Source organism: Chrysemys picta, chromosome 4, assembly GCF_011386835.1.
Source record: "Chrysemys picta bellii isolate R12L10 chromosome 4, ASM1138683v2, whole genome shotgun sequence".
NCBI lineage: Eukaryota > Metazoa > Chordata > Testudines > Emydidae > Chrysemys > Chrysemys picta.
The window spans coordinates 52318026-52390114 of record NC_088794.1 but is presented as its reverse complement, the minus strand read 5'-3'; the positions used below and the strand labels follow the sequence as shown (position 1 = coordinate 52390114).

The window sequence follows — 72089 nt, the reverse complement described above, 5'->3', positions numbered from 1 at the left end:
GTTGCAAAACAAGCAAATGCAATTTTGGGTTGCATCAACGGAGGCATAGCATGCCAGTCATGGGAGGTGATAGTACCACTCGGCACTGGTTAGGCCTCAACGGGAATACTGTGTCCAGTTTTGGTCATCACTGTATAGAAAGTATGTGAAGAAACTGGAAAGGATCCAGAGGTGAGCGACCAAGACGATCAAAGGGATGGAATGCAAGCCATATGAACATAAGCTGAAGGAAATAGGAATTTTTAGCTTGGAAAAGAGGAGGGGGGGGGACACCTGATAGTCTTCTTAGAATACTTGAAAGGCTGCCATAAAAATATGGAGAAACATTTCTCTCTCTTGGTACAGAGGGCTGGACAAGAGGACGTGAGATCAAACTACAGCATAGCAGATTTAGATTAAATCTCAGGGAAAACTTACTAACTGTAAGAACAGTAGGACAATGGAAGTCGCAGAATCTCCTTCACTGGAGGTTTTCAAAAAGAAGCTGGATAGCCATCTGTCTTGGTTAGTTTAGACACAGCAAATCCCTGTGTCTTGGCAGGGGGGTAAACTAGATGAACCTTTTGCGGTCCCTTTCAACCCTATGATTCTGACACCAGTCCTACTGAAAGTACGAATGAATGAATTGCTTGTAGTCCTATTTTTGAGAATATTATGTGGAGAGGACATTTTCCTTGCAGACAAAGTAGTTACAATTAATTATACAGAAAACAAAATTGAATTCTGATCCCACTTAAACCAACTTCTTTGAATAGGTACTGACAGTTAAGTGAAAAGATCAAAATAACATTTTAAATGTTGTTAATCCTGGTTTCACTCAATTTTTTCCTGTTCTAAGATGTTAGATTGTACTGGTTGATGGACAACATTCAAAAGAGTTACTTAATCTACCTGTACCTCATCTGTAAAATGGGGAATCTGTAAAATTGTGTGCCTTGTCTACTTAGAAAATAAATTATTTGAGGAGGGGGCTGCTTCTTACTATGTGTCCATACAATCTGGTTGGAACGCTTGAAATGATGCCATGAAACAAATAATAATAAAGTTTCTGGGATTCTGAACTGTTTAGGGAAGGTCCAAGATTCTTTTGCAAAGGTTCTCCGAAGTTATTGGATTCTCTTACTTAGGCTACATCTACACTACGGGGGGGGGGTCGATTTAAGATACGCAATTCGGCGTATCGCAGCCGACTTACCCCGCTGTAAGGACGGCGGCAAAATCGACCTCTGCGGCTTCCCGTCGACGGCGCTTACTCCCACCTCCGCTGGTGGAGTAAGAGCGTCGATTCGGGGATCGATTGTTGCGTCCCGATGGGACGCGATAAATCGATCCCCGAGAGGTCGATTTCTACCTGCCGATTCAGGTGGGTAGTGTAGACCCAGCCTTAATAGGTTACCCTACTCCTTTCTAGTAAACGCGTATTGAAGAAGCATTGACTAAGTCCCTGCTTTCCCAACTACAAACTTTTTTTTCCAACACAACCACCTTCTGAATAGCAACTGTCTCCAGTATTTCTACCATTCCTTCTCTCCTCCCACCTAGATGTCTCTACTCATACTTTTGGCTATATTAACTTTCTCTAGCAGTCACTTCTCAGTAGGGTTACCAATCCTCCAGGATTGTCCTGGAGTTTCCAGGAATTAAAGATTAATCTTTAATTAAAAGAACAGGAGTACTTGTGGCACCTTAGAGACTAACAAATTTATTAGAGCATAAGCTTTCGTGGACTACAGCCCACTTCTTCGGATGCATATGTAGTCCACGAAAGCTTATGCTCTAATAAATTTGTTAGTCTCTAAGGTGCCACAAGTACTCCTGTTCTTTTTGCAGATACAGACTAACACGGCTGCTACTCTGAAACCTGTCTTTAATTAAAGATAGTCATGTGATGAAACCCCCAGGAATATGTCCAACCAAAATTGGCAACCCTACTTCTGGGAGTTAGATTTGGATCAATCACCTTCCTTCTGGTCCACCTGTCCTTTCTAGTTGGTGCTATCTCTTATCCTTTAAACTTGTCCATATCCAGGTACCACCTTACATCAAGAAAGGAGCACAGAATTCAAAGTAATCAAGTAGTTAGCACCTCAAAGCAGATTACTGATATTTACCAGTGTATATATCTTCCCTTGCCTCCCAAACAGAGTTTTATCAGTAAATACTGGTTTACACCACAAAGCAGAATCCTTATGCTACCAAACTTATTAACCTCCCCCCCCCACAAATAATACCTGTCTGTTCCAGTGTTATCTTTATACATTGCTTTGCTTTGACAGATGCAGGCTCAGCTTAACAAAATATCAGGGGAAGGGGGGGGGCGTGGAAGCATGCAAAGATATTTCTTAGAAATATCTAGGAATAAACACAATGCCTACCAAAGAAAATAAGCACATTTTTCACACTTACCTTTTCAGTTGAAATATGGCTTAGTGAAACAAGACACAAATCTCTCTAGAGCCTGCAAGACAGTGGGAGAAAGAGAGAGGCTCACAAAGATGAAAGAAGTGGTATGGGGAAAGCTGATTTCAGATACATGCTAAGACCCAGTCTGAACCTGCAACCAACACTTAATGCCTGTCCTTGTGAAACTTGAGCCCAAATGGTGAAAGCAACTCAGATAGAATAAAGAGCTGAACTTTTGGGTGCTCACATGAACTGCGCTCAGTTTCTGAACCTTTGGAGCTTTACCCATTACTGGAAAAAAGCATTGTGCCTCCAGGCTATTGCTTCTCGGAAAATGAGTTGCTAGTGCCCAAGATGACACTGTTAAATGACACAGGAAAAGTTTTGGGATTGAAATAGATTTGTCTTCATAGGCATGAAAATCTGACCAAACTCTGTGCCTCACTCACTGTGTGAAGAACCATCCTTATGACCTAAATAGGCTCTGCTAGCCATATTCTAATAGGTATTATGCAAGTACTGTATCTGTTCTCATTTGATGACTTGAATGCCTTCAGCTGCTCTTGAGATTTATCTGAAGCTCAAAATAGAGAGCAAATTTTCTCCTCCTCTGCTAACAGAAATGATGCACTTGCTTTTAAAACAACATTAATCCTGAGCAGAGACTACCCAGCTGCAGTACATTTAAGATGATTTTTTATAAAAAAGATGTACTTGTGGTTACCAGAAGGGCTGCAGCCTGAGACCTGCTGAATTGCTGTTATATGGAACCTCTCAGTCAGCTTGAGATCAGAACAGATGGTGTGAAGTAGAATAGAATTTGAATGTAATGCTCCAAAAGGAAGGCCCATGCCCGTGATGGGTTCAAGATTTTAGAATTGAAACATGGCTGACAGTAAAACCTTAAACGGAAGGAACTCCAGCAGTTATTTGTACCCATTATTGATTCCCTCTCATACATTAAGAAGAGGTCCCCCCCCATATTTCAAAGCTAGAAGGCCACTTATGTTTCACTGGAGTCTTAAAACTTTCCCAAAGGCCACAGACTTTTTGTACAAAATAAACATAATGGGCTAGAGCCAGTGAAGCTGGCTCAGAGCAGTGTAAAGTATATCCCCATCCCCATCCCCATCCCCATCCCCTCCCCTCCCCTCAGTGGGATTCACACAGAAGAAGGGCAAGTGATGGTGCCATAGGCATTGCTCTTCCTTGTGGTTTTCTGCTGGAGAGGAGTAGCTTTTGATTATGAATTGGCATATCCCTTAGCTGCTGGGTTATGCCCAGTCACTGGCAGAGGGGATGTTGTGGTCTCTTGTTACTGCTGTGGTCTCAACTGCTGGCAAATTTTCCATCTTGCAGGTCCTCTGCTAAGGGTCTGTGCCATTGGAAGCCTCAAAGGCTAGCTGATCTCTCTAAAATAGGATTTGACAGAACACTGACCATTATGGTGGGGAAGAGCATCTTGAGATTAGTAAGGCATTTAAAAATTTTTGGTCAATTTCGGAATCTGTGTAAATGATTACCATTGTTTTTTATAATGGGTTTACACCAGGTCTGAATAGACTTATATAATGCCTCTAACTAGATGTGTTTTGGATTAACCAACGGTCTTTCTAAGGCTTTTTGGCCTTAGCTTTCTCTTCGAGCCCTCGTGCCTTTCTGCTTTGCTCCCAGAAGCCTTCCTCCTCTTTTGATTTTTTTTCTTTCTTTCTATTTCTAGGAGTTCTTTTTCTTTCAGGATACTTTCACTATCTCCTCCTCCTTTAAGGCTACTTCTTCCTTCTTTTTTTTTTTTAAATTGTGAGAGCACCCCCCTGTGGTAGGGTGTTTACCCAACACATGGTGAAAGGGTTGATGTAGGCCTGAGACCAATTAATTCACCTGTTTGCAACTGGAGGGTGAGTCAGAAATAATTAAATATGAAGCCTAGCAGGGTGGTGTTACATAGACAGGAATTCTAGCACAGAAGGGGCCTGAAACAGGGAGAGAGGTAAGAACTCTATAGTCACTCTCTTCATAGTAAAGATTGGAGTGATCTGTAGGGAATAGGAAGGCTCTTGCAGGGTGAGGTGGAAGCCCGATGGGGGAAGATACTTGGAAGACACAGGATTGGAACAATGTCCTGTGACTGACCCTGACAAAGGTAGGAACTGGACCTTTAGGGAAAGGAGCTCTGGAAAGTGTTGCTTGTTACAGAGAGCCCAAGAAGGGGCGAGAAAAGGCCTAAAAAAAGACTAATGGTGGGAAGGAGCCCAGGGAGGGAGTGGCAAGGTGTCTGATGGAACAGACCTTGGCTGCTTGTCCTAGGGTCCCTGGACTGAAACCCAGTATAGAGGGTCGGCTTGGGTTCCCCAATCAGCCACTAGGAAGGAGGTGTGAAGCCCCTCTGAAATAAATGAATAAGTAAGGATGATTTCTAAGAGAAGGATGTAAAGACCACTAGGCCCAAAGTCAGGGGCTGGATATGACAACAAAGGCTTGAGATTATTTGTTGAACTTTGATACTCTGGAAGGGGTGGAACTAAAATGTGCACGCTGGCTGGAGGGCTGAGTCACAAGAAGAGGCAAACCACCGTAGAACTGGAGCGAGACTGCCGGCAGGGGGTGCTAGGCAGGAAAGAGCTGCTACACCACACGCAGCCTAGAGGGGATTCACCAACAGTGAATCCACACTTTGGTGCACCCTTTTCTTTTTCTTCCTAACATTCTCTGTGTTCCCATGTGTCCTCTCCTTTGCCTCATTTACAGAGGAAGAGGTCTCCCGTGAGGCCTCTATCTAGCTGCTCTCCCTAGCTCATTAGTTTATCAGGGTGGCAATAACATATGTGGGCCCTCTTCATTTTTATGCTACTATTCACTGCCATGGTTATTCATATACTATCACTCGGATGCACCTGTTGTTGTTCCCGGCACTCAGTGGTTGTCTGAGATTCTCAGTGTCCTAGAAATAAAATTTTAAATAGGGTCTCCAATGGTCACTTCCATTTGGAATTTCCCCATACTAAGCTCTTTAACTTTAGCCCATAGTACGACCTTTGTCACCCTCTTGATCCGGTAATCAGTTGTTTTGAACTGTAACATGACTAGAGGGGTGGGAATTAAAATGTAGCTTTATCATTCTTGAAGGGATTAATCATCAGCAATGTAACACTTGAACATTCAACCATGGCAGCAAAAAAGGGAAATTGGATTTTGGGGGTGGGGGAAAAAACTGGCCAAGGTTTTCAAAAGTGATTAGAGATTTTTGGGTGCCCAAGTTTTGAGATACTATAAAAGGGACCTGATTTTCAAAAGGAGTGGGTGTTCAGAACTTTCTGAAAATTGGGCCTCTTTAAGGTGTCTCTAATGCTTACCTGGAATCACTGGTTATTTTGAAAATCTTGGCCTTGCTGAACATATTTAAATTCGAAGTGAATTCCTCCTTTCGGTGTCCCAGAACATCTCATTATTTGTCTTTTTCCTAGACTGTAAATTCCTTAGGCCTTGTCTACAAGGGAAAGCTATAAAGGTCTAAGGTCAGGTGTGAATTTAAACAGATGCCTTTATACCAAATGTTTTATCAGTTGAGGTTATGTTGCATGGGAAAGGGTTTAAATGAAACTGAAAAAAGCCATTCTTTTATCAGAACAAGTGTGTCCTCACCAAGGGTGTGTGTGGGTGTTATATCATTATAAATATACCAGAATAACTGGCAAAATAACTCCACGTAGGCAGGCCCTGAGGGCAAGGACTGGCTTTATATATGTGACCTGTACAGCTCCTCAAACATCACTCGGGTTTAACAAATAATAATAAAATGTCTATTGTCAAATTATGCAACCAAGGAAAATGTTCCTCTTCAGCTGAGTGTTGTGGTAGCATCTTGTTTCACTGAAATAGCGAAGAAAAAAGCATTTCATTTGAATACTGGCTGGCTAAGCACAGATATTGACTCTTCTGTAATGGAAATGCACTTGAATTTGGGGCTAGCTGCAGTGATTACAATTTCAGGTTCCAGTTTTCACTGTCAAACTTTTTTTTGTTCCATTAATTTTAAAATATTTTATGCTTTCGAGTTAGTTACCATAAGAGATACTGGGGGAAACTCCAGCAGGTAGGTTATAAGACAGCTTTCTGCCTGCTTTGTGCTACTGAAGCCGGGCCAAGCAGGTGGAATAGGAGGTAGGATTGTGGGGGCCCATGGTATTTCTAGCTCAGCTGGAAGCAGAGTTTGCAAGAAGCTATGGGAGCTTGTTCCCTTGAAGTTTCTGGTCTAATTCTGCAGCCCACAGGAGGTTCACAAAACCATGCTGACTTTGTGTGCTCATTCAGATTTTCTATAGTCTGCCTGTCATAGGTGTGAAATATTTTTTAATCCCTTGAAAATACTGGATCAGCTCCTGCTCCATGTTAAGTCTGCTTTGCGCTGCTCTAATGGCAGAATTTTAATTAATGTTTATAAGAAAACTGGGAAATTCCTCTGGCATGAGGAATCCCAGGTCATGTAAAACTGGCATAGCTTGCTCTGTCACCATGACCTGGTTACCCCCAGTGGGAGGGGATATGGCTAGAGCATATTGCATTCTAGTGATCCTCACCAGTCTGTTGATTTCTAGTGGTCTGTTTAAAATCGGGCATAAGTTAGAGCAGTTTCTGGGAGTCGCTAATTTATACCTGAGGCCAGTATGATCTACAGTGGCCCCAGGAATTAGGGGCTATAAAGATGGCTATCTTCTACCTTTCCCTCCCCACACCTTTAGGTTCTACACTGAATGGCTCTTGGCCAATTATGAGGATTGTGTGCAAATATAGTGAGGAAAGCTGCTGCCCTGAAAAGAAACAGAGGGTACAGATTCAGACTAACACGGCTCTGATACCTGAAAAGAAAGTTACTGACTGCATCAGACATCAACCCTCAAGTTTTGTAACTGTGTACATAGGATAAGTAGTATAATATTAGTGTAAATGTAAGACTTAGTAGGGGGCTACTGTATATTCTTTAAGGGAAAAGCCGCATTCTAAGGAATTTGTTCAAATTGTATATCTGGAGATTTTTGATGACTCTCTGATCCAGAACTGATCAAATCTAGGGGTGGCTATCAACTGATAGCCTGTGCCTCAAGCTTAAGAAATGCAGTGCCACCAAACCCACTTACTTGTCCTTCATAAAACTGCTGCAGCGAACCAGGAAAAAAGAATAATAAGCATGACATTTCCCATGCTCGGTGTGTGTGGTGGTTTTTGTTTTTGTTATTTTTTGTGAGGAAATTTAGGACTCGGAAGGAAGTGAAAAGCTAGAAATTACTAGCGTTTTGAATGTTAAGAGGAATATTGGGTTGAGATATTTAACTCTGCGATTGCTTTCAGCATTATTGTAAAAAGTTCAAAACATCCAGTTTGTTGGAGACATAGAGGAATTTCATTATGATGCTCTTCAGTTGCATTGTTAAAGGCAGATTATTATGTTGTCCTGTTGGAATGAGCATTCTGGAATGGGGAATATTGTATATGGCCAGATATTTCTTGCAGCAGCCTTGTAGGTTATTTGCATTGGGATGGGGGACTGTTAGGTATTTCCATTTGTCTGTTTATGGCTGCTATTCATTACCACTTTGACTTGACAGGCAGCAGAGCCAAATATATTGCGTAGATTAGACTGTGTACTCCATAAAATATTATAATGTTTATGAGCTGTCTAATTTAGCTTTATAAAGGACACCTTAGTAATGAACAAGGATAGGAGAAAAGCTACCTGTAGAGCCAAATAATGAAGAGAGAACAAGAAAAGAAATTTCACTAATTTGACAATGAGCTGATAACATTGTCATATAACTAGTAAAATTGAAATATAGCACCAACCCACTCTACTGAACTTGCGTGTGAAAAAGCCGGTTGCTAAGATTTGTGATAGCTAAAAATTATGCTGCAGTCCCCTATTGAATACTGATGCCATTGCTACGAGTGTCCTCACTTACTCATTTTTTGAAACAGATGAACAGTTCTCATTGTGTGAAAACACCTTAACACTTACATTTTCAGTAAATTTAGTTTTTAAATGTACAGTGTAATAATTAGCAGAAATACTGGAGTGAGTTAATGGAGCCACTGAGTGGAGTTGGACTGATATAAGCTACTCTATTCTGTAAGTAACACAGAAGGTTAGGTGTGCAGCTGTATCTGGAAAAGTTTAAAATAATCTGAAATCTCTCTTCTTGGTGGACTGGTCTTGTCCATCATTAGAAACACCATTCATCCTTCCGCAAGGGCTCAATCCTGCAAACACTACCTCGTGTATTAGTTAGTACCACGAGCAATCCCATTGAAATCAACAGTAATGTGTTTGGTAGGAACTGGGCCCCAAATGGCATAGAGTATCATCTTGGGTATAAAGAAGAACAGGAGTACTTGTGGCACCTTAGAGACTAACAAATTTATTAGAGCATAAGCTTTCGTGGACTACAGCCCACTTCTTCGGATGCATATAGAATGGAACATATATTGAGGAGATATATATACACACATACAGAGAGCATAAACAGGTGGGAGTTGTCTTACCAACTCTGAGAGGCCAATTAATTAAGAGAAAAAAAAACTTTTGAAGTGATAATCAAGCTAGCCCAATACAGACAGTTTGATAATAAGTGTGAGAGTACTTACAAGGGGAGATAGAGTCAATGTTTGTAATGGCTCAGCCATTCCCAGTCCTTATTTAAACCGGAGTTGATTGTGTCTAGTTTGCATATCAATTCTAGCTCAGCAGTCTCTCTTTGGAGTCTGTTTTTGAAGTTTTTCTGTTGTAATATAGCCACCCGCAGGTCTGTCACTGAATGACCAGACAGGTTAAAGTGTTCTCCCACTGGTTTTTGAGTATTTTGATTCCTGATGTCAGATTTGTGTCCATTAATTCTTTTGCGTAGAGACTGTCCGGTTTGGCCAATGTACATGGCAGAGGGGCATTGCTGGCACATGATGGCATATATCACATTGGTAGATGTGCAGGTGAACGAGCCCCTGATGGTATGGCTGATGTGATTAGGTCCTATGATGATGTCACTTGAATAGATATGTGGACAGAGTTGGCATCGGGGTTTGTTACAAGGATAGGTTCCTGGGTTAGTGGTTTTGTTCAGTGATGTGTGGTTGCTGGTGAGTATTTGCTTTAGGTTGGGGGGTTGTCTGTAAGCGAGGACAGGTCTGTCTCCCAAGATCTGTGAGAGTAAAGGATCATCTTTCAGGATAGGTTGTAGATCTCTGATGATGCGCTGGAGAGGTTTTAGTTGGGGGCTGAAGGTGACAGCTAGTGGTGTTCTGTTATTTTCTTTGTTGGGCCTGTCTTGTAGGAGCTGACTTCTGGGTACTCGTCTGGCTCTGTCAATCTGTTTTTTCACTTCAGCAGGTGGGTATTGTAGTTTTAAGAATGCTTGATAGAGATCTTGTAGGTGCTTGTCTCTATCCGAGGGATTGGAGCAAATGCGGTTATATCTTAGAGTTTGGCTGTAGACAATGGATCGTGTGGTGTGTCCTGGATGGAAGCTGGAGGCATGTAGGTAAGTGTAGCGGTCAGTAGGTTTCCGGTATAGGGTGGTATTGATGTGACCATCGCTTATTAGCACAGTAGTGTCCAGGAAATGGACCTCTTGTGTGGATTGATCTAGGCTGAGGTTGATGGTGGGATGGAAATTATTGAAATCATGGTGAAATTCCTCAAGGGCTTCTTTTCCATGGGTCCAGATGATGAAGATGTCATCAATGTAGCGCAAGTAGAGTAGGGGCGTTAGGGGACGAGAGCTAAGGAAGCGTTGTTCTAAGTCAGCCATAATGAATGGCTTGTTACCCAAGATCCATAAACCTGGATATCCTGGACGCCCCATCATCTCAGGCATTGGTACCCTAACATCAGGCTTGTCTGGTTATGTAGACTCTGTCCTCAGACCCTACGCTACCAGCACTCCCAGCTATCTTCGAGACACCACTGACTTCCTGAGGAAACTACAATCCATCAGTGATCTTCCAGAAAACACCATCCTGGCCACTATGGACGTAGAAGCCCTCTACACCAATATTCCACACAAAGATAGACTACAAGCTATCAGGAACAGTATCCCTGATAATGTCACAGCTAACCTGGTGGCTGAACTTTGTGATTTTGTCCTCACCCACAACTATTTCACATTTGGGGACAATATATACCTTCAAGTCAGCGGCACTGCTTTGGGTACCCGCATGGCCCCACAATATGCCAACATTTTTATGGCTGACTTAGAACAACCTGTCCTCGCTTACAGACAACCCCCCAACCTAAAGCAAATACTCACCAGCAACCACACATCACTGAACAAAACCACTAACCCAGGAACCTATCCTTGTAACAAACCCCGATGCCAACTCTGTCCACATATCTATTCAAGTGACATCATCATAGGACCTAATCACATCAGCCATACCATCAGGGGCTCGTTCACCTGCACATCTACCAATGTGATATATGCCATCATGTGCCAGCAATGCCCCTCTGCCATGTACATTGGCCAAACCGGACAGTCTCTACGCAAAAGAATTAATGGACACAAATCTGACATCAGGAATCAAAATACTCAAAAACCAGTGGGAGAACACTTTAACCTGTCTGGTCATTCAGTGACAGACCTGCGGGTGGCTATATTACAACAGAAAAACTTCAAAAACAGACTCCAAAGAGAGACTGCTGAGCTAGAATTGATATGCAAACTAGACACAATCAACTCCGGTTTAAATAAGGACTGGGAATGGCTGAGCCATTACAAACATTGACTCTATCTCCCCTTGTAAGTACTCTCACACTTATTATCAAACTGTCTGTATTGGGCTAGCTTGATTATCACTTCAAAAGTTTTTTTTTCTCTTAATTAATTGGCCTCTCAGAGTTGGTAAGACAACTCCCACCTGTTTATGCTCTCTGTATGTGTGTATATATATCTCCTCAATATATGTTCCATTCTATATGCATCCGAAGAAGTGGGCTGTAGTCCACGAAAGCTTATGCTCTAATAAATTTGTTAGTCTCTAAGGTGCCACAAGTACTCCTGTTCTTCTTTTTGCGGATACAGACTAACACGGCTGTTACTCTGAAACCTGTCATCTTGGGTATAGCATAGAGGATTTAATGCTGTAAGGAGGCTGAACAATTCTACCTCCCATGCAGATCTGGCCATAGGTTTATTGGTCCCCATAAAATTATATTTTTAGTTCTCTCTCCTGCCTCTCTATCTCAAATTTGAAATTGAAAAGGGAAAAGCCAGCAATATTTAAAAGAGAGAGAGAGAGAGAGAGAAAATTGAAAAAAAAAATTGATCCCATCTATGAGACTTGCTCCTCAAGCACAAGCTTGAATGAAAACAAATACAATATAAATATATTATCCTAAATTCAAGTGTGTGCATGTACTTTTCCCTTTCATAATGTCTTTGCTGCTAGGATGCAAAGCTTTTACTGTTGAGTTTAAATGAAGAAACATACAAAATGGTCAGGGTCTAGTTTGTACTTTGCTGCTGTGTAGGGTAAGGACATAACCCTAGAGTTATAGTCCTGGCTTTGAGTGCGTGATTGCTGCCTAGAGAAGAAGATGGAACTTGTTTAGTTCACTGTTTAATAGGAATATGAAACCTTGTCTGGGTGAAAAATGTTGATGGCTTTATCGATAGGGCTCAGTAAACTGTAAAAGATATGCTGCCATCCATTTCCTATGCTATAAATTAATCTGTTGCCTTAATTAGTTTAAAAAATTGGTGGACTTTACTTGCATTTGACTTTCTTAGGCATGTTTCCAACAGTTTTAGCTCTTCAATTACTTGTCTTAGATGCTTGTGGCAGTTGGAAGACTTTTGAAGTGATTCATTAATTTAATTTTTCTTCAATGGGAAGTTAAATATTGATTTTAGTATAAAAAAAACCTAGCACCAGTCTTTCTCAAGGGACGTTATAAAGAGCACCTCTTTCAAAAGCAGCTGATCTGAAATACACTTTGAAACAAGATACCAGAAATTGTGCTGGGTGGGAACAATCAATGATATCAAGGGTCTTTTTCATACGAGTATCTGCTTTGGTAAGATTCTGGGCAGCAAACTCACTTAAGCCCAAATCTCCATCAGCAATGTACAACCTGAGTAATGGGCTGTGCATTGTACTGGTCCATGTGAAGATGCCTAATCCCCCTGCCCTGGTATGGAGTGGTTAATGAGCCACACTGCAACTGCTACTGTAGCATCAACAGCCTTAACACACACCCTAGCTGAAAATATTTTAGCCCATGGCCCATCCCCTGAATAGGGCACCACAGGGTCCTCTGCGGAGCTAGTCTTTGAGCAGGGCATACAAACTTCTAGACAGTGATTCCCTACCCCTTTCTTGAGCCGTGGAATCTTACTGGTTCCAGTTCTGGGGCGCCTTCATGCAGTGGAGCAAGATTTGTCCCTACAACATCTAATAAACTAGAGTAAGGAGACAACACATAAACTTGTTTATAATTGTGTTGGCCATTTTTCTAGTAGATTATTTTCAGAAAGAATACATACTGTGCAATCAGCAAAGCACAATAAACTAGTTCTAAACTTTCAGTAATTAAAATACCCCAAACAAAAAGAAACAAATGGAAATTCATTGTGCTCGCACATGGAACTCATTTCACGCACAAAATATCACCACTCTGAAGCAAACAAAAATTGTTACTATTTAGTTATGATTCAGCCTGTGTCTTATTCAACTGCTTCAGACAATTTGATCACACATGGCCTGAATTTTGCTTATTACTTCTTGCTGATCTCCGTGGATCTCAGATGGCTGGATATTAGAGTTTTTTATCCACTTACTGCTTGTGTCTTGCTTTCTTGGATGTTCAGGGCTGAAATCAGCTCTCCAGTTTCAGAAAAATATATTTTTGGACCCTTAGACTGTGACCGACATCATCTAGAACCTTTCATTGAAGAAATGAGCAAATGGTTTGTCTAATAGCCTGTCATTAATATTATTGTGTCATAAAGTCTCTTGCTTAGTCACAATTCACTATCTCACAGCTGGTATTTCTGTTTATCCAATTGGTCTTTATATGCAGGTCTCACCATTTTCGATTAGAGGCTCGTCTGAGCTGCATGTCTCAGATCATTCCCAAAATGGTGAGGGAATTGAGGTCTGTTGTCCCAGCTCAACCTTAGGAAGTACAGCATCTGTAGGTCTTTCAGGAAAGATAGGGATAGGCAAATCTGTTCTTCCAAATTTTGAATCAGTAGTATATTGTGGGTTCAAAAGTCCAACTCAAATATGAATGATATTGGGTTTAATATACTTCTAAGGAGACACTAGAGAAGAGAAAGGGAGCAGACAATGATGCAGAAAAAATCCAGGGGAAAAATAAGGTAGAAAATGGGCAGACAGAAAGACAAATACTGAGACTGGGGAAAAGATCAAAATGGGAAGAAAGCGAGAGAACAATTGAAATGGAAAAATACTTAGTGGTATCCACTTGTGACAGACTAATTTTTTTAGGATTGGGAAATGAATTCTATCTCTAACAGAGAGAACAGGCAACACTTTAACTAGAAAAACACGTTAAAAACAAATGAAACCCCTTTGTTAGGTTTAAATCCCAAGGGGAAAAGGTTTGTGAACTCTAAGTTGCTTTGCAAACCCACAAAGTAGGTTGAAACACTTACACAACCTGAACTTCCAAGATTTTCTTGCTCCCATAGAGACTCTAAAACCAGTGAGTGATCTTACATCCCATCTCTTCAGGAACGCAACTGAACATGAAGAAGGGCTGCAAGGGTTTTCCAAAGACCATCCCCTTATTTTTTACTGAAGAAAGAAAAAGAGAGTCAGGTGGTGTGCTTTGGACATCATGTATAGAAGAGAAACATGAGGGCAATCTTGACTAGCTGCGCAGATCCAAATTAATTGTTTTATGATAAGTTTACATTAACTGTACAGAGAACTGGAAGTGTAGTTTGTGGAACTTTATGCATAATTATGAAGATTCTATCATAGTAGCTTTTTATTTAACAGAAAAATTGTAAACATTCCTGGAGGCCAAGAGTATATTAATTCAAATGTGGTTCCCAAATTGTGTCTTGATGTCCGAGAAACCTATTTAGATTCCGCTTTGGTCTTGGAATGGATCTCACAGTTATGCAGGAAGAGAAAACTAAACAAACCCATTTGATCATTTCCATATTAAAAATGTGGATAAATTGGTTTATCCGGCCTGCGCAAACACAGATAGATGAAGCTGCCGGCAAATGCAGATGTACTTTGTTGAAATGGTTTCTGCCCAGTATGTCTGACCTTTTTTCATCAAAGAATATTCAGTTGACTATAAAAGCTTTTCAAGCTATCTCCAAAAGCTCAACATGAATTTATTTCATTGTAGAAAAATGTAGTACCTTATCCTGAATGACTAACAACTTGTAGGTGTTGAGGGTAAAAGCCTGCATCTATTGGCATTAAAAATATAGTGGAGGTTGGGTAAGCTGAAGAAAAATTAAATGACGTCCTTTACAGCACTGTAGATTACTACAATATATAAAGTTATATCAGGAAGAAACAGGCTGATCTTACTGCTAGGTAAAATGAAGCTTTGATCACCTTGGTTGTATGATGACTTTATAATGTGATATATACAGACACAAAAATATGGTTTCATAATCAGAGTGAAAAATTATTGCCCACTGTTTGAAAATTGACATGTAGTGGGATATACTGCTTTATAATGCAACCTAAAAACTTCAATCAATATAATGGTAATTGCTCACCAACAACTGCTTATAGTTAGGATGGTTAATTTTATAACACTATTTTCGCTTACTCATAACTTACTGAAATATGCTCCTTTCAGGGCTAAACTTACCATGCTTAACTGCTGAGCAAAATCCCTTCAGCTGTTTTAGAGTTGGCTGGGTGTATGGGGGAGGAAATACAGATTTTTACATATAAAATTCTAATCATTCTTTTTTATCTAGTGTTATGTAGCAGCATAGCTACTATTAGAAACTTGATGTGCAAATGGAGCTGGATCCTATCAGTTGGTGAACACCCTCAAATCCTGTTGACTTTGCTGGGAGTTGGTTGTGCAGTGCATCATGCAGGATCCTAACTTTATGACTGATGCTTTTTTTTTTCTTTGAGAAATCTTTAACTAGACACAATTAAGTACAGAGTACTTTAATTAGACAATTAAGTATCTATTACTCAGAATGATAAATCTACAATGAGTTTCCTTTTGAGTAGTCAGCTGATTGGCAGTTGTACTGGTGGTATTTCCTTAGCAATGTCTGGTACAGCAGCAGCTCAGTTCACAGTCATCATTCTGGAGGGAGAAAAAAATATGGAAAATATGTATTTTAAGGAGAGAGTTAACACAGCAATCACCAATTGGATATGAGGAACTTCTTCAAGGAATCAATGGGAATTGGTTTGCACCTTTATGGACCAGTAGGAATTAGTGATGTTTGTTCCTAGTGGTTTTTTCTAAGGAAATTTTAAGCCCACATCTCAGGATTTTATTGGGAGGGGAAAGAGGAAGATATTTATTTTTTTTCCATTTTGCAAAGGCAATCATCTTCTTATAAACGGATCTGCTACTGCCTTCTAAACAGACAACTGTCCTTAACTAAGCAACAGTAGAAGTAAAGTGCAAATTTTCACCCTTTTATGTCTCTGAGGCCTCAGCTTCAAAACTTAATTAGGGCTATTGAAATGCTCATATTTTTCTTTACACAAAATAACCAAATAAATGAAATGAATGTAACTTTAAGGACTAATCACAAAAAACAAGCAATAAAAATGTTTTAGTTCTTTGGATAACATTAATTCCCCCTTTTGAATTAACTAATGTAAATATCTGAGTCCCCAGACTGTCTGCCTGGAAGGCAGGGATCCAGTGAATTGGCAGGAAATGTTCAAAAAATTCCAGAAAAGGAGTTTTTCAAACCTTTCCATTCTGTGGGAAATTTTGCATTTCTGACTTGAAGGGACCCCATTTAAAGAGAAGGTCACTTATTTCAGTTAAGGTTTCTTTCCGTCCCTTCATGATTACTCCTTTCTTTCTTTCTATTGGTTGATAGCACCTGGAAGAAAGAACAGTAGATAAATGCTGTTATCTTATCAATTAAAAACATACCTTGGTGCCACTTTTCAGTGGGCCAAGTTCTCCTCTGCTTGTACAGTGGTTGTCATTGACACCTGAGCAGAGTGGGTGTAAAACACCATGGCCAGTGTGAGTGAGAGAATTCTGATTTGGCTGCATTCTGCACAGGTGTAAAGGATACACAAGATGAAAGGCAATGGATAATCAGGTCCAATAATGTGTAACTGGAAGATCGAAATACTTCACTCTGCTCTCATTTATCCTTTCTGCTCTCCCACATTTTTAGAAGTGGTTTGGCTGTTTCACCTCCTGGTCTGTAATTTTCGCCAGAGCCTATGGCTCTAAGCCATGTGCCTTTCCCAGTGGTACTTGCTCCCTTAGAGCAGAGGACTGGCAATCAGGATTCCTGGGTTCTACTATTCTCTGAACTTCCACTTATTCCTCATGTGCCTCAGTTTCCATATATAAAATGGAAATAGGTATTATCTACTTTATGAGGGTTTTGTGCAGATTAATTAATGTTTTGTGAAGCCTGTTTAGATTAATGTATGCAAGTGCTATGTTTGTGCATGGTATTAATATTACTAGACAGTATTGCCCTGTCTCTAAAATCACCCTTTGGTATATTCCAATTTCTATAAATTCTAGCTGTCAGTTAGTGTGAAACTGAACTGACTGTGGTCATGCAGGTGATCAGTGCCTCCCTATCTCATCTACTCACTGGTGATAATGTTAGAAAGACCAACCTTTTTATCCTTTCCAGACTTTACTGGTCTCACATCCTCATGTGCGGACTCTGTTTGCCATCTCACATAACTGTGAACTATATTCTGCTTCTTCTGAAGTAATTCTCTTAACCCCGGTTAGCTGGCTGTAAGGAAGACCCTTTTCCAGTGGCCTAGGATGAAAGCTTGAATCTGGTAAAAGGTTACTCGGATCTATCTCTTTCCAATAGACTTTTGTTTCCAAGTAACTTTTATAATACTTTGTAAGTTGTACATCTAAACAGTGGGTAGTATATGAGCTGAAGTTAAGACATAATATTTTTAGTAGTGAGATGAACTGTGGATGAGGGTAGATTTGCCTGTTTTTTATAATCACAAAGCTCTGCATGCAAAAGGGCCTAATTCTTTTCCACTGCTTTTTACCTGTGCAAAATGGATGTAAAATTCTACTGGTTCGGAATCGTGGAACTTCATTCACTATGTACTAGGATAAATTAATACACAAGGTACAATCAGGCTCATAGTAAATAGAATTAGCAGCAAAGAATTCCTCCCATCCTGTGAACAATAGGAGCAAACTCTCTGTTGGGATAACTTGGCCTAACTTCATTGAAGTCAATGGAACTGAGTCAATTTCCACCAGTAGAGTACTTGGCCCTAATTACCATACATCCACTGTAGCAACTCGCATGGAACAGGTTGCAAGAGGGAAAAGTTGGGAAGAGGCTCAGGCTATGTGGGTGTTAGGAAGCCAGAATGTGGTTAGAATGCTAGCTGCAGTTTTAGCACATCTGTAAGTAGTTCTCTTAATACACAGTCAGTTTAGGTTTAGATACATGGAGTTCTGTCATATTATTATCCAGCATGTGGTACGTGAAACATCCATTGTTTGTTTATGGCATTCTGCTATGACTCTATGGTGGGAAATCTATGGTGTTAAATTGGAGTTCTGCATGTGGGACAACTGCAAGATTATCCCCAAAATGTACAGTAGGAGAGACATTTATATTTCTCTTTGCATTGTACAATTGTGGCTTTAAGAACTGCTCCTTAGAGAAAAAGATGGAGCTTTTGTAGTTCTCTGTTTAATAAGAACTTGGAAAGCTGAATCTTAGAACTACCCACATATTGGTTATTTAAAGATTTTAGTTTGTGAATCAGAGCTTTAAAAAAACACAAGGCATATGCTGTAAAGAGGGAAATAACTGCACATACTTTTTTCACATAAGCTATTTTGTCATAAAGAAATCATGTGGAAAGCTACTACAAGAATAAACTTTTAAATAGTTCCTTGTAATTGCTTAATATATATATATTGGTGTCATTCTCTCCAACATAATAAAATGCAGAGATGCAATGAAAATGTTCAAAACCACATACCAATATGATCTAATTGCTTGCTGATGACATCTTAAAAACAATTGTTGCCATAAATAACTTTCTTTAAACATTCCACTGACTTCCTGGTGTGTGTTCTCTGTAATTACTTACTCATTACTAATTGGGGAAGGGTAATATTTTAGAAATTCAAACTTGGAATAATTCATGAAGATTTCTAGATCTCAAACAATTGAACATCTGCAACGAATTTCCCTTGACCCATTCCTGTGCTTTAATGTTAGTTTCACTAATTGAATATAATCACACTGGGGCAAAAATAATGTTCTTAATTACTTGCCATATGATAAAATGGTTTGGGAACTTGCCTTGCTTTTGAAAAGTTTGAGGGAAGGAAAAACTAAGCATTTGCCCAAGAATTCTTCTACCTAATGACTGGCCTGGCCATCAGAGTCCAAACACTGCCCTCAGATTGAAGCCATCAGAGTTGTATGTGTTGGTGCATACATATGTCCAAGGTTTATTTTAGTCAATAACTCTTAATGTGTCATAAGAGCCACTCCCATATATTGAGCAGTTGATGTACATTGTTCCTTCAGAGACAAGTGCTAATTAGAAATGGCTGTTAATTTTATTTTGAACTGTCTACACATAGCTACCACACGATAAATGCTTCTCCTCGACCTACCCCAGGAACATTACACTGGGCCAACATCATTAATCAGATATTGCTACAGCAGTGTACCTGTTGAAAGATTTTTACATGCACTGGGCCATAGCTCTCTTTATTATTATAGTTCTGCAGACTGATGAGTTTGTCAATAGTAAGAACCTGGGGCTTTCTGTTCAATCTCAAGTCCGATTGCCTACAGTTGTTCACCTTTTCTTAAAAAAGGGCATCAAGGTAACTACAATGTCTCACTTACCTACATACATATCCAAACATGGGAGAAGGAAAGCTGATGGATGGGATAAAGACATCGTACTCCCCTGCTTAATCGCTCGGGGGGGGGGGGGAGAAGGAGAGGGAGGGTATGCCCTGTTTGACAGCACTCTTGAAAGTGCTCTATCTCTTACTATCTCCCTCTTCAGTCTATGGAATATGTCAATGTGGCAGGGTCAGATCATTTTGGGGGAATTACAGCATTTTCTAATTTAGTGCCAGAAGAGCTTGTCACGATAGGTTGGAGGACTAGTTTTTCAGTGATGGTGGTAGCTTACTGGCTCAGAGGTAAGACACTTGAGCAAAGTACTACCACTCTCGCTATTTGTGGTCCTCTTTTGCAGTATTTAGGGAAGCATCTCAGCCTGAGGGTTCCTATGTGGTTTTAATCCTATAATTTTTAGCATCTTCATTCCTAGAAGTACAGTACTATCTCCTAGTGTGAATGGATATCTGTTCAATAGTCCAGGTCCTGCTTGCGTAGAGTTGTGACACCGTCATTGTAAAGTCAAAATTACAGTAGATAGGATTGATGCAGTCGGTTCTGGGAATGACATCACTGTTAGGTCATGCCATGGCTTTCTCTTTCCTAAAAAGCACCGCTTTTCTAGTGGTGGTATTTCTGTAATTACATGAGCATGTTGACCATTGGTTCTGAGTACCCATTACGATGTGTGATATTTGAATGACCATTAGTAACTATCTATTCCACACAGGCCAGATCATTTCCAGTTATGTATTTTCCTAATTCAGAGAGTCACCCTTTTTTCTTTAAAAGTTGTGTCAATTTCATGTTTAACCCAACATTAGCATGGCCAGGACCCAGTGATGGAAGAGCATTGTGGAAACAATGCTGGAGGAAGAGTGAGGAATTGAGATCCCATCAGAAAGGGTGGGCTGGAGCAGTCCCCATCTGATGGTCCTGAAGAACATGACACAAATGCTTTTGATTCCCCTGCTACCCTTCCAGTGAGCATACTAATGAGGCTGAATCAGTTGTGCTGCACACAATGCTTGCTGTCAGAAGAAGACAGGAAATGTTGTGTACAGAAGAACAGACTCAGGAAACTAGTCTTTTTAATTCTGTATTAGGCTCCTATGAACCTCATTTTCAGGGTTTTAGTTTTGAAGGTGACAGAGATAAAGTGAGAAATGTCTTCCCCTCACTGCACTCTTCGATCAATTCTTTTAATAAAGGTGCAACAATACAGTTAAGCCAAATAGGTTCAGTCTTAGGTATTCTTTAGACACAGGGTCAATTTGGCTTTGTTAGATGGGGGCAATTCCTATTCATTTTAGTGGGAGTAACTCCCATGTATCTGAGAGCAGAATTTGTCCCCCCTCTGTTCTCAAATGAGGTACATACAGTGGTGACCATTAAAAGATAGACATTTGCCATTGTAAGCTAATAGTATTACCATGGCCTTACAGGTATTCTCTGTACCTAGTAACCCTAATTATCCTACAGACTGCATTATGTTCTCCTTTTACATCATTAGATTATGCCTGCTCTTTGTCATGGGCATGTTCGAGTCTGGAACAGGGTAGCTTGCCCTGTAAATGAAACTTGGCTCAGTTCTCCTGTTCCAGTCCAGACATTCCCTGGTTTGGTGTAATGAAGAAAGTGGGGCTGCCCTGGGAGTTATAAATGAGAGTTTAAAATCCTGAGAAGGGAGTTCAGAACCCAGGGTCTGGAATCCTGTGAGAGGGCTTAGAGGGAGAGTTGGGAACCCAGAGTTTAGTAAAAGGGAGAGTCCTGAGAGTAAAGAAAGTAAAGGGAAGGGCAGTGCTGAGCGGAGATCTTCGGGAATGGGATGCTGCTGAAGGAGGGAGTGGCGAGAGTTCCCTGGTTGAGCAGTGGAGCCAGATCAGGCTGGTGAAAGCAGAAGGTAGGAAAACAGTCAGGGAGTCACCTACAAACCTCCCCAGGCCAGAGAGGGCTGAAAGCAGCAGAGTGAGATGCCTGTTGGCTCTCTGAGCTGGAGACCTGAAGCCAGAGGGACAGAGAGGGCTGAAGGCTGGAGAATGATGGTGGGGGGATTAGTCCATAGGAACCTGGTTGGAAAAACAACCGCAGGTAGAGGGTGGGATAGATTTGTGTCTGTAAAATCCAGGGCTCCAGGATTTTCAGCCCAAGTTCCAAGACTCTCACTGCCAGCTGCTGCACTGTGGAAACTCAGGCTATGTCTACCCTACATAGCTTTTAGTGACACGGCTGTGTCGTTACAGCCGTGCTGCTAAAAGGCACGCAGTGTAGCTGCTGTTTGTCGGCTCTCCTGCCAACAAAAAACTTCCACCCCCAATGAGCAGGGTTAGCTTTGTTAGTTAGTGTTGTTCACACCAGTGCTTGTCGTCGGCAAAACTTTTGTCTTTTGAGGGCGAATACCTCTGAAAGACAAAAGTTTTGTTGTTCTATTGCCAGTGTAGATATAGTCTCAGAAGCAGTCACCATGTTTCATTCTCAAAGAGTGACGCTGAATGCAAGTTAAGTGATGAGGTGGAATGTCATTAAACCCTATCCACATGGCTGAATTGCTTCCAAACTAATTCCCCCAATTCTGTGTTCCACTAGTGTCCCATCCATAATTGTTCCTTCAGGGAACATGGGCCCTCTGATACGGATTTCACATGAAACAACCAGCTATTGGCTATTCTGGGGCCATTCCCCTCCAACCTCTGCTCCCTCTCATTATGACCAGAAATTCTATCATGGATCAGAGAAACATTCCCAAGAAAAGTTTGCAGAAACCAATATATTTCCACTAAAAGTTTTGGTTTTGATGAATCAGCATTTTCCAGTGAAAAAGCGTTTTGCCAAAAAATTCTTTACCTGCTCTAGTGCTCAGTCATCCAATTTCCTCTACAATTAAAAATTAATAGATTTTAAAGAGCATCAATATGTAAGATATAACAGGTGCTACTTTGTGCATAGTGCATTCAAAGGGCCCTCAAGATACAGAAACACTCAGGAACTTAATTCTGACGGGACGGGCCAGTTTGTTTAACTGCCACGTCCACAGGTTCGGCTGATCGCAGCTCTGGCACCATGTGCCCAATTAAGCACTGACTTCAATGGAAATACATTGATTTACATCAGCTGAAGATCTGGCCCAATGTTAATTATCCTATTCCTGCCATTCCTCATAGTAAAACTATTCCCCATAAGCTAGTTTCTAGAATTAGCCTTTTGGGTATTGCTTTTGGCTCTGTAGACAGATGGCCCCAAGTCAGGTATCTTTGTTTCGTATCTGCCTCTCCCTCCCTAGTGGTCAACTGGCTATTTCCATTCAAGAACATATCATATTGAAATTGATCATAAAATGGCTCGAGATCAAAAGTGTCTTAACATAAGAGGAAGTTTATCAATCGTAGGATAAAGAGATAGTTTTAAATAAGCATAACTCAAAAGGCTTCCAAATCTCACTGGGTAGATAAGAATTTGTGGCACAGCTGAAGCTCAGTTTAGAAAATCTCACTATACTAGGTTCAGCCATTTCCATCCTTAGGGTGACCAGATGTCCCGATTTTATCGGGACTGTCCCGATATTTCCTTGTTTGTCCTGCGTCCCGACCGCATGTCTGGTCACCGACATGCGGTCGGGACACTGGACAAACAAGGAAATGCCCCGGAGCCTAGAGCCCGGAAGTACTCGCACCCCCCCCGCCCTGACTCCGCCCCCTCCTCCCCCAATTGGCTCCCTCCCCGAATCCCCGCCTCTTCCCCGGGCTCACCATTCCCCCTCCCTCCACAAGCGCTGGAGGGAGGCCCGGGAGACTCAGGGGAAGCGCGGGGCCGGGGTGAGTAACAGTCCGGCCTGGCCCCGAGCAGGCAGGACTCAGTTGGGTGGTTGGGTGAGGAGGGGGGCGACCCGCGGGGCCAGGCGGCGGCTGTTCTCACCCCCGGCCAGCGGGACTCGGGAGCAGCCGCTGCTGCAGCTCCCACTGCCGCGGGGGAGGAAGCGGCCATGGCGCTCCACGGCTGCGGCGCCTCCGAACCCCCCGAGCCGGGGCCTGCTGCAGGGACCCAGCAGCGCGTACGCTGGGCCCAGCCCCTGGCCAGTCGCGTCTGGGCTGCTGCCCAGCTGGTGCTATCCCGCGGCGGCCCCGGGGTGGAGGCATCGGCAGCCCAGCCCCGTTCGTTCCCCTGCGGGACGGGGGGGCTGGGGCCTGCTGCCCCCACTCCGGGGCCGCCGCGGGATAGCACCAGCTGGGCAGCAGCCCAGACGCGACTGGCCAGGGGCTGGGTGCAGCGTGCGCGCTGCTGGGTCCCCGCAGCAGGCCCCGGCTCGGGGCGTTCGGGGGCACCAGAGCTGCAGCCGCGGAGCGCCATGGCCGCTTCCTGCCCCCGCGGCAGTGGGAGCTGCAGCAGCGGCTGCTCCCGAGTCCCGCTGGCCGGGGGTGAGAACAGCCGCCGCCTGGCCCCGCAGGCCGCCCCCCTCCTCGCCCTACCACCCAACTGAGTCCTGCCTGCAAGGGACCAGGCCGGACTGTTACTCACCCCGGCCCCGCGCTTCCCCTGAGTCTCCCGGGCCTCCCTCCAGCGCTTGCGGAGGAAGGTTTTTTTTTTTTGGCCCCGCCCCCCGCCACGCCCCCCCCCCCCCGCGTCACCCCTCCCTCCCCCCGCGTCCCGATATTTGTCTTGGGTGATCTGGTCACCCTATCCATCCTTGACTCTCTGGTTTAAACCTTCAATTCCCATGTTTCCCAAGGTTTGTCTCCCCTCTTATTCCTCCCATCTTTGCTATTCTATTCACCTCTAGCTATTCTGGTATCTGTGGGGACAGAAACGCCTCTCCACCCCAGCTCGGTAGCTGACTCCTCATCTCTTCTCTCCAGTCTAAAACTCAAATATTAGTCATCGTCCCCAACTCTTTCCCTTGAAATGTCAACAAGCCCACTTACATTGTCAACGCTTTCCAGCTTATTCTACTGTGCTTCCATAAGCCCTCAACACAGAGCCTTTGTTAGTCTGTCTAGTTCTTTACTTCAACGTACCCCAAAGCTTCTTTGTCCTTGTTGGACAAAAACATCCTTTAAAATGCTAATGAACTTCCCAAACTGTAAGACAGGGCCCACATTTTCAACAAGCTCGCCTCTAACAATTTATTTGCATTATACCAGTCTTGCCAAATTAAATCTGACATGTCATGTATAGGTCACATGTTCTGTTTCTGATCCTTGATTGGATGAGCATAACTCTTAGGTAAATAAGAATTCCTAATTCTTACTAAAAGAAGTTCCTAACACACTTCACATACATTTTCTGCAAGACCTACCTAAAAGTTGTTTCAGGGAACATTCCTGTTAATAGGCTTGTTTACCAAAACATTCAGCAAAATCATTTACAAAAATAATAAAACAAATATTTGCCAATTATTTTTCCAGTCTCTGTCCAGCTCTAATTGTTATTATTTCAAATGTTATGCAGTTTGAAATATATAAACAAGACACCGAAGCTCTAAGCTCATTAGGCAACATGCAAGGAAATAAAAAACATGGTCAAATAATAGTGGTTTATCACAGTAAATAATTACACTGGTTACCATTTGTCATGTCTTCATTGTGAAAGTAAACAAGTCTCTTGTCAGAAACAACATTTTTGTAACCTTAATTTTGAAAATTCCAAATTATAAGAGTTTTTAGAGAGACGCCACTATAATTTTCCCTTCATCATTTTACAGCTTTTTTTTTATTGAGCACAGCAGCAAAATGCAAACAATAGGAAAATGTTACCAACACCTTTTCTGAAGTTTTGTTGCTTGTTATAAAAGAGAGAAGAGTTATTCCACTGTCTGGAGATCAAAAAATGAGAAGAGAACATTCGAGATAATTGACAAAAACAAGTCTTGATACTGTATAGCTAGCATAGCTGTCATACCATGAACTGACAGGGCTTCCTTTGCACTTGACAACTTTCATTGCATCAGGGAAGAGGCTCTCAACAGCCTTAACATCTAGATCAAGATTCTGATCTCACTTACATGGGTGGAAACATGCAGCAACTCCACTGAAGTCTTTAATGCTGCCAGAATGTGACCCTCCTCTACAATACTTTATGAATTTGGATTTACATGGGCACAAAAGGGTCAGTCCACTGAGTGTCCAGGTATCAAAAGGATACAATAGGGAACCCTCATATATAACAAAGAAATACCAACACTGAGAGAAGCACCAACAGCTCTGAGTTTAAGTTAATAAACCACAGGAACAGTCCATACAGTTAACCGAAAATAACTTTTTTAGTAATCCATACAAAAAATGACTGCTTCACCATCTGGCAAAACGCACACAAAAACAACACAACCTGGTTCAGTTGCCTTCCTTTCATAAGAGCAGCTGGAAAAGATCAGAATTATATAGCCAAAGCACCTCACATAGAATTATCAAAAAGAATTTGCCTCCTAAGTCTGGAATTGGCATAAAATGTTTATCTAAAGACTTACTATCTAATGTAATTTAGAGACATTTACAATACTGATACATTTGGGGAGAAAAGAAAAAAAACTGATTTTAAGTCAACATATTCTTAAGTAACAAGTATTTAAACCTTATTTTTTAATTTAGTCACCTGCTTGCTAATTAACATGGCAAAAAATCCACTTTTACTTCCAATTAAGCCTGATATTGCTGATTATGCTTTGCATACATAAATTTCAAAAGAAGAAAAACAGCAGAAAGGGTGAACATAGATTACAGCTGAATGATTGGCACATGAACTACAGGTTATTTTGGCCTTTGAGATAAGCAGACTTTCCTTGCTTGTACTGGGGGGAGAGATGGGTAATACCACATAAAGTGTCATTAGCTGATTAGATCTTAGCTTTGGACTTACGGTTATCACATGAAACTTGTGTCAAATATTTCATTTTATTTTATTTTACAAGTCCCTAGTGCTCAGTTTTCTGAACAGCCGCCATTGGTACTAACAGCTTTTGTTCAGATTTAATCTAAATCACCCTTAACTTTTCCTTTCTTCTATTTCCTACCTGAATAAACAATCGGAACAGCAGGTGCTCAGCATTTCTGCCTTTAGATAAATTCTTGCAGTGTGTTGTGGGTGAAAATGAGTCATCCAGGGATCTCTGGGAGCTAGGGGTTAAGTTCCCAGCATGCAGCTTTCTCCATCCCAAAATGCCATTGATATCCCATCATTTTCTCTGCATTTTTTTTTAAATCCCACAAACCAATATGGCACTTTTCACTGTCCGCCATCTTTGACAGAAGCATAGAGCCTGCAGAGCTCTGCACTATTCTCATGAACATTGCATAATTCTCCTGTATTTGCAGACCCACGGGAAGAACCGCAATAACCAGGGACAGAACAATTTTTTTTGAGGACATATTGCTAAGGGATATAGCAAAAAAACCAAAACAATTCAAGGTCATTGGTGGCATTCTCGGTGCACCTGCAGATGATTGAGCACCAATTCTGGGCCTGAGAAATGAGCACTGACTGGTGAGATTGCATAGTAATGCAGGTTTGGGACAAGCAGCAGTACTTTTGGATGTGAAAGGTCACATCCCTGGATCTGTGTGCCAAGCTCACCCTAGCCCTCTAGTGCAGGGTCTCCAGAATGAGAGCTGAATCAACAGCTGAGAGGCAAGTGGTGATTGCAAACTTCTATAGTGCAACACTAGATTACTACAGATCAGTGGGAAATCATTTTGGAGTTGGAAAATCCAGAGTGGGGGACATTGTCATGCCAGTGTGTAGGGCTATTAATTATCTCCTGCTAAGTAGGTCTGTGACTCTGAGCAACGTGCAGGAGATGGTGGATGGATTTACAAGATGGGGTTCCCAAATTGTGCTGGACAATAAATGGCATGATATTTGCAAGCCCACCTTGCCACAGACTATATCAACAGAAAGGGCTGCTACTTTTCTATGGGGATGGGAATAGGTATTTTAGTTGCATGAAAATTTCAGCCCCTTGGAAAGCTGTTCCAGAACTTCACTCCTCTGACGGTTAGAAACCTTCACCTAATTTTGAGCCTCAGCCTTCTTTTAGTTGGGCTAAATAAGCCAAGCTCTTTGAGTCTTCCTTCTTAAGGTAGGTTTTCCATACCTCGGAAATGGAAATTTCATCCTAGTAGCCCCTCTCCGCAGCTAAATTCATAGAATCATAGAATCATAGACTTTAAGGTCAGAAGGGACCATTATGATCGTCTAGTCTGACCTCCTGCACAATGCAGGCCACAGAATCTCACCCACCCACTCCTGTATCAAACCTGTGTCTCTTTCATGGGAGACCAGAATTGCACACAGTATTCCAGATGAGGTCTCACCAGTGCCTTGTATAAAGGTACTAACACATCCCTGTCTCTACTGGAAATACCTCGCTTGCCTAGGACTGCATTAGCCTTTTTCATGGCTGCATCAGATTGGCGGCTCATAGTTTTCCTGTGATCAACCAATATACCCAGGTCTTTCTCCCTGTCACTTCCAACCAGGACCGTCCCTAGGGGAGGTGCGGGGACCAGGGCGGATGTGACGAAACCATCACTTCTGGGACTGACCGGGCCAGGCAGGGGAGGTGGTACCTCCCCCAACAGGGCCCCACTTCAGCACTGCTGCTGGGCTCCAGGGGGCTGGGGCAATGCCATCCACCTTCCCGGGGCTGGAGAGGCTGAGGTGACGCCACACGCTCTCCCACCTGACGCTCTGGGACTGGGGAAGCTGCAGCGGCGCTCTCCTTTGGGTGGAGGGGGCGGGGCTGGGGACTAGCCTCCCCCAGCCAGCGGTATGTGCACTGGCCAATCACTCCGGCCTGCGGGGCCCCCCAAAGCACGGGGCCCAGAGCGGTCACCCCGATTCGCCATCCCCTAGGGACAGCTCTACTTCCAACTAATACATCCCCAGCTTATAGCAAAAATTCTTGTTAGTCCCTAAATGCATGACCTTGCACTTTGCACTATTAAATTTCAACCCATTTCTATTACTCCAGTTTATGAGGGCCATCCAGATCATCTTGTATGATATTCCAGTCCTCCTCTGTATTGGCAATACCTCCGAACTTCATGTCATCTGCAACTTTTGTTAGCACATACTCACTTTTTGTGCCAAGGTCAGTAATAAAAATGTTAAATAAGATTGATCCCAAGACTGATCCCTGAGGAACTCTCAGTAGTAACCTCTCTCTAGTCTGACAGCTCACCTTTCAGTACGACCCATTGTAGTCACTCCTTTAACCAATGCCTTACCCACCTTTCAATTTTCATATTAAACCCCATCTTCTCCAATTTAACTAATAATTTCACCTGTGGAACTATATGTATCAAATACCTTACTGAACTTGAGGTAGATTAGATCTACCGAATTTCCTTTGTCTAAAAAATCAGTTATCTTCTCAAAGAAGGAGATGGTGTGTCTGGCACAATCTATCTTTTGAAAAACCATGTTGTATTTTATCCCAATTACCATTCACCTCTATGTCCTTTACTTTCTCTTTCAAAAATTGTCCAAGACCTTGCATATAATTGAGGTCAAACTAACAGACCTGTTGTTTCCTGGATCATTTCCCCCTCTTTCTTAAACATAGAAACTATATTAGCAATTCTCCAGTCATGGGGACCTAGATAGAATGCATTTTCTTTCCATTCTATAGCTTCATACTGTTATGAGCTGGGTGAAACCTTGTTATGGGTCAAGTTAAAACCTCACTGAGACCGATGGGTGTGAACTCACCCTTCAGTTTACATACCTGCAAGGATAAATTAATCAGAAGCCTCTACCGAAGACTAAAGGATTTATGTGAACCTGCCCAGGAGCTTGGAGTGAGTAGGTGGAAGACTTTTGCTAAGTATCATGGGCGGGTGCGAGAAGCAAATCATACAAACTGAGAACAGAGAGAGAGGAAGAGGCAATAAGGAAGAAAGTGAAGCAGTAGCCTATGAGCACAATGACATCCTGGAAAAAACTAGAGAGCGCGCTTTGGGCTAGAGGCTGTAAACTAAATAACTGCTTCTTTTGCTCTTGTTTCCTCCTGCATTTGGGGAAGCAGGACTTTGTAGATTCCTTGTAATAAACAAGACTGCATCTAAGAAAATATCAGACTCCATTCATTTCAACTTCAAACTGGAACATATTCCGAGCCCCACAATTTGACTAGCTCCTCAGCTCAGAAAAGGGGGCAACAATACACGTTCCCCCCCCCCATTAGTTTTCCTTTGAAAATTACAGCATATTCCCATCTCAATCAGGGCAACATACAGATTCCTTTTTGGTGGTAATTTAGCTCCTAAAAATTGTAATGATGCAAGGTTAAGTCTACAAAATTGCAAATGCCCAGTGATCACTACCATAGGGTAGCTCAGCAAAAATAGGTTTAAGTTGTACGATGTGAGCCTGTTCAGATCTGTAAAACATACTTCATCTGTATCCCATCATAAAGTACATCATTCATTTTACATTAGATCCACTTTTAAATCTGTCACTAAAACATGGTCTTTGTGCCATTTGGTAATGTAGAATTCGTTAATTGCAACTGAAATACTGAACTTTGAAAGTAAAATTCTGCAGATAAAAAAAATTATAAAGAGATTAATGGCAACATTTCAGACTTTCTCCTACCTGTGTTTTTGAAGTGTGTCTCATATTGGCCCTCTCACATATGATGGAAGTCAGTATTGCATTCAGGTCTTGGTAGGTTAAGACCATCACCTTCATAGACTTGTTGGGAGCCATAACATTTTATACGATTAGGACTACATACGCATGAAAGTATCCGGGATTTCTGGAGTTGGTTCTGTGTTCCAAGAGTGAAATCCCGCTGAAATCAGTTGCAAAATTCCCATTGACTTCAGTGCGGCTAGGATTTCACCCTAAATATCTGCCCACTTAAGTCAGATTTTTTTTCTGTGAATACTTGATGTTAATGTTTTTATAAAAGAGAAGCTGTCTTAGAAGTTAATATTCCAAACAGTTTAAAGTATTTTTTAGAATTTTCAAAAATTTCTTAGTTGGATACCTCAATGCAGAGACATGGCATGTCTAGTTAGATGCCATGATATGTCGACTCAGAAATTAGGAACTATGTTTTTTTTTGGACTACCACATTATTTAATTACATGATTTAACCCGCATCCTTCCTCTAGCACAAACAGAAAATGTATACAGTATTTTAAAGGACATTTAATGTAGTCCCCCCCATCCACTTGATTGAATGCATAACAGAGGTGGGTAGAAAAATACCCAATTTATGTGCATTTTTATTATACAGCATGCCTAGAAGTGTTACGATATGACTCGATTTCTGCCAAACCATTAATTTTATTTCAAATGGTATGATAGCGCCACATAGGGAAAAGTATAAAGTGCTAAACAACTATAAAGTGCTAAATAGTAATAGTAAAGCTGCTACAGTAATCTAGAGCCCATTATAAAGACTATAGTATTATTAATTATAAAATATTCCTTCGTATTTGAATTCTGAGTCCATCATAGCATACAATCAAGCAAAGTACTTGAAAAAGATAGTTTGATGGTTTATTCTTATTAGGGAAACTGAAGTCTCTAGTCAGGACACATACTTCAATTGTCATTTAAATTCTCTATCATAGGACAACTTTAAACAACTCAATTTAACTTGTATCTTTTTTTTTAAAACTCCCTGATTTGTATGTAGGTGATTAATTTTAATCTGAGAAATTAACATGAAAGTTACTGTACATAAGATTGCATGGTTAGATGAATATCTCTGTTCATCCTGTCTTGTAATTTAAAAATCCATTTTTCAACAGTTTTCAAGTGCTATACAGATTGAAGTAGTTCCAAAATGAGACATTCACCGAACCATTTAATTTGTTATTTTATCTTTCTTCAACCAGGCATTTTCTTTGAATTTATTAAATTGTCCTATTACATAACAACTGCTAGTATGAAAACTGTCCGGATATTCAGATAAATGCAACGCTGAAAATGTATTTATTTTTAATAAGCACATCTCTCTGACACATAAAATGGAAAACCAATAAAAATTTTCTTGCACCTTTTCTCATGGAGAAAAAAAATGAGAGAAAGATCTCTCACTGCATTGAAAACAGGCAAAAAATAGCATAAGCCATGATAAATGATTTCTGATAAGGTTCTTCATTGTGAACCAATAAAGCTAATACAATTTCTATAATACAGTATTTCATGCTTGAAGAATGACTAATTCCATTGCAAGTATAAATGATCAGTAAGCCATGAACACCTTCGCCCCATGAGAGACATTAACATCCTTTTCAAGAGCAAAAAAGGATCACACACATACATGAATCTCCAGGGTGGAAAATATAGCTTTTTTTCCCCCCCACAGGGAATATTTTCACAGCCTGAATTTTTCATTTAAGGCATGTATATTTTGTAATAAGCAATCCCCTATTGCTCCTTCAGTAATTTCATAAAATGTTTGCCTCCCCTCCCCCCACAAAAAAATGTCGTCATAATGCATTCTGTACACATGCCATACTAGCTTTATCTTCACTGCACTGAGTGGATTGCAATTTTAGGTGGCTTCCCCTTCAGGAATCAAGAGCCTGGAATAAGCACTTTAGGGCGAAGACTGTTGATTATTTACATATACAAACACACTCAAAAACAAGTTGAGTACATTGTGATGAGAAATACAGTTTTAAAAAGTAATTTGCTTAGTTGTCAAGTCAGTATAAGGGTAGATGTGAACATTTTCTAGAATGATTTTCACCTACAGTCACAGACAATATTGTCAGGTGGTTACACACTTTCTAAACTAGCACAATCCTAAACAGACCAAACACCAGCAATACAATGGGGAGGCACTGTGAACTAGTGAATAGGACACTGAACTGAGAGGCAGGAAACCTGGAAATAAAACCCAGGTATACCATTGACCTGCTGTGTGACCTTGCAAGTCATTTTACCTCTGTGATTCTATTTTCACTCAGGTCCTTTTCTTGTCAATTTAGAAGGCAAATTATTCAGGGCAGGAACAGTCTATGTGTCTATACAGAGCCTAGCACAATGGAGATCTAGTCTGGGATCTGCATTCCAGGTATTACTGTGATCCTGTTACTATTACTAATGGGCTTGATTCCATTTACATTGGTGCAAATCAGAGTAATTCCATTAATGTCAATGGATTAGACAGGTGTGAGATCACAACAAAATCCAATTGCCTTTGCGAAACATCACTACGTAAGAGAAAATAAAAACACTCTGTGAACTAGAGCTGTGGCACAATTACCTCTTTCTGGTATGGAATGTTCCTGATATTCTACAAATTGACATTGGCACACAGAGCTGGCCAAAACTTGGAACTTCCGGTTCATGGGAAATTTAAAAAATTTCTTCAACTAAAGATTTTTTTTTAAATATCATTTTGGAAACACTGACACATGGCGCTCCAAACCCTGCCTGGGCTTGGGTGAAAGTTCATTGAACCCAATATCGGGCACTAACCCAAGGAGTCTGACAGAGGTATGCTTCCTTCAGTGTCTCTGAATTCTAACTGATCAACATTGCATAACATGGACCAGCGTAACTGGTTCTTGTCAGAGCCTGTTAAAGGTATAGTTTTCCAGAGAGATATCTTTGCGAAACATTTCAGGTTTGGCATTTTGAATCAGCTCTGCTGGCAAACTAACTTCAGCATAACCAAACGCAAAGAAAATCAGAAACCACACAATGCAAAATATATGACCATTAATCTCCATTGCATAATGGGAGAAACGATAGAATATTTTGCCATAGATGGTCCCCTGTAATGGTGTTGGTACGGCCATGTGTTTTTTCCTGTAAAGAACCCTTCAGTGCTAACAATTAAGTACAAATAAGAGAGAGTATTTTCTACATTAATGCCAGAGCAAAAGCCCTGTTGCCATAGTGGTACTGTAGAGGGGGAAGGATGGAGGGGGACAGATTGCTTCAGAAGGGTGCAGTTACTCCGTTGCTTACAGAACGTTCTATTAGTAAGGACTCAGATAGTATCCCATCAGGCCCCTTCTCTGAAAAGATGCAAGAAAATGTTGGGGAGGAGGAACCAGCAGCAGGGTGCCCATGACACAGCTGGTCTCCTGGGAAGTATTCCCTTGTAGAAAGAATTGAGTTAGTTGTTTTGGGTTTCCTCTGGATCTAACAACACAGGAGAAGCTTGTAGTGCTTGTTTAATGCTAGGAGATTCTGCATTAATTATGGGAGTTGAGAGTGTATAGCTGCTCCCCCACTTCATGAAGGGGCAGAAACCTGCCGCCTCATTCTGATACCATTCTATGTTTGCTCTGTTTCTTTATTTTGCCTTTTCTTCTGATTTTTCAGGTTAGTTGTGTGGTGTGTGTGCCGCTATTCCCATTGCAGAATGGAGAAGCCAAGCAGTTCATCTACCATCAGCCCTTTGGCAGAAGCAGCGCTGTGAAGACATGAAGTTCCTTTTTGCTCTCATCTTGAAAAAAGACTGGTACAAGGCAGGAATCACAGTGAATGGAGATCAGTGGAAACTAGTGCAATCATTTGGTGGCACAATTGACTCCTTTTGCCTCTCCTTTTTAGCTTTTTTTGGCATGGTAATATTAGAGTAAAGGCAATGCCTAAATACAAATATGTAAGAAGTCTATTCTTATAGTTCCATATTATAGGTAGTAACTAAGGACCCAATCCTGTATGACTTTATTGTCATCAATGGCAGATCAGTCTTATAACTACAGTATAGCTCCATATGAAGAAACCAATCATCTTCCATTTCTTACACACTGACTTCCTTTGAAGTTTTACCTGTGATCAAGTTGCCAGTCCATTCTGCAATGCATTTACAGACAAAATTTTCATGGAAGTCAATATATAAGGAATGCAGGACAGTTTGGTCCTTCATTGTGAAGAATAAACTCAACATCAGAGCTTGAAAATTAGGGCAATGTTTTGAAGACATGTTGCATTTGTACAAAACAGAGCTAAGGGATGCATATATACACTTCCTAAATTAGGCCCAGTTACTGCCCTCACAGAATTTAAGCAAACCTTATTAACTTTCATTGTATACAAAGTTTCAAAAATTCTTAAGGACACGTCAGAATTTAATCTTTGGAAATGAGCAATGGGCAAATACCTATTTCCTCAAAACACAGATCACATTTAGTGACATTTCCAGATACTGTTATCCTGTCAGATATTGTTCCTCAGTGGAAAAGCAGAGCACTGTTCAGTAAATGCTAATATATTTATTTAGCATTTTCAGGTAATGACTTGCTTACATAAATTCAATAACTTGTGGAAATGTTATAGGATTTCAAAGAGATGCAGGAGAGAAAAAAACCTATTAGGCCATCTATAACCTATTGTTGCCAGTGCAGACTTATTCCCTGTTGTACATTTAGTAGTGTTTTGTCTGTTTTAATTTTAAATGACCCAAGCAATGGGGATTCCACTGCTTCTCTTGGGTGATCATTACACTGCTTAATAAATCTTGTTATATACACAATAGAGGTAAGCTGACTGCTACTGCCAGAATGGGAATCTTGGCCATTTGACTGGCATAGTCTGATGGAACACAATTAAAGATAGATGAGTGACAGCCTGCTTGTTAGGTTTGGTGAGCATGAGGAGCACAGGATTTTGCATAAATGTAATGCCTGAAGCATCAAAAATGAAACACAAGCACAAACATCCAGTTAGTAGGCTTAAAAAAAAAAAACATACAGAATGAATAGTACTTAACTTCTATTAGGGACAATGTAAAGATAAGCAATTTTGAAAAATTATTCAAAATAAGGCCACAATGGAGCAGTAAAAATATAAAAAGAGGATAAGGACCAATTCATGGGTTAGGTTACAGTTACTTAGTTGAGTAATTTTATAATTATGTATTGTAATGCCAGCTGAAGAGTGGCTCCTGCAGTAAAGGCAAGCAGCTCTATCTTTAGAATCAGTCTCTCCACTCTCCCCCCCCCCGTCTCAATTTTTGTTTGTTTGTTCTATGTTCCTCATGATTAAAATGTCTACCCATCAAAGATAAAGTGAAACTGTGAACAAATTATTGGTATTCAAATGAAACAGGCTTTTAACTTTGTTTTCTTGCATATCAATACAATGAAAGACAGACATTTTAAATATATACAGCTTTTAAAAAAAAATTAATCAAGATATCAACCCTCCACAGGTGCATAAAATATTGTTACGTTGGTATTTAAACCTTGTGTGGGGTTTCAACTGTTGAAAGCAAATAGTTTAAAAATAAGTTCTGGCTGTTAATTATGAAGCAGGACACATCTTTAAACTTTATCATTTCATTTTTGTAACATTCAAAGTCATTAGCAATTTTTTCTTCTGAGCTCTTTCTTTCTCTTAGCACATGGAAAGCATTTCATAGCAGTAATTACAAACTTGGGAAAGCCAAGGTTACTGTTAACATCAGAAAGGGTGGTTTCTACACGTATGCCATGGTTTAACTGAACTGTAATTTAACTACAGTTAATGATAACTGCCCAAGACAGCAAACATTACTGAGGTCTGAACATTATTGTGTACAATTTCTTTTCCTCCAATTTGTACTGGATGGCCATCATAATTTCTCTATATGCACGGAAAATAAAATTCAAAAACAAACAAAAATAATATACCACAAAGTAAAAAAAAGTAAAAAAAAAAAACCCACCCCACACTAAATTAAAAAGTTCATCATGCCAGGTATTTAATCAAAGTCAAAATGAATATTTATGTGCTAAAACTCCTTATCATATGCTCTGCATAGCTTGGATTCTTGTCAGCTATCAGTGGCTGTACCTTCCCCTTCAAACCACAATGAGTGGATGGTTATTGGAAAGACAACAAAGACCACTTGAAAACGAGATCAGGCTTCACAAATTGGAGTGTGTTCTGAGCTGTTCCAAGTACCAGTTGAGGACTCTTGGAAATTGTAAGGAAGTGGCCCATTCCCTCTTTATGGCAGGTGTGGCATATGGCAAATGCATTAGCTCAGTGGTTCTGAAACTTTTTTACTGATGACCCCTTTCATATAGCAAGCCTCTGAGTGCGACCCCCCCTTATAAATTAAAAACACTTTTTGATATATTTAATACTGCGGCAGTATAAATGCTGGCGGCAAAGTGGGCTTGTGGTGAGGCTGACAGCTCGCAACCCCCCATGTAATAACCTTGCGATCCCCTGAGAAATCCCAACCCCCAGTTTGAGAACCCCTGCAAGCTGATTTGCTCAATCCCATGGACACTCCTTGCAAAGTTATGGAGTACTCAGTAAAAAGTTGGCAGCTATGACACTAGCACAGCTAACAATGTGCTATTATACATGTATACATGCATAAGTCATGCCACTTGCATAGATCTAGTGTCCTTGAAATTTAACTGTAGTTCTAAAAGGCACAGAGTATCGTCTGAGATTTACTGGAATACAAGCACAGGTACTTAGGCTGTAAAACTCAGAATGAAACCAGAAATGGGTTCAGATATTTTCATAGTTGTCCCACACACCAAAGTAAGTAACAGAAGGGAGAGTGGTGTAAAAAAAGATTACTTAAGTAAATGATTCTCACATTCTAATAGCAATGATTTACTAAAAATAAACACTGATTTTGCTGCAGATCCCTAAGTGGCCCCCTCAAGGATTGAACTCACAACCCTGGGTTTAGCAGGCCAATGCTCAAACCACTAAACGACAAACATTAAGGGTATTTTCCCAAGAGAAAAAAAATGTAGAGAATAGGAATTTGGTAGCATTTCCTCTACCTGCATGCAGTGACTTCTATGATTCAGAAGCCACCAAAACCCTGCCAAAACAGCTGTGTATCTGTGACATTTAGGCCTTGTACGTGATATATAGCTAGTTAACACAGTTATTTGGAACCAAATATTCCCATGTTTGTTGTTCTTCAGATTACATTTTGTGACAGACCCAGACCAGTGGTACAGGAGTCTGGTAGAGGGCAAATATACTGGTTACTGGATGAGTAGTTTTCTGTTTCCTGAGTGACCAGAGAAGGGGCTGCACTAGAGTAATCAGGAACCTGCTAGAACCAGTTAAGGCAGGCAGGCTAATTAAGACATCTGGAGCCAATTAAGAAGAAGCTGCTAGAATCAATTAAGGCAGTCTAATCAGGGCACCTGGGTTTTAAAAGGAGCTCACTTCAGTTTATAGTGTGAGAGGAGCTGAGAGTAAGAGGCATAAGGAGCTGAGAGGAAGTGCTGCTGGAGGACTGAGGAGCACAAGCGTTATCAGACACCAGGAGGAAGGTCCTGTGGTGAGAATAAGGAAGGTGTTTGGAGGAGGCCATGGGGAAGTAGCCCAGGGAGTTGTAGCTGTCATGCAGCTGTTACAGGAGGCACTATAGACAGCTGCAGTCTACAGGGCCCTGGTCTGGAACCTGGAGTAGAGGGCGGGCCCCAAACCTCCCAATTGACCTGGACTGTGGGTTCTTCCAGAGGGGAAGGTCTCTGGGCTATTCCCCAACCCACATGGTGAATCTCTGAGGCAAGAAAATCTGCCAATAAGCGCAGGACCCACCAAGATAGAGGAGGAACTTTGTCACGATTTGTTATGTAAAGAGCAAAAGAAAAATATCATCATTCACATTTTTGTTTAACAAATGCATATGAAGCCTGGGACTGAAATAGGTTTCCTTGCAGAACTCTCTCCATTCTGGTTTTGTATGCATAGTGCCTTTCTATTTTATGGTTGCTCAGAAAAGTTGGCACTGATTATAGTTAAAATGTATATGGGCTTTGCTCACAGATATATGAAAAAGATAGGTCACCTCTGAGGCCTAGCAACCTTTACAATTCTCCTTTTTAAAATATACATTGCAAGTGCATGTATCATGGTAAGTGTTAAGTAGAATGCTATTTATTCCAGTTTGTATCCCCCTAGGGAGGTTAGCTTTGGAATAAATCCACACAATATCTGTTATGAAAAATGATACGTTTGCTGTAATAGTGGTTAATTTCAGAAGAGATGTAGTCATTCTGTGGTTTTCCAAGTCTGACTGGTTCTAAAGCAGTAAGTTTCTTTGGAAGATATGAAGAGTAACTGCTATTTGGATGTTACAGATCCTACTATTTAGGTGATTTATTTGAAGCATAGGCTTTGTCTAACTTCCTCCAGTAGCCACCATTCAAATGTTGACTTTTAACATCTGTAAGTAATGTGACCTCATAGTAACTAACCCAAAAAATAACAGACTGAAGGTTCTGGTGGTGGATGGTCAGAATCATGGACCCTTTGTTGGAGGGAATACAGCCATATGAGCCATGGATCTCATCAGGTGCAGCGTAAGAATTTTATAGCTGCAATGCAAAAAGAAGGGCGAGTCCCATGGACAATGGAGACAATTTAAAAAAGCATATGGGGATGCTTCCAAAGGCAGTGGGTGCCTCGAAGGAAGGCTGCAACTGGAAACCACAGTGGAACCTGTGTGGTCACCATAAAGGAAAATTCCAGTGTCACTACACAATATAGTACACAAGAAGCTCACAGCCATGCAGAGCAGGAGTATCACAGCACATGTAGAGGCCAGTACAACTTGTGTAAGCAGCATCGTAATGGTAAAGAAACCGTCAGCCAAATTACGTATCTGCATAGACCCAAAGCCACTCAACTTGGCATTGAAAAGATGCAACTATCCATTGCCCACAACTGATGACATGTAGCCAGAATTTTCCAAAGCCAAAATCTTTATAATCTGTGATGTGAGGAATGAGTTTTGGGACATAAGCTTGGATAAAGAGGCCAGAGTACTGACAATCTTTGCAACACCATTTGGCCCTTAAAGGTGGCTGTGAATGCCAATGGGCATAAGTCCAGACCAGAGGTGTTCAAGAAAACTCACCAAAGTGCTGGAAAGAGTCCCTGGGGTGAAAATAATTGCGGGTGATATCCTCATTGTGGATGAAGGGAGCAAAGGTACAGAAGCTGAATAAGATCGTGACAGAAAATTGCAAGTTTTCCTACAGGGATGCAGGGACGAGAACATAAAAGAGAACCCAGAAAAAATGGGATTCCAGCATTGGACATATGTTTAATCAGAGGAACTGAAATCAGATCCCAGCAAGATCAAGGCAGTCAGAGATATAAAGATATACCAGCTCTAGTGGATGTGAAAGGGGCACACAGCACTTCATAGGAATGATAAGTTTTCTGTTCAAGTTCTGTTCACACCTGCCTGCAGTAGAGGAATCCATATATCAGCTCACATGGCAGAATGTTGAATGGGACTGCGCAAGTTCCCAACAGCAAGCATGTGACATGCTGAAGCAAATAGGGTGACCAGACAGCAAGTGTGAAAAATCGGGACAGGGGGTAGGGGGTATTAAGAGCCCATATTAGAAAAAGCCAGGAAAACCGCCGACACTCCAATGTGATACATTAGAGAAAAGATTGGGTGTGGAACTTTTGCTGGAGCAGCTGGTCACTTATGCCAGCAAAGCCCCGTTTGGGCTTACCTCTGTTCAGTCCCTAATAAGAGATTTTGGCTGTAGAGCAATTTCATCAGTACACCTATGGCCCACCAGTAATAGTGCAATCAGAACACAAACCCCTAGAGATCCAAAGAGAGTGCAGTGCATGACCATGTGCCTCCAGCGCTACCAGGCAGAGATCAGATATTGTCCAGGACAGCTATTGGTGTTAGCTGACTCCCTGAACAGGACACATGTACCCAGCTTCAGTGAGTTAGGGGAAGGGAATCAGGAAACAGTGCATCATGTTGATGGATTCAATTTTCAACAGTGAAGCTGATGGAAATCAAAGAAGCGACGGGAAAGGCCATCCAACTACAGGCAGTCAAGAGAGTGATACAGACAAGGTGTCCAGAAAACAAACGCCAAGTATAGGGTGACCAGATCGCAAGAGTGAAATATCAGGACACATTGGGCAAGCCGGGGTGGGGGGTGGGGGTGGGGTTGGGGGAGGGAGACACAGGTGCACAGCCCCGACCAGAGCCAGAGGTACACTGGTCTGCCTGGCCCTGTGCTACCAGCGTGCCCCTTCCTGTTGGGGGTGGGCCCATGCTGCGCCACACAGCTCCCCTGCCCAGCGCACCCTGGATCCACTATGCCCAGAGCCCCCCTACAACCATTCCACCACAAATGCACAGTGCTGTGCACACACACCCCACCCAACGCCCCCTGCCCACAGCCCCACCACAGCTGCCCAGCACCCCACACAGAATCCCCCACTCACTAGTTTCCCAATACACACAGATTTCCCCTCCCTCCCTTCTTTCCTTCCTTCCTCCCAGTGCCCTTCCCCACAGCCCCACCACCACAACTACACAATGCTCCACACAGACCTGCACTGCCCAGTGCCCTGACACACACAGATCTCCCCCACTGTCTAGCACCCCAAAACAAAGAAACCTCCCCCACTGCCCAGCGCCCTCCACACCCTCCCAGCCCCGCGCCCCACCACACCTCCCAGACACTCACTCCATTGCACCCTGACCCCTTCCCTGGCCGCACTCACCAGCCCTGCTGGGAGGTCTCTGGCTCCTAGGGTGAGAGCAGCGAGGGGAGTCTCCAGACTCTCTACGTGCTGCGCCAGTCACAAGTGCGAGCTCCGTGGCTCCCATTGGCCGGGAAAAGTGCCAATGGGAGCTGCTGGAGCTGCAGAGCGGGGCTTCCAGGCACCGGCAGCACGCAGAAACCAGGCACTAGAGTATGGCAGGTCAGCTAAGGACCTACCAGCCCTGAAGGCCAGCATTCCTGTGAGAATCTGGCCATTGGAGAGACACCAGAAGGAGTGGAGTAAAGGAGTCAGGAGTGCAGTGACACCCAGGTCATATGAAGTGACTATGCAATAGGGGCAAGTGATCTGAAGTAATAGGGAGACACTTATGAGCTGGCAGACATAACACCCAGAGAGCCTACAGAGATTCTCACAGAATAGAGAGGCAGAGAACCACCTGGAGGCCAGGGAGGAAACTCCACAAAGAGATAGCTAGACTTGGTGACAGGGGAACAAAGAGAAGCCATTCCCAGGGTGGTTGCCTGTTGAGAAGACCAAACTATGTCCAAACCTATGTAACCATCTGATCTCAACATGGCTATGTGCTAGCAACCTTTGGCTGAAGCAACATGAAGTGGGGGCCTGGGCATCAATTATTTGTTTTTAATGTTTATATTATTTTTTTGTAAAATAAGAAAGTAGTGTAATGATCAGTGGACTGGAATCAAAGGGACTATCTTCCCTGCTATTGATAGGACACCAGGAGCAGTTAGGCTAGAAGCAACTCATCTTAACTTGCTTTCATATTCACTGTTGTGACTGAAACAGTTCAGACATGGATTTGACACCAGTAGAGCAAGGGACTCAAACCTGCTTCTCTCACTTTGCAGATGAGTACCCTAACCATTTGGTTGTTCTGGGGTGTGTGCTCTCTTCCGCTGAACAATTTTGAAAGGTCTTGGTTTCATTCTGATGTAGAACAAAACCAAATTCTGAAACCTCAAAATTTGTCACAAAACAGAGTCCTTGTTTTCCAGCCAGCCTTACTCAGCATGAGATATTGCACTATTTTGAGCTCTGTCTAGTTTCCAGGTTGAAATATGATTGGTAGTGAACAAAAGTCATTGCATCTAAGTACAGGTTTATGTGAAACTGGTTAGTGGTTCCTTGAGGAACAGTGTTAGCATAAAAAATGGCATTAATTAGCATGTTCATTTGCAGTCCTAGTAAAGAACTGAAGGATTGTGAGTATGGAAACAGAATTAACTTCTCAACCCTGGAAGAGGTCCCTCTAATTATGAGATTGCCCTATCTGTGTGCCTCAATGTGGAGAAGCTTGCACTGCTGCTCTGAGTCATGCATGTTCTTGTGGACAGAGATTTTCTTTTTTCCAGGTCTGTCAATCCAATATATTTCATGAGCAATATAATTGTCAAAATTGAGGGGTGAGTTACAGAAGTTTTTCACGTGTGAACTGCATGTTTCGCTCTGTTCTGGAATAACAGCATGGGAGAATGAATAGCTAACAATTATTCATGTAGGTTCCCAAACTTTTACATTTGAGTGACTAACTGGCCCCTTCTTGATTTCAAATGAAGTAGTAGCTAAGAGGTTAGGAAAGTTAGTTGTTTTCCAGTGGTTTTATCACAAACTCACTAAAAAGTTGATTAAAAGTTGATAATTTCATGGTTGGGTAGACAAAATTCCAATCTATGCAAGAAAACTTCATTATCAAAGCATTCCATTATGTCTGTATTCTACTTATGGGTTTTCTGCAGGCTGTTGGTCTAGTTCCAGATTTCTTTTTTGCATTATGTTGACATTGTACTTCAGGATAGATGGATTTTGCCTGGCAAAGTTGTCTAGTAAGTACTTCTGTAAGGTGTGACACCACAGTTTGAAAGTGTTTGAAAAATGAGATGGGTTTCATTCTATGAACCTGGCAACCTTTCAGCTATCATTCAGGATGGAAGGTAAATCACTGTTCCCTCTGCACTGTACCTGTTATAAATTTTCTTCTTTCCATTTTCTTGTCTACCAGAAACAACATCTCTAGAAACAAATATCTTTAGACAGCCAAAAGTCCCATTAAACTAGCAGGACTTGCTCCAAGTTAACCTTCTGCACTTTTCTTTCCCATCCCTTGGGGTTTCTACAACATAATTTAGAACTATTTAATGTGTATTCTATTTCTGTAAAGCAACATATGTTCCTTTCTGTTAATTCTTTGGTTTGCAGCTCACACCCCCAATATACTAATGTTTCCTTACTATTGGTGTCATATTATTCTGTACCAGATACGGAGTGGTCACAGAACTTGCTTATACACCTGATATGCTTGTGATGAGATCCTTTAATGCTTTGCCATGTATGGCTAAGGATCCACGAAAGCTTATGCTCTAATAAATTTGTTAGTCTCTAAGGTGCCACAAGTACTCCTATTCTTCTTTTCGCGGATACAGACTAACACGGCTGCTACTCTGAAACCTGACATTTTAAATAATGTATTTTACACACAGTGCCAACTAGTGGCTGAATGGTGTAATACAGGTTAGCATTCCAATACATCTTCCCCTTTAAGCTCTACCTTCCTATCATTTATACTATTATGCTGTCTTTGAAGTTCAGTATGTATCAGTCTCTTAAGTGTATCTACAGTGTACTGATTTTCTAATTACACAACCCGTATGCATAACAACTTGTTCATCTTGCTGCCTATTAGTTTCAAATGCTGGCAGTGGTAGGTTTGGAATCCTCGAGTTGTCACCTTTTTCGGCATCTGCCATATGTAGAGTTCGCTCTGATTGTTCTTTCTGAGGAACAAACTGTAGATGTTGATAGTTTCTGTTGAACTTTCCATTGTCTGCCTCGATCACCTATGATCTGGGCACTAAATTCTTTTTCTTTATGGCAGCTAGAGTTTTCAATCCTTTTTCTCCATCCTATTTGACATGAACATGGTCACCAGGTTCTAGAACTGGCAGTTCTCTAACTAAATGACATTTGTTGTTGCAATAATAAGTCACCTAGATCATAGCTGCTTGCATCTGCGCTGACCTTGTGAGTTTGTTCATATCAGAGTACTTGAGAACTGGAGCTGTGGAGATAATTTCTTTTTAAAGGTAATTTCTTGATTTGGTCCCCATAGTTAAGATGTGTTGGACTTGAACAATTCATTCAGTGGTTTTGTCACTGTAGAAAGGTTTTGTAAGTATCGACCAAGGTAATTTGCCATCCCCAGTACGCATCTCAGTTTTGGTAGGTCGGTACATTCAATTCTTGAATTTATTTTACTTTCTCATTCCATTGTCTGTCCCAAAAACTCAATTTGGGGTAGGCAGAAAATGCATTTTTCCTTTTTTTTTTAAGCTTCAGTCCAGACTGATTGATTAGGCTTAAGACTTTGCTGAGGGTTTTGAGGTACTCTTCCACAGCAGATGCATATATCAGAATATCGTCCATAAAAACTACAACTCCATTTGTGTTCATAAACAGTTCTGCCATCCTTCTTTGGAAAGTTTCAGGTGCACTGATAATCCCAAAAGGTAATCTTGAAAGCAAAATCTCCCAAAGGGTGTGATTAAATGTAGTCATTTTATCACTTTCTGTGGCTAAAAGAATTTGAAAGAATCTCCTTGAAGCAACCAGCTTGGGGAGTACTGTAGCTCCTTTCACCTTGGGGAGGAAGTCATCCAGTGTTTGGAGGATATATTTTTCTCTCTCAACTTCTTCATTAAGTCTTTTAAGATCCACACAGATGCATATTTTCCCATTTTTCTTTATAGCTCCTGTAATTGGGGGCATCATGTTGTTGGCTCGGAGATTTTCTCAATTATGCCAATCTGCTCCATTCTCTTTAACTCAGTTTGTACTTTATGAAGTAATGGGCTAGAAATCCTGTGACGTGTGTGTACACAATATGGTTCAGCATTGTCTTAAGGTTATTTGTACTGTAACCCTTTTCAGAAATCCAATATCTCTAAATATTCCACTGAGTTCTTCCAGCTTTCTCACTAGGCCCATCATGGCTGCCAGTCTGCGGCTGAGAAGGTTGTTTGTCTGTGGTCTTTTGATCACATAAACTCTCAATACATAGCTTTTGTCTTTGTAAGTTGTTTCTGTGGTAAACTGGCTAATACAGTTTAAAATACCTCCAGGACTAGCCAGAGCTGTTTTAGGTGACTTCAGCTCTGGGAGAAGTTAAAGGTGATGGTAAGTCCTTTCTGAGATGACTGTGATGACAGCTCCTGAGTCAATTTTAAAGTCAGTCGTCTTTTCATGAATATTCAGTTTTACTCTCCAGACAGGCTCTATGTCATCGAAAGTGATAGATCCCAGAAACATAGCTCTTGATTGTCAGTAATATTAGTCAACTCCCTGACTGATTTGGTGCGGCAAATAGCAGCCAAATGTCCCTATTCCATGCATTTATTACACCGTGTGCCTCTGGGTGAACGTGCATCATTTCTGGATATTTGACTTTTCCCCCACCCCGTGCATGTAGGCTGGAATTTGTCCCTCTTAGACTGGGTGTTCTCTGTCCTTGCCTTCGGGGTCTTATGATAATGACTTTTAACACTCAAGTGTCTGTCTGAATTTTCTAAGCTAATTTCTGGTTTGTCAAGTTTCTGTAGGTTTTGCTGTTGCACCAGCTCAGGCACTATTGTTGTTTGAATAGCTGTGGCTTGAGTTTAGGGTGACCAGATGTCCCGATTTTATAGGGACAGTCCCGATATTTGGGGCTTTTTCTTACATAGGCTCCTATTACCCCCTCACCCCATCCTGATTGTTCACACTTGCTGTCTGGTCACCCTACTTGGGTTAAATCTCTTCAGTTGTAGCTTCTGTGAAAGATTTTTATCTGTTAACCCAATAACCAGCCTGTCTCTGATATTTTCATGTTTTGCATTCTCAAAATCAGTTTTCAGGCAATGTGTGCAGAGCTCTTATAAAACATTCAACATTTTCCCCTCGTTCTTGAATTCTCTGGTGAAAACATGCTCTTTCATAAAACACATTTCTCTGGGGTATAAAATATGCATCAAACATAGCAACAACTCTTTCATAATCATCTTTGTGACTGTCTTCAGTAAAGTCAAATGATTTAAAGATATGCTCTGCTTGCTTCCCCATAGCATAAATTAAAGATACCCGGATAACTCGAGTTTTTATGTAGTTTGTCTGCAATTCAAAATCTTGTAAAATACTGCTTCCAGTCTGTCCATTGAAGTTCTCTGGAGCATTGAAGAGTGGCATGTTGATGAGATCCTGTGACCTTTTTTGCTTTGTTCCTTCTGTCTGTAAAACTTTGTTGCTGTTTTCTTTCTGTTTCTGTTCTTAGTTTACTCCTGACACCATGTCATGTTCTTCTGTACCAGATAGGGACTGGTCACAGAGCTTGCTTATACACACCTGATGTGTTCCTCATAAGATCCTTTTATGCTCTGCCATATTCATTTTTAAATTCGGTATTTTACACACAGTACCACCTAGAGGCTCAATGGTGTAGAACAGTTTAGGACACTATTAAAATTGGCCTCTTAATGTACCATTTTCATTATTACACTCTGACTACTACCACCAGTTTTATTTTATTCTTTATTGTTTCAGATTTCCAGGAAGGTTAGTAGTGTGGTCTTTAAAATTTTCCAGTTTTTGATATAAAACGATTAGGTAAATAAATACACTGTCAAGGTACTTTCCTTTGCAAGTTAAGGAGCTTTAGTGTTATCTCAGGACTTGGCGTATGGCACTGCACAGGTAATATGCATAATTTGAGATTTTAAGAAACAAATTAATCAGTGCTGAGAGGCTGATGGCAAAACATATTTTTAAAATGTTTAATTTTCTACACTAAAGACACCTTAGTTGGTAAGTAATTTTTAAGTTGCTTCAATCTTTAAACTGTGCTTTAAAGCTTCAGAAATGTGCAGCATTGACATATTTGTCTGCAGGTTTTTAAACTTTTGCCAAGCTTTTTGCATATTTATTAGTTTGAGATGTATATTTATTGTTGCTGTTGGTATAAACCCTCTGCATCTGATATTCATGTTTCCACTCTGGGGTGGAAAAATCCCAGATAAATGTCTAATCAGTCATGTGTCACGCTGGGTAATATGTTAAGGTGGACCAAATTTACTGGTTTCCATAAGTTCAAGTCCCTCCCTCTTAATTCATAGATTCTAGGACTGGAAGGGACCTCGAGAGGTCATCGAGTCCAGTCCCCTGCCCGCATGGCAGGACCAAATACTGTCTAGACCATCCCTGATAGACATTTAATTAATGACCAGGATAACAGTAGGAGCTCTACCATACAACTATTGCATAACTATTTGACTTGCCTTGTGAACCAAAGTGCAGCATTTTTTTGAGTATGTGTTTTTATTAGTCCCTTACTGCAAGTTAAAGAGCAGAGCTGTGAACCTTTGTGGAGTGCACAATGAATTTAGCCTTAACATTTCCAATGTGAGGTCTCTGAGCTGGAGCTGGTTTTGCTTTTTCAGTGTTAGATTTAAACTTTATAGTGATATAAAATGAGGGGGGAAAGGACAATAATACTGTTTTGTATAAAAATACATTCTGACTCTCAGAATGTCCTTCACCTATTTTATCTTTGGGACTTGAATATTATTCTTTTTACGCTGTGCACCTGCAAAGCCAGAGGGTATAGGGCATCCATTATCCAGGTTTGTATATTAATTTTCTTAGTATTTCACTAATGAGTTCCATTTTATATATATATATATATATATATATATATTGTGTGTGTGTGTAATGTTGCACTCCATGTTTTTATAAAAATATGTTTATAAGTGTAGATATAATGTAACTGGAATATGTTTTATGCAAAAGGTCTCTTATAAGGTATCATTACAAAGCTTATAATCTACTGAGTGTGGTCATCCTATTTGTATGAAGGTAGCGTTCTTGTATCTGAAACTAGGAATATGAAATATAACTCTGAGGTCCTATTGTAATTATGCAAGTATGGGCCATTAATGGTGGTTTGGAATCTTGATGGCTCCCATTAACCAGGATAATTGGTTATAAATGGCTCTGTTTATTTGTAAGCCTTCCTGTATATCTGGGTGCCAGCGAGTGGGTAATGAAGTCTCACAGGACATGTGATCATGTCATCTGAACTGGAATCCATCTTTAACCTGGTGCTTTTCCATTTAGAAGAAAGGGGGGAACCCAGAGGGGGACAAAGGATTCCTGCCTGTGCCAAAGATATATAAGGGGGTAGAACAGAACAAAGGGGGCTGTAGTCATGAGAAATCCCCTTTGTTACCACCTGAGCTGGAACTAACAAGAACTGTATCAAGGGAAATGATTGGGCCCAGACTAAGGAGGAGTCTAGTCTGTGAAAGAAGCTTATTGGAACATCTCTGAGGGTGAGATTTACCTGTATTCAGTTTCTTCATGTATTAGGCTTAGACTTGCATGTTTTTGCTTTATTTTACTTGGTGACTTACTTTGTTCTGTCTGTTATTACTTGGAACCACTTAAATCCTACTTTTTATACTTAATAAAATCACTTTTGTTTATTAATTAACCCAGAGTCAGTGATGACTATCTGGGGGAGCAAACAGCTGTGCATATCTCTCTATCAGTGTTATAGAGGGTGGACAATTTATGAGTTTACCCTGTATAAGCTTTATACATAGTAAAACTGATTTATTTGGGGTTTGGATCCCATTGGGAGCTGGGTGTCTGGGTGCTGGAGACAGGAACACTTCTTAATCTTTTTCCAGTTAAGTCTACATTTTTGGGAGTGTGATTCAGACTTTGGGTCTGTGTTGCAGCAGGCTTGCATGTCTGGCTGAACAAGGCAGGGTTCTGGAGGCCCAAACTGGAAGAGAAAACTGGCTCAGAGGTAGTCTCATCACATCAGGTAACAGTCCCAAGGGGGTCTCTGTGACCGAACCCATCACTGTGTGTGTGTGTGTGTGTGTGTGTGTATAGTGAGTGTGAGAGAGAGGCAGGGGGTGGGGTGAGGAGGGAAGACAACACTGCAATTAGACACCCGCAGCTAGCTCGTGCCAGCTGACTTGGATTTATGGGGCTTGGGCTAAGGGGCTGCTTAATTTCAGTGTAGACTTCTGGGCTCAGGCTGGAACCCAACTTCTGGGACCCTCCCACCTAACAGGATCCTAGATCCTGGGCTCAAGCCCAACCCCAAGCCTGAACATCTATACCACAGTTAAACAGACTCTTAACCCAAGCCCAGGTCAGCTGGCACAGACCAGCCATGGGTTTTTAATTGCAGTGTAGACATACCCAGAGTGAGAAAAAGGACTCAGTTACCTCTTGAGTGCACGGAACTGTACTTAGCAGCTCCTCAAAGAATTTTAATCGCTCAATGGTGGATTTATACATTCTCCTACCTAAAGTAGGAGTAGTGGTTAGCAAGACTTGGCTACAATTCCATTGAGGCAATCCAGGGTATATCTACACTGCAGTTAGACACCCACAGCTGACTCAGGCTGTGGGGTTGTTTCACTGCAATGTAGACTTCTGGGCTTGGGCTACAGCCCAGGCTCTAAGACCCTGCGAGGTGCAAGGGTCCCAGAACTCAGGCTGCAGCCCAAGCCTGGAAGTCTACCCTGCAATGAAACTGCTCCACACAGCCCAAGCCCCATGCGCCCAAGTCAGTTGACACAGGCCAGTGTTTAACTGCAGTGTAGATATACTCCTAGTGATCTTAGATTCGATTTTGAAAAATGGCTTCTAATTTTGCATCCCCAAGTTTCTCATGATCAAATGTGTGTTCCAAGGGAATACTGAAAAAAATTGCTTCATAGGCTTTTGTGATTATCGCTAGCACTATGAGGTGAAATATTTACCCTTTTTCACTATGCTCTTTCTTCTGTGTAATGCATTGCTGCAAGGTATACATCCATATATTGCTTAAAGTCATGAAGATATTGTCTGGATTAAAATTGCAACTGGAGTCTAATACACACTTGTCTCCAACAGCTGGATATGGGTAAAGAATGCCAATTTTCCCTCCTAACCTAATATCAGAAATGTTGAGAGGCCTGAGATTTCACAGGTGGTGTCATGTGACATGATGTGATTAAGTTTGTTAAAACCTTTGTAGAAACCAAGAATGGGCATTACAGTTTCGAAGGTCAGGTGAAGTAGTTTATATCTGATTAGCTTTTTATCAGGAGATAGTGTCAGCTCTGGAAAGTAGTAGGCTGTTTGTACACTTTATTCTGCCCAGATAATCCAATATTTGTCCTCAGATGAATCTAGTATATAAAATACATTGAAAGTATACAAGGTGTTATATGTTTTAACATAAGGACAATTCAGTGCATGCTTCCTCTGTTTCTTTGTATATATAACAGGGACATTTTGCACATGAGCCTCAGGAAGAGCGACTTTATGCTCATGGCAGATTTAACTAACAATAATCCCAAAGGACTGTTCCAGCAGCTGGGGATTCTTAAAGAGCAGAGTGATTCCAGCCAGGCCCCTTTCCCAAGCATGTGCCCTTTGCTGGGGAGTGTTATATTGGTGAGTCCTCAGCTGGTTGGGTAAACCAGTTTTATGCTGACACAGATTGGGGTCAAGGATCTGTCTCTTAATTGGTATGTGATGTGTGTCTCTGTGTGTGGGTACATACACCGCAAATCCTAGGAATATCATTGAAATAAATTACTGTAATCATAGGGCTGGATAAGGTATGCATTAACAATTTACGTTTTTTGCATACCTGTTTTCTCAGCTTTTTAATAAAACATGGCTACCTACCAGAGCAACTATTACATCATGTAGCTTTTATCTGAGATGCAGAACAATTCCTTAAAGTAATGTATAGTGTGCCCCAGTCAGACATATGAAAATTAGAAATTTGGAGAAAAAATCATCATGAAGCGAGGAAGAAATAGTAATAACTATTTATATATATAGATATATAGATAGATATAATAGGTAGAGAAAGGTTATCATTTAATATTTAAAATATTGTCAAGAAAAAAATCTTTGCCATTCTACGTTGCACCTTTTCTTTGTTCTTCTAGTAAGCACATAACTATCCTGTAAGTTTTTCATACTGAACAGAAGACGTTGGAACAGTAGAAATCTGGAGAAAAGCTTGCCTAATGGATTGTGTTTCTCACAATCTAGTCTTGTGGGCATTTATAGGTCACATCTGATGAGTCAGTGAAGAAATAGATGTGCGAGAAAGATGAGCCTTGAAGCAAGGTCTAATCCATTTTGTACCTTACTTCCTAGATTTCTCTTGGTGAGGCATCATGTAATCCTGGTTGAGCCACCTCACTCCTCGTTTACTTTTCCCTGTTTCTAGCAGAATTTCACTACATCTGTCATAACTAAACCTTGGGATGAATGCATAATAGCCAGCAAGATGTTATCTCACCTCTCTGTCAGCTTTCACATCTTCACTAGGTGGTTTGCTAGAAGTTTAGTTACTATTACCTCTTATTTGTTGAGTGGCCAGGAATGTGCTGGGCAGCTCACAAAACAAGACAACATTGTCCCTACTCCAACATATGTTGAGGCTATAAAAAAACCTTTGGAGACCTAGAGTTAGCACACTTACAAGTGTTTCTCTTTGAGCTGTCATAGAATATTAACCCCCCTCTGCTCCCCCCCCAGTTGCTGAGAGGTAGCCGATATTGGGGACATACTGGTCAGTTTCCCCTTTGGAGCAAGAATGGATGACATGGAATCAAATTTTTTCTGAGTGTGATTTGTTTATTTACAAAATGTAACCAAGTCCCATTTCCTCGAACAAACAGCACATAGTTAATTGAGTTCCCTTTTGCAGAAACCTCAGGGAAGGCATCGGGGCTTAAGGAGCAACTGTCTTGGGCCTCTGTCTCTCTCTAGAGTCCCACACAAATCTAAATTGCTTAACAAACAGTTTTCTCTCCCTGCCTAAGGGCTTGCTTACACATAGCTAAGCTATATTGATTGTAAATTCTCTATACTGGTGCATCTGTGGCTAGACTAGGGGGTTGCACCGATTTAACTATATTAGTCTAAACTAATGTATTTAAATGGATACAAAACTATGTGTAGACCAGCCTTTGGGCCCTGAGATTTACACCAGGGAAACCCCTCTAGCTCATAACGTCTACTCTAAGACATCAGGCCCCAATTGAGAGTCTGGGCCTCAATTTTCCTTTCCTGCAGCTGCTTTGCAGTACAAAAGAACCTCTGAGCTTTAGCTGCCAGACAAAGCAGAGTATCTTAACCCAAACAATCACCAGTGCCCCCTAATGGGCAAGTCATTAGCACTTTATGGCATACAAGAGCAAATGTGCCATGGAACTTAGACTACCACTCATCAGATCAATGGAAGCATGAGTTTGAAAGAAAAAAATACATGAATTACCCAAGTGCATGACAATGTAAGAAACAACCCTACTGAATGACATTACTATAACACACTGAGAAAATATGTATTCAGTAGCCTTGTAAGTCTGCATGTAAAAGCTTATATCCGACTGTATGACAAAAGGGGCGATGAGCATTGGGGGAGAGTGTGATCGAGTGGACTGGTCCTGTAATTGGTAGCCATAAACTTGTCCCATCTCTGCTACTGACGTACTACATGGCCAGTCATTTAATCCTTGTCTGTTTCTCATCTGTAAAAGGTGAGGTGCTTTTGTAAGTAAGGTTCCAGTTGTGCACCACTACTTAAGTTGCTGAGCACTTAAGCACTTCGGTCTCTCATCTATTTGCGGCTTCTCTCGTTAGGTTCACTCTATATGTGTAAAACAAACACATCTTTTCACATAGATGACTTTCTAATTTCTAAAAAGATTGGGTATTCCAGTTGCATCTCCTTAGAAAATTAGACTACTAAGCACAGATCAGCTGCTGTCACTCAAGGATAATTCTCATGCTGATATCCTCTGTGGATAAGGTTATTTCTGGTTCTATATCAAGCTGAAGCAGAATGTTATCAGCAACTGAATAAATAAGGTACACAAGTGAATGCTGAATAAGTTTAAGTGTAACCCATGTACAAAACTAGAAGGGAAACATGATTCTGTAAATTTTAAATTTGTCTCATTTTCTTTGTAATAGATATTGTTTAAATATACCTCTTGAGCTCTGCATGCCAGCATATGAAGGTTTGCATTATCCCTTGTAAACCTCCCATAAACTGCTTCTGCTAAATGATTTATTATAAATGATTCATGAAACCCAGTAAGAGAAAGCAGGCAAGGCAATCAGGCTAAGGAGGGCAGTAAAGGCTCCAGACATACCCTGAGTTTTTGATGATGGCTAGTTATCTTTTCTTCATGGGTATCTCTTTCCTTCCTTAATATGCGTAGAAAATAATTCAACTCCTGTTGAAGTCAATGACTGTCTTTCCATTGACTTTAATGGGAGCTGAATCTGGTTCTTAAGATTCTGCTTGTGTTGGTCACTTTCCCAATACTGTGCTGTTTGCTTCAAAACCTTTTCACTGGGAGTGGGGGTAGGGGAGAAATAAATCAGAGAATTTCTTAGCTGCAAAGTTTGAATCATGCACATTTCTAAAATGAACTAAAGTCCACATTTAAAATATTGTAAAAACCTGTATTCTCTTCTAAACTGTAGCTATTTCTTCAAGATGTGTTACAATTTTCAAAACTGCTTATGTTCTATTTTCAAAAGTGATTTAGGCTCTTGGGAGTTAAGTGTCATGAAAGTCAGTGGACTTTGGCTCCTAAATTGCTTAGGCACTTTTGAAAATTATACCTGCTTTCTCTTTAGTTTTTGTTCAATTTTTATATTTCTAGTTTTGTTTATTTTCTAATATTTGTTTATTTATTAACCAACCTAGTTATTTTATAAAGAAGTTCTTTGAAATCTGAGTGAGCTAAGTAGTTCAAAGTACCTAGAAGCAGATATGGTTGTCGTCGTTTTTTTATCAATGTGCACAGCTCTGAGGATAATTCATATTAATCTATTTATAATTATTTTGTCCACCCAAATAAAATCTGTGGATAGACAACCTGGGAGGATAAACCCAAGGAATTGAGGATGGATACTAGAAGACTGGGTATGCCACACATAGAGGGTATTCCGTGTCAAGTGTATAATGTCAGCATTGTGATGCATGCTTCATTCATCAAGATTCCATATAAATCTGCTTGTGCCACATACATAAAAAAATAGCAGTTTTCCTGCCATCTTCAGTCTCATCAGCTTCCCTGTGGACCATTTTCAGAGCTCCGTGGAAGGGGGGAAACTTAGGGTTACCATTTGTCTGTATTTCCCCAGACATGTCCGGCTTTTGTGTCTTTAAATAGCTGTCCGGGAGGAATTGGTAACAAGGTTAAAAGGTCTGGGATTTTTCCCCTCTCCTCCCTCCCATGCAGAGTGTGGCTGCTGATTGGGCGGCTGGGCCTGATTGAGCCGCTCCCATTGGCCTCCAGCAGCCAGAGCCCTCCCCTGCTCCCCCTGCTGCCTGCAGCGTGTTTTGCCTACACGTGGACATGGGCATGGTAAGGGGAGTCCCGGGGGGCAGTCAGGGAGCAGGGGGAGGGTTGGATGGGTCCCCGGCCTCCACCTGCCACCCCACCCCCATGGGTCCCTCCCCTCCCTGCCTGCCTCTCCCTTGCCTGCTTGTACTGCCAGAGCCGGCAGCAACTGCTGTCTCCTGCCCCCTTGTCCTAGTGCCCCCCCATCCACTAATGGCAAGACAGGCTGCCCTAATCCTCTGCCCCAGCCCTGAGCCCCCTCCTGTATCATGAACCCCTCATCCTCAGACCCAACCCTCATCCCCCCACACCCTAATCCTCTGCCCCAGCCCTGAACCCACTCCTGCATCATGAACCCCTCATCCTCAGACCCACAGCCCTCATCCTTGCACCCCCTCCTATCCCCAAACTCCCTCCCAAACCCCCTCCCCACACACCCCCTCCTGCCCTCATACTCCCTCCCAAAGCCTGCACCCCCTCCCTTTGCACCGTCTCCCACCCCCAAACTCCATCCCAGAGTCTGCACCCCTCATCCCCTCCTGCACACCCACCCCCTGCCCCAACCCGGAGCCTGCACCCAGTACCCAAACTCTATCCCAGAGCCTGCACCATGCACCCTAATCCCTAGCCCAGGACCTGCACCCCAGAGTTCCTCCCCCCACCCAACCCCCCTCCCAGAGCCTTAGGCAGGTGGGGAGGGGGCGGGTTCTGGGCACCACCAAAATTTCTACAACCCTGCCACCCATGCGAGTGGATAAGGGTCAAGGCAGTCAGGGGACAGGTAGAGTCCTAGGGGGGCAGTTAAGGTGGGGGAGTTCTCAGCAGGGGCAGTCAGGGGACAAGAAGCAGGTGGGGGTTGGGGATTCTGAGGGGGGCAGTCAGGGGGTGGGAAGTGGGAGGGAGTGGATGGGGGCAGGGTTAGGGGAAATATGGTAACCCTAGGGGAACTGTATGGTTCTGCATGGGAAGCATATACTGCAGCTTGAAGAGCTGGAGCACTGAAGCCACTTGGAGAGAACATGAAGGGCTTGCAAGGGAGAACATCAGCCAAAGCCCAGCAGAGCTGGAGCTCTGTTACTGCATGGTTTAAGAGCTCCAGAGGGCAGCCTTCACTCTGTGAAGCATCCTACTGCTGCTGTCCACTAAGATGGTGCCCTTGCTGCTTTTCCACTGCGTGCCCTCTGTTCCCCAGCTTATAGAATGAGTTTGCAATCAGTTCACATTGCTTCATAATTGATACAGAATCCTGTGCAGCTCTGTTGCATATACGAAGCCCTGAAGTACCTTAGATCTATTGTGCTCTATAGTGGACAGGGCCTTGCATATATAGATGGGGTTTTAGCTAAATGTGTATTTACAGAAGGGACTTGTTAACAACATAGCAGTTAAATGCTGATACAAGACTGACACATTTAATATATTTGTCTCTATTACATAAGGTTTCAAACAAAACAGAATATGCAACTAATTAACAAAATTTGAATGCTACAAAACAACATATGTTTGTGAAGGTCTCAACATGCTGATCTTTCTGTGCTCCAGTTAGGAAGTTTAATACTGCAGAAACCATGTTCATGAACATTAGTTCCAGTGTAGAATAGCTTTTGCGTTCAACAATCTTTGCATCCCTTATTACTCACTATTTTTACATAGGTTTTTATTCAAGCAAATGTCTGGGGAATGTACAGACATCATAGTACTATAAAGAATAATGGTGTATAGAGGTGAACAAGAATGTTGCTGATCAGTATCATGTGACCTAGATGGCAACTTGCTCATGGTATATAATGAATAGCAAATAATCAAATGGAAGACTAAATGACTGAGTTTTCTGCTGATAGATGTTTCTGGCTGAAAGGGTGGAAGACGAATTACACGTTAGCTTTTGATATTGCAGTATGTTTGACTGCTGTCAACATTTTGAACTGACTCTCTTTCTCAAACTTACATAAAGACTGGGTAAAGATTTTTTTCCCCCATACCACATGGTGGATTTACATTACAGGTCTGTCGCATCTTACGTGCATTTAACATGCGCGATTTCAACTTTATGCGGTCGGCAAAAACAAAACAAAAAAGAGAAATAACAATTTTAATAACTATACCTGTAGTGCGGACGATTTCGCCTGTCATTGAACTCAATGGAATTTTAGCTATATGCGGTTTTCGCTTTACGCGCTAACCCCCGCGTAAGATGAGACAGACCTGTAATTCTCATTACCACTAATGTGAATTAGTGCACTCATTTATGTTTATTTAGATTTATAAAAACTCCTATAGGTGCCTATCCCATGTGCCTGTTACATACATTTAAATACACAGGGCCAGTAGTCCTGCAATATAGAAAATGCTTGCTAATTCTGCCCTCAGGGATAAATACGGTATCTACCTGCAAATACAATGGTGAGAATAGAATAAATTCAAACCTGTAAGCCCACCCACGTCTCAAAAGCTAGGGAAAACAGATGGTCTTTGTGGTGTGCTTGGAGGGTTGAACAAATTTGGGGAGAATTTGGGAGAATGAATTGCAAAGTCCAGGAGCCCTCACAGAAAATGCCCTGCTGGCAGCTTCCTCTCTCATATCAAGGAACCTCCAGTTTGAATGCTCTGCTGATCTCCACTTCAGCACCATGTCTTGGGGGGAGAGAGGTGCTCTCTTAGTTAACCAGGTCCCAAGCTATATAGGGATAATGCCACCTAGAAATCTATTGGCATCTCAGTTCCAAGAACAGATGTGTAATGTGCTCCCTGGATTACATTTAATGGGCTGCCACATTCTGAGTGGTGTCTTTGCAAAGTCCCATGTAGACCATATTACAGTAGTCAAATTTTGAATACTTGTGTACTGATCACAATGTAAATTGAATTGGTCAGGGCCTCTCTTGTTTTCATAAAATTCATAGCTGAATGATTCACTTTAACTATAATAGAATGCTCCAGGAATGTACAGGTGTTCTTTAAAATAGCTTTTGATTTTTTTTTCTTTCTTTCCTAGAAAGAGCTTGGTCTTCTGTTTTATTTTTTTATTAATCAATGTTACTGACCTGGCTAATGCAAAATTTCTATACAGTTGTAAGCCCCACAATGGAATTAGTTTTGCATAAGTATGTTAATTACAGGTGTCATTTTGTATGGTGACTGATTCATTGTTTTTATTAGAACAACATTGTCAGGGGGAAGAAAATACTGCACTGGAGATTTGTGGTAAAAAATATGGTATGACTGTTTTTTAAAACAACAAAGGAAAAAATAATTAAGACCTCTATGTATGGATGTTATGATACGTGCTATAATTACATGTTCATCTTATACACTGAATTTATTGCACAGACCTTTCAAAATTCTCAGAAAAAATGCACAAAGTAAATGTACATTTACACAAGGGAGAGGTAATTCTTGGATTAGTCCTAAGTGGTGCACAGGATCTGGTCCAAAAGGCAAATATAGCTTAACTGCTTGGTAAGAGCAACGATAATGTAATTAAATTTAACATCGTTGAGGGGTTTGGGGTATTCCCCTCCTCCCTACAACAATAGAATTTAACTTCAAAAAGGGGAACTACACAAAAATGATGAGGCTACTTAAACAGAAATTAAAAGGTATACTCACAAGAATGAAACACCTGCAAGCTACATAGAAACTTTTTAAAAACACTGTAATAGAGGCTCAAACTAAATGTGTACCCCAAATTTAAAAAATGGTAAAAAGACCAAAAAATGACACCATGGCTAAACAATGTAGTAAAGAGGCAGTTAGAGGCAAGAAGACATCCTTTAAACATTGGAAGTCAAATCCTAGTTAGGAAAATAGAAAGGAACATAAACTCTGGCAGGTCAAGTATAAAAGTGTAATTAGGCAGGCCAAAAAATAATTTGAACAGTGGTTAACAGACACAAATACAAACAGTAAAAAAAAAAATTTATGTACATCTAGAAGCAGGAAGACTAACAATCAGTGGGACCACTATATGATGGAGGTGCTAAAGCAGCACTCAAGGAAGACAAGGCTGTTGCAGAGACACTAAACAAATTCTTTGCATTGGTCTTCACTGTGAGGATATGGAGGAGATCCCCACACCTGAGCCATTCTTTTTAGGTGACAAACCTGAGGAACTGTCCCAGATTGAGGTGTCAATAGAGGAGGTTTTGAAACAAATTGATAAATTAAACAGTAACCAGGATCAGATATTATTACCCAAGAGTTCTGAAAGAACTCAGATATGAAATTGCAGAACTATTACCTGTGGTATGCAGGGCTGTCCCTAGGGAGGTGCGGGGCCTGGGCCATAGATGCCCAGTTTCTATCTGCTGGGGGGTGCTCTCCCCCCGGCTCTGCCCAGGCCTTGCCCCCCTTCCACTCCTTCCCCCAAGGCCCTGCCCCACCTCTTCCCGCCCCTCCCCTGCTCCTGTTCTGCTCCCTCCCCTGAGCGTGCTGTGCTCTCACACCTCTCCCCTCCCCTCACACACACCCCAGTGCCGAGTCCAGATGCCGTGAAACAGCTGGTCAGCAGTACGCACTGGTAAGGAAGGAGAGGCAATGATTGGCGGGGCCCGCCTGCAGGCAGGAGGCGCTGGGGGGGAGGAGAACGTTGGTAGGGGGGTTCCTCCTCATACCCTCCCTCCACCCGCCTCCACCTCACCTCCCCAGCCGCCACCTCAGGAAGCGTGGGGCCATCCAAAGCACGGGGCCAGAGGCAGTCGTCCCGATTTGCTGTACCCTAAGGACGGCTCTGGTGGTATGTAACCTATCACTTAAATCAGCCCCTGTACCAGATGACTGGAGGATAGCTAATGTGATGCCTAGCAATTACAGGTTCATAAGCCTACCTTCAGTAGCAGGAAAATTGGCTGAAACTATTGTAAAGAGAGAATTATCAGACATGTAAATGAACATGCTATGTTGGGGAAGAGTCAACACAGCTTTTGTAAATGGAAACTATTCCTCACCAATCTATTAGAATTCTTTGAGGGTGTCAACAGACGTGGACAAGGGCGATCCAGTGGATATAGTGTACTCGGACTTCCAGAAAATCTTTGACAAGGTCTCTCACCAAAAGCTCTAAACCAAACTGAGCACTTGTGGGATAACAGGGAAGGTCCTTTCATGGATCAGTATCTGGTTAAAAGATAGGAAAGAAAAGGTAGGAATAAATGGTCAGTTTTTGCAATGGGAGAGGTAAAAAGTGGGGTTCCCCAAGGATCTGTACTGGGACCAGTGCTATTCAACATATTCATTAATGACCTGGAAAAAGGGGTAAACAGTGAGATGGCAAAGTTTTAAGAGATTCAGAATTACTCAAGATAGTTAAGTCCAAAGCAGACTGCAAAGAATTACAAAGGGAATCCCACAAAACAGAATGACTGGGCAACAAAATGGCAGATGAAATTCAATGTTGATAAATACAAAATAATGCACATTGCAAAACAATCCCAGCTACAGATACAAAGTACTAAATAGCTGTTACCACTCAAGAAAAAGATCTTGGAGTCATTGTGGATAGTTCTCTGAAAGCATGGGCTCAACGTGCAGTGGCAGTCAGAAAAAAGCTAACAATGTTAGGAACCATTAGGAAAGGGATAGATAATAATACAGACAATATGACAATGCCACCATATAAATCCATGGTACTCTCACACCTTGAATATTGCATGCAGTTTTGGTTGCCCCATCTAGAAAAAGATACGAGATTTTCCAAAGGTGCAGAGAAGGGTAACAAAAATGATTAGGATTATGGAACAGCTTCCATATAAGAAGAGTTTAAAATGACAAGTACTGTTCAGATTAAAAAAGAGATGACTAAGAAGGGATATGATAGAAATCATGAGCGTTGTGGAGAAAGTGAAAAAGGAAGTGTTATTTACCCCTTCATATCATAACACAAGCACCAGGGCTCACCCAATGAAATTAAGGCAGCAGGCTTAAAACAAACAAAAGGAAATACTTCCTCACACAAAACACAGTCAGTGCACGGAACTTGTTGCTAGGGGACGATGTGAGGGCCACAAATATAACTAGGTTCAAAAAAGAACTAGATAAGTTCATAGAGGATGGGTCCATCAATGACTATTTGTTGAGATGGTCAGGGATGGAACCCCATCTTCTGGATTTTCATTTGACTGCTAGAAACTGGGACTGGACAACAGGATGGATCACTTGATAATTGCCCTGGTCTGTTCATTCCCTCTGAAGCATCTGGCACTGGTCATTGTTGAAGACAGGATACTATGGTAGATGGACCACTGGTCTGACCATAAAAAATTATCATACTGGTTCTTACATATAGGAATATACCAAGGTTATTCAACTTTCTTAAACAGTGGTTTCCATTTATGCTGAGTTTTTCCACACTAGATAGTTGTGTATGAAGCTCTCATTTCAGAAGAGAGCAGTTGTTAAATATCATGAGTATGTTCGCTTTTATTTCAACTTGGTTTTGAAATAAAAGATGTGATAGTCTGGACATTACTGCTGGCTTTATAACAGCCCAAAAAAGGAAGAGCTTCATGCCATGTGGATTATAACTTATGCAAGCCATATCGCTTTGTTTCTCGCAGATCTCTTCAGGATATTCCTTTACAAGTCCCTTAGTGGTCTTTCTGCACTATATGTAAATTAGTCCTATTCAGAGAAGCATCTTTATAATAAATTTCTTATCTATCTAGATGTCCAATAGAAATCTTTTTCCCCTACTGAATCCTCATCAGAGACTCAACACCAATCAACAATTTAAAAAAAAGTAAGTATCTTCAGTGTTTTTTCAAGTGAGCTGCAATAACTGGTGGATCATGTGACTTTTACTGGGTAGGCAGTTTTACGTCACAGAATTCACAGCCACTTTCTCAGGAAAAGCCTTAGGTGGTGGCAAAAGGTACTGTTTGATTTCCTCTTTGCATTTCTTTCTTTTGGCAGGAATACATGGACTTTGATATCCCTTAAATACTGTGAGCCCAGCATAACAAGAGCTAAACTGTTGTGTAAAAGTTGGACCAAGAAACAGCAAAAATACACCCAGATTGAAAATAGTGTTATGGGACTGCTTTCTATCTAGCTCACTATTATCTGTAGGCTGGCATGAGTGGGAATAAAATTTTGTTGTCTTCCATCATGTAATAGCAACATAACTTATGTTAATGTAATAATTGTTGATTATGAGTGTCTCGCCTGACCTACTTGGTAGTTTCTAAATAAATTTGTATAATTAGAACTCAACACATACATTGTTTACAGCACACACTGTCTAGACACTAAACTATAGAAATAAATAATGTGTAATAACCACAACTGGCACATGATTTATTGATTTGACCCTCTCATGAGATGGGTCTTTGGCTAGCAAGGAATAAAGACAACTCTTTGGGCCCTGATGAAACCCCCAAGTGCTTAATGCCTTGGGAGCTACTTAACTGTCAGGCTTTGAGGTGGTCCCTTGTGGGGGAGGTGCCATGTCATAGATGGTGCATGACCTCTGGGGGGCCAGACAGGTTGGAACTCTTGTACTCTCTTTTTGTGCTCTGGGTGTTACCAACCTCGTCTCCTCTTCTGCCGTGAGTTGAATCAGGGGCTGAGGCCAGAGGCACAGATGAACTGTCGTACAGCTGCAACTCTGGTCCAGCATCTGGGAAGAAAAATGTGACTTATTGTGTCCCGTAACTTCCATAATGTGCTTGTGTGGTTTCCAAATAGAAAAGAAGTTCCCTGCTCCAGGGGGGTTTACAATGTAAATATAGACAGAGACAGACAGAGGGTAGAAGGCAGTGCTACAAAATAGTTTGTGTCTAATTTTAAATGGGACACACAAACTTTTCCCAAATTACTTCTCTGTATATAACTGATACTGTACTCATGACAGGAGCTGTTTTGTTTCTTTAAATATTAAACATGCCTGAGTGTTTTCCTTGGTCTACTTAAAAAAAATACAATAGTAAAATAACAAACCTTCAAATAATGTAGATAATCAAAAATAATTGACAAAAGCCAGAAAATTCAGAGTTAAGGCTAAAACTTTGCCTTGAATTATTCTTGCAGTATATGTGGTATAGCATTGTACAGAGACTGTAAAACACAGCTTCAACCAATGCACAGAGACTTACAATGTTTAATCACAACAGGGCAAATTTCCATCTTATGTACATTTTTAGCTTTTGATTGTTTAAACTAGACCTACCAAGTTGCTTATATGTAGGAATTTTTTGCCTTTAATTAGAATAAGTTCTTTTTGTGTGCATGGTCAAAAATCGAGGTATGAAAATCTGCCTTTGCTAAGGGCATGCAAAGTATTTATGGTGTCCTGTCAATTAAAGATTTACTTCAGAGCTTTTCAACGAATAAACCTTCGTCTCTCAATAGAAATAACGAGGATGAGACTGGCACTGTGAGAAATTAATGGAGAACCTGCCCTGTTTCATTGAAAAAACCCCACTCTGACAGGCTCGTGGCCAAGGTAGAGGCCAAATGAATAATAAGTTGATTGTTGTTAATTTTTCTATGGATTTCACCCATAGAAGGTAGAAAATTCATGAAAAACAAATATTCTGTTGTTCTGGAGTTTATCAAATTCCTTTTTGCCTAAATAGGGTTATTTCATCAGCACTGGAGGACAGGATTGTCTTAAAATAATGTGTTCTCCTGTACCATGCAGGAACCTACTGCTTGGTGAAGATGAAGAGGTGGGGTGGGAAAACAGCTACCCATTACTGACAGTTACCCACATTTATCCTACCCAATGAGGGCCTTTTACTGTGCAATTTTGCTTTAAATTTCACCCACCATCTGTTATCCTGAACTACAGCAGAGGAGAAGGTAGGATACCCGGATAATAGACACGTAAGCGAGAAGACCATATTGGCAAAAGCTGTGCAGTCTGACACTTGACAGAGAAATATCCGGTATACTTCAGGTGTGAATGAGCACTTCCCTACAGCATGGGGGTTGGGGTCATGCTTCTCCTCACTCCAAAAATATGTCCGAGTAACCATATTTTAAATTTAGATACCAAAAATGTCTGTAGATCATCTGAGTAATACATTTATTTATGTTCTTGGTACTGTAGCTTCAAACAGATATAGTTGTAGGATATATGGAATGTCAGTGTGTTACTTGTCTGGATGAAGGTGATCATGGTCTATCTAATAAATGCATACATACAAAAGGGCAAAGCATGCTAATATAACTTTTGGCCCTTCAAAGCATGTGTAGCTAACCATCTTATTTGAAGGGTTACAGGCTAAGACCCTCCCTACCCTTCAGCACTTCTGCGATATAAGGGCGGAAGTCACTGTGCCTCAAGTATGCTGATAAGAAATAAGCATATACATTTTTGTCCAAATTAATGTATGTTTGAAATGTCATCTTAATAAGAAATTATAATTAGCTAGTCATGTAACAGATTCTTCATTCCCAAGTCAGCTAGTCAGATGCTGTTGTGCAATCTTCGATTTGCTAATGCTGTATGTGTCTTGTCTTATCTTACAATATAGGAAATATTGGCTACTTCAACTGGAAATCATTCTGTAAGAAAATCTGCCTCTGTCTCAGCTGGCAGAAGTATGAATATGTGTGTGCCTCTGCACAAACCGTAGTGACACTGGATTATGCGTTAATGAGAGAGCTGCTTTTACCATATCACCTAGAAGTAAAAAGCCTTGAAAAATGCTGCTGCCTGCTTTTTTAATTATCCTCTAAGATGACTATCTCTGCTGGTGTCTGAGTCCCATCCACCTATTCCCAGTCATATCAAATAGTTATTTTTCTTTGACTTCCATATAGCTCTTCTAGATACTCTCTCCTTCTCTGTGTGTTAGTAGATGGATAAATGTATAGTCATGAGGAGAAGAAAAATTGCTTAGCCTGGGCTTTTAGGCACATTTCACATTTAAAAAAATACAATATACAAGGCCAGTAGCTTACTCAAACCCAGAAAATCACCAGCTAGAAAGATCAATAATACTATACTGCTTCCATACATGCCAGCCCTTAGCATACCTTACTAAAAATCTGGGCAAAAAGATGGTGCTTGCCATGGGATCTGAAGGTCAACAGAGTCAGACTGTTTCAGCCCAAGGTACGGAATGAATTTCAAAGCTGCAGGCTCCTCCCAAGGAATAATATTAGTAGCTTCTGCTCTTTCATAACAAGGGGGCTGTAGCTCAAACATTTCTGCTGATCTCAGCTGTAGTAATATGAAAGTCAGCCTCTTAAACAGACCAGTCCCAATCCACTTATGGCATAATAGGTTTAGACCTACAACTTACTCCACCTGGAAGCCAATAGACCTCCAGTCCCTGTCCGGGGTGCTGGAACAATTTGTATAGTGGGGATGCAGTGAACCCCGTATATAATGGAAACCACTTCAAGCTGGGGGTGTGGCAGCACCCCTAGTTCCAGGACATATGGTCCCTGATTCAGCAAGCAAGGGGAGCATTTGTTTAAGCATGTGAGTGGTCTGAAGAGAAATATGTACTTAAGTATTTTGTTGGATCAGGCTTCAATGCTGATGTTAAACCACTGGTGTCATACTGTTGGTGACATAGCGCACGTTCTTACCAAGCAAGTTGCCCCAGTTCACACTAGCTTCAGTTACTGGGCTGTTTTATAGTGTAGTCTCATATAAAGCATTTTGTGGTAGTCTAATTTTGAGCCAATAAAGGCATAAATTTTGGTGCCAAGGTCTGTGTCTTTAAAAGGTCACAATCTCCAGGCCAAGTGGCGCTTACAATTTGGAACCTGATAGAACTGCTGCTACCTCCTCTGAAAAGAACTGTTGGCTTTGGCATTATCTCTGGATATAATACCTAGTTCTTATATAGTGCTTTTCATCAGTAGACCTCAACAGATTTTATAAAGGAGGTCAGGATCATCCTCATTTTACATATGGGGAGACTGAGGCAAAAGGATGTGAAGTGCCTTGACCAAGGTCACACAGCAGGCCAACGTCAGAGCTGGGAATAGACTAAGGTCTCCTGAGTCCCATTGTGATGCCTTATCCATTAGCCCACATTGTTATCGCTAGCAAAGTGCCCAAATACTGTAATGCAAAACCAGCATGGTGAAATGTCTATTGCACCTTTGGTTCTGCACTTCACAGTTACTGTCCTTTATTTGGTTAATACAGTTCAATGACTCTGTTCACACCATGGCCCTGTGGTTCAAACACATGGAAAGATCATTGCGGAACTGCAAGTTGGAGGCGGATGATTGGCAATGATTTGCTTTGTCAGTTGAAGAAAATCCAAGTGCCTGCTGTGTGGACACTGCGCATAATTATTTCCCCATCAACTGACATATGTTTGCGAGAAAATACACTACTGCCTTATGCTAGTCGTTTTTAGGCATATCATGCCAATCAAACTTGGAGATGGTTTTTGTGTAGCATGTAATGTCAAAATATTGGATTTTTTTTTTCTTTTGAGGACTAACCTTCCCACATCCTTGAGTTGTCATTTTTTGAAGCTAATAGCACATGGCTTGAACCTGCAGCCAATAAGTGCCAGTGCTACAGATTTATTTTTTTAGATACAAAATGCTGTTGGTATTAGTATAACCGTGTTCACAACTTTATTTATTGGCTTTCCTATAATGCTCATCTCTGTAGCAGCAGAGCACCTCACAAATATTAATGAATTTCTCCCCATGTCATGTAGGCAGCACAGAGAGATGTGTCATGCACAAAACCACACAGGAATTAATGATAGAGCCAGAATTGAGCCCAGACTGCCGAAGATCCTGTCCAGTGCCTTAACCACATGACTGACTATCCTCTAACAACGTAATTTATTGTATCTAATTATCTAATTTTCCAATTAATGCTAACACACATTAAAATAACTTCCCATGAATCTAAAACAGAGAGAAAGAGAGATGGAGAGAAGCGGGCTTTCCAAATGGAGCAGATCTTATGGTACAAAGAATCTTATCTTCAGTGTGGAAGAGTATGTCATAGTTCAAACAGTAGTTATGAGCTTATGGCAGCAGTTACTTGAAGTTTCTGTGGCCTGTGTTATTCAGGTGGTCAGACCCACTAGACGATTATAATGGTCTCTTCTGGCCTTAAAAATCTATGATTCTATGAACCCCTGGCTGTAATCGTTTATGTAATAATCCAAGTACCCATTTGGGTTGGACCTGGATGCTGTAGTATGGTAATGCTAATTTTGATGGTTTCTTCACTGTAATGGCCAACTTCTTCGACCCAAGGGATTCTGCTGCTTATTTGTTTTTCTGAGCATTTCTGGAGATGTCACTGAGCAGCAAAGCAGTTAAAACAGAGAAAATAAGCAAATGCCACTTGAAGGAGTGAGACTTGGAATACTACAGAAAACTCATCAGATATTGGCTCTGCCATGTGTTGATTGCTTAGTTGATCTGTTTGTGTATCATATGGCAAGAGTTGTATTTGGCAGGTACAAGGATAGAGAAGAGAATGAAAGAAAGGAGAGTTTTCACTGAGGTATTGTCCAGCATGCAGAAACTTTTATAAGTTGCCTAAGCTGATGAAAATGATCAAAGGAAATTTCTTGGAATGACCATACTTTTCTCACATATCTTTGCTTTTATATAGGTTTTTATTAAAAACAAAAACAAATCAAACAAACAAAAATCCAACCTCTCAATTCTAGTAAACCTAAGGATTTTTAGCAAACACAAAACCAGGGAGACTGGTTAGATAAGTGAAACTTTTATAACCAGGAGGGAAATCTGAGATTTTAAGGTGACCAGACAAAGCTGCACATGACAAGCTGATATTCACAGAAGTATTTGGGTGTCTCTAATGTTCTTGAGGGGTAACAGGAAAAAAAGTATGAATGTTTGTGTAAAACCAGTACAGAAAGTTCTGACTGTTGCTGACATAGTTTTTATTCAAATATTTGCAAATACCATTTTTGCATTATTTAGCCAGCTCTACTTGATGTATCAATAGTAGGGATTTATGGACATCCTTTAGTCTCTGATTTTTTTAAAACAAAAAAAAGGCCTGGTAAATCTCCCCGTGTTTGAAATTAGACTTTTGATATTACAGAAAATTTGTAAATTGTGAGCTCTTTAATCATCAGGAAAGAAGGACCTTTTGAATTAAAGTGGAAATGATCAGGGAGTACAATAACCTGACTCACATTGAAGTTAAAGTCATAGCTTGCATGCTGGAAAAATACCTGCTAGTGTATCAGGGGTTTTCTTGCTGGCTCCTTTACTGTCAGCTGATCTAGCTTTAGCTTATCTCCAGAGCACCTATTCTGACTGAAACAATTGGAGAAAGTAGAGATCGAGATTCATTAGTTGCACTTTTCAGTCTGTTAAGGTTTTGTCACTAGATGCTGTCATGTTCCAAACTAATATTCCTGTTCTAAGTGGTACATAAACAGGCTGTAAGAATATGCTCTGAAGATGGTCTGCATAGTCTCAGTGCTGAAGAAAACTCATCTTTTTATTTTCTTTCATTAGAAATTTGAAAAATTCTCTTCAATCAGTATGAACTTAGATTGCAGAAAGGGGAAGTCGGCTCAGTGTTTTTTAGTGCTGTAAGTTAATTTAGTTTTACCTATATGGAAAAGACCTTTAGAATGTAATACAGATGAAACCAATAGAGTTCTGTAGAAATTATCCCTTAGACCTATAAAATGTAATTGAGAATTATCTCCTTTGTGTATGTTTATTTAGACATTTTATAGATTTCTGTAGTAGGGAAAAATTCACTATAAAATTCTTTGCCTTTAGGAACCATGTTATTCTGTATTACATTCTGTAGAACTTTTCATTAATGGTGTTACCTAAATTTTAAGTTTTATAGCCCAATCTTTAGTCCCTATTATGGCCTAGGTCCTGCAACTTGGGTTTTCACTAAGCCCCATTGAAACTAGTGGGGCTCTTTGGTGGCACAGTGATCTGCCTCTGCCTTGCCAGTGGCAGGATTGGGACCTATAAATCTTTCTGATATATAGGGCCCAAAATAGTACTCAAACTGGGTGAGTGGGAGGGATAGGGGAAGTTAAATCATCACCTCTTTGATCATAAAAGTGATGTGCCAAGTTAACAAAAGGCAGCACCTTAGGTGCAGTATTTCCTAAAACACACTATGCAGTGGAAGTTTATTTTTGTTGTTGTTGTTTTTAACATAATGGTAATTCAGGGGTCCACTCCCAGTCCTGGTCATGATCTTTTATTAAAGTCAGCTAGTGCTACTACTGTGGAGGCCAAGGATGAAATCTCAGCTTCATTGACATTGGTGACAAAACTCCACTTGATTTCTGAGAGGCCAGAATATTACCCCATCTACTTAAACAATGGAGAAAGTGTGCACCTTACATCATTTGAGTGCTTCCTCCTGCTACTTTAAAGTGCATTGTTGATTGTCTATGGAGGGGAGTAGCCCACAGTTAGAGAGGGATGTTAGTTACCATATAGATTTAGGGATAAAGACCAGTGGAGGGATCCATTAGTCCCCAAAAGGCATGCAGAGTACTTCCTTCTTCCTGTTGGATAAATACACTACTTTATTATCAGTGTTTATAATACTTGGACATGGGGCTGAATGCATCACTGTGGAAGATATATGTGAGGATGGTAGAGGTATTGCTAAGTCAGGTCTAGTTTTTGTTTGCAAAGTAGTCATCAGTAGTTGGGTGGCAGCAAAAGTGAGCGATTAGAACAGGCTAGTGCCTTTGGATGAAGATCATGGTAGAAAATGGACAGGTAGTTGGCTGGAAGTAAGACTGGACTTGCAGGTGGTTGGAAATGTAAAATTCTGAAAGTGTGATTAAATCAGAATAGGCTTAGGATACAAACCTTGCCTCTTAATGGAAACTTTCCTAGCCTCAGACCCTTTAAGGCCTTGCCCATTTCTTATGTAAGCTGCGGCAAGCATAGCAGAAAGGGGGATGACAGAGATTATGTAACACTTTAAAATGGACTTTCTTTCACTTTTGTTGTGAATTGAATTAGTGCTGGTGAATAGCGCACTTTCCTGTGTCCACTGCCCTGCCCACCACACACACACTGCTGTTGTCAAATTCAGAGTTAAACTCATCCAACACTATCATCCTCCTCCTGCTTCTACCTCCAAAACAAAGGCTACACAGTTCTACCAAGACTGTTTTTCCTTCTACAAAACAAGACAGTGTGATTCTACTAAGACTGCTGTTTTTCCCTGAAATAAACTGCAGTTTTTGAGCCCATTCCATGGGAAAATGTCAACAATTTATTGTGGGTTTTTTTTCTGTTGCCAAGCTCAACAATCAATGGGGCATTGAGTGAAGGAGGGTGGAAATTCATGATATCAGAAAGTGATTTGTGTATGGCCAGAAATATTCCTTGAAGTAAAATAGTTCAAAGTACTCGTCCGTTTGCCCATTTTCTCCCATAATTTAGATCTTCCTGGGGTATCTGGCCTAGGATAACGTCCGTGCAAATATCTCTCTGCTTTTAAATGTCCATACTTTTCATTTCATTCTACTCAATTTATGAAAACTGGGTGACCTTGGAATGTTTCAGTTTCTTCTCTAAGATCAGAATAAATATTTTGCAGAATAAAAAAATGGAAATATGTTTTTGTAGCCTTGACTTTTCAGTATATAACCTTAATGTGTCTTTACTAGTGCTTCTAAGAACTCCAGAACAGAATTGTTTGAAATGGCTTCATTTCCTGCATTACCTTTTGACATTTTGGGGGTTAATTGCTAATGAAGCTAGGTGTGTTATCAACAGGCATTTCTCCTTATTCATCTTCCATGTCTTATTTTCATGGTGATTTGTCAGAAAAGTTATTATTGACTGGATTTAAATTAAGTATACTGCACCTATCAAGCACTTTAGCCTCCCACAAATACAGACCATAACTTTAAAATGGAAAGACACATTTTTATGCTTGAATTTCTGCAAATAGATGAGTTATTATTCAAATTTGCAATATACAGGTTTTTCTGAGAAGAAGTTGTCAGCAAAAACTGAAATATAGGATATTTTGCACTTTTATTATACCCCTTTTTATCCAAAGATTTCTAATGCAGTTTAAACATTTGAGTGAGTTGTGTTTTCATACAAATACCGTAACCTGAAGTGCAGAGAAGTTAAGTGACTTGCCAGGATCAAAATCAGTAACAAAGCTGAGAATAGAACTCACGGTTCCTGACTTCTAGTTTTTCTGTTCCAACTACCTGATCTTAATCCCTCCAATCAAAATAACAAAATTGCATATTTTCATTCCAAGTACCGAACAAGGAAAGAACTCCCCCTCCCCCACAGTATTTTTGGAGTCTGTCTTGGCATTAATTCTCAAGTTTTCTTCCATTGATGACTCCATGCAAGCTCTATCCCTTCTTCTCCCTTGTGACTTTGAACACACAAGTCTGTGATTCAGCTTGGTTTGCTTTATTTGTAAAGCATTTTGCATGAAATATTCAGTCATCCATGAATAAGGCTTCAGCTTGGAATAGTCAGGGTGAAAAGCAGTAGAGTTCTGCCCCAGTCTAACCTTTTGCATATTCTATATTTTGCCTGAAGAAACTTTACATCTTGTTCTCCCAGGTTGCCAGGCATGTGAAAATTGGAAAGAAAGAATGGCCAGCTCGCCAAATTATAAATACTGAACTTTGCCAAAGCCAAAGTGGCACAGAATATGGCTGCCTGTTGTGAAGTATGGGAAATTAAAGTTCTCATTCTTGGTCCAAAGATTAGAACAACTGCATAAAATGAATATAACTTGAAGTTATTCTCATGTCAGATTGTAATATGAATGGAAATTATGCAGACTGAACCCAGACTCAGTGTTATTTAAAATTGTGCTCACTGAACCTGGAAAGCATTATTGGGACACCATCAAAACACTCCCTGGAATATCATCAAGTAACCTTGCAAATTTGAACGTTTGGGAAGCATTTAGACAGTGTAGAGCTTCAAAAATTTTCATGCATTATTTGCAAGTGAGCAATCTTTAATGGTGGAAAAGCTCAGTCAAGTGTAGTGAAATCAGAAGGCAGAGGTAGAACGGGAGTTGATTAATCATTCTGAAAAGGTGCAGTCACTGCATATACAGAAGAGAGAACTGGTTAGCTTTCAGGCTGTCCCCATCGAGATAGAAAAGGTAGTATTTTTTGGCTTTCTTCTGTATTAGCAGAGTAGTGTTACTTATGCCAAACCATGGTTTTCAAACTGTATCAGGGCCAGCTTCATATGCTAAACTTTACAACATCTATTTGGTCTCATCTAACACAAGTATTGTGAAGGAGTTTGTGGAAATGGGGGGGAGAGGCACTATTCATTTGAATGAGATGTGAAAAAACTGCTAGATTTTGAAGGTACATTTTAAATATGGACTGTGTAAAGAGGAGTAGTTCTTTCTTATTGGGTCATTTCTACTTTGCCAAACATTTTCTAGTTAGTTTTGAATATTCTAAGTAGCTACCCTAGTTGAAGTACTGGCAAGGTAGAACCAAGACTCCATTCACTTGCACATCGGGGGTGGAATATGCCATTCTCTGAGACTGCTCTCTCCTCCCTACATAGCTACCTCCCATCTGGTTAGCCAGTGCTAGGGAGTAAAGGGAAATGTAACATATCCCTTTACTTTCTTGTACAGCCACCAAAATGAGTCACAGTCTGGCCCAAACGTAACAGCACAGCCTTTTAATCCACATCATTTAGACTTTCATCTGTACTTGAAAAAAAGATATGTATGTAATGATTTATCCCAATCATGTTTCACCTGTTCCAGATGTTTCAAGTAATGGGTAGGTCCGTGTGC

The 72089-nt window shown here is 41.0% G+C and overlaps 1 long non-coding RNA gene across 1 annotated transcript; it reads left to right on the top strand.

Annotated features, from left to right (window-relative positions):
• The first annotated feature begins 37586 nt into the window (after positions 1 to 37586).
• LOC135982735 (uncharacterized) lies at positions 37587 to 62590 on the top strand. The gene is made up of 3 exons (XR_010600280.1): positions 37587 to 37704; positions 61021 to 61094; positions 61268 to 62590. It is a non-coding gene; the product is annotated as an uncharacterized LOC135982735 (long non-coding RNA).
• The last annotated feature ends 9499 nt before the right edge of the window (positions 62591 to 72089 follow it).